The sequence below is a fragment of the Euleptes europaea genome, chromosome 2 (genome assembly GCF_029931775.1).
Source record: "Euleptes europaea isolate rEulEur1 chromosome 2, rEulEur1.hap1, whole genome shotgun sequence".
Classification (NCBI taxonomy): domain Eukaryota; kingdom Metazoa; phylum Chordata; class Lepidosauria; order Squamata; family Sphaerodactylidae; genus Euleptes; species Euleptes europaea.
Window position 1 is genome coordinate 92,396,177 of NC_079313.1, and position 72,089 is coordinate 92,468,265.

A 72,089-nucleotide genomic window follows, 5' to 3' on the forward strand; every position below is an offset into this window, starting at 1 on the left:
GTGTGAAGTGCCGTCAAGTTGCGGCCAACTTATGGCGACCCCTTATGGGGTTTTCAAGGCAAGAGACTAACAGAGGTGGTTTGCCAGTGCCTTCCTCTGCACAACATCCCTGGTATTCCTTGGTGGTCTCCCATCCAAATACTAACCAGGGCTGACCCTGCTTAGCTTCTGAGATCTGACGAGAACAGGCTAGCCTGGGCCATCCAGGTCAGGGCAATAGAAGATTAATGGGATGCTATTTAGCAAGCAATGATAGGAAAAGCGTCACCAACCCATTGCAACACATTAAGCCTTTATTAAAGGGACAGGGCATTCTGTTTCTATAGGACAGCAAGGATTAAAGGAGAGTCCACAAGGGGAGAATGACTCAGCAGAAAGATACCTGACAGCCACCCTGCAAACCACCAACCAAAACACTTAATAGGGTTGCCAGCTCTGGGTTGGTAAATACCTGGAGATTTGGAAGGTAGAGCCTAGGGAGTGGGAGGGTTTGGGGAGGGGAGGGACCTCAGCAGGATATAATGCCATAGATTCCACACCCCAAAGCAGCCATTTTCTCCAGGGGAACTGATCTTGGTCATCTGGAGATCAATCGTAATAGTGGGAGAGCTCCAGGTGCCACCTGGAGGTTGGCAACCCTACACTCAGATCATATTTCTGCCATACAGCAATGTCCCAGATTGGTATTGCCATCATTATGTTTTCCCCAGTCATGTTGCTGACTCACTGGTTTAGGGAGGGCTTTTGTTCTACATAGCCCCTGGTGCTATTGATTTGAGCAATTCCAGCTATTAGATGTGACCCTGGTGGACGAAGCCTTGCTCTGCGGATGGCAGTATGATGGAAGATGGGAGGAATGAGACTGAATGGTTTGTTATAGCCTAACCCTAATCCCCCTCAGTCTGCCACATATTGGTGCCTTTCAGGAAAGTGCCAAAGGATTTGTTTGTATTCTTGATAAAGGAGGCAGTGCTGTGCTGCATAATCAGGGCCTAGCTACATGTTATGCTTTTTCTGGGTCCACACTGGGTAATCTGAGACCAGACATGCACTGGGAGTAGGGTTGCCAACCTCCAGGTAGTAACTGGAGATCTCCTGCTATTACAACTGATCTCCAGCTGATAGAGATCAGTTCACCTGGAGAAAATGGCCACTTTGGCAATTGGACTCTATGGCATTGAAGTCCCTCCCCAAACCCCGCCCTCCTCAGGATCTGCCCCCAGAATTTCCCACTGGTGGCAAAGAGGGACTTGGCAACCCTAACTGGGAGTTCCATGATGAAGCTTAATTTTCAGACGGGTAGGAAAGTGATTTGGGCTGGGACTGTGATATGTGGAGATAGCCTTTTCCTCTTCACCATTGTCCTGCCCTGAAATGGCCTCAGGGAGCTGCTATTTGCCCCTTGAGGAAAGTTACATGTAGTCCTTAGTTACACGTGTAGCTCATCAGTATTTGTAAGTGTCCAAAGTGAGGCAAATAGCAGATCCCTAGGGCTGTTTCTAGTTGAGAAAACATGCCAGGCTTCCAATCTGAATCCTGTTTCCACATACTACAAAATCTAAGTTGAAAAAATCTCTGAGAGGTTTGTGTTTGCAACATCTGGTTTGACAGGTCCTAGGATGTACCAGGAAACAGAGTCCAGTCTTTCTGTACTGGATACATGCTGACCTAGAGACTTTTGAATTTAATTTGATTAGTGCCTGGTGAACTTTGTATTTAATAGTTCTTGCCTTGTGACAACATTGTGATTTATGAGCTATTTTCACCATCTCTTTTCGGGCACCAAGAAACCTTGCTTATTTTTACTGTTGGGTTTCTGCTGAGAATCAAGGTTAGAAGTATCTGGTTGTAATGAGATGCTGCCAGAACATTGAGATAAGCCTTTCAAATTAAGATTATATCCGAGGAAGGATGAATTTTGAATGGACAAAGAGAAAGAGCTGGGATAACACTCAAAAACCATACACATGTGGTCTCATTTTGTAAATAAATAATTTAAACCATACTTTTTATCTTAAAGGTTAGACGTGTCTGGTTATAATGAGATGCTACCAGAACATTGAGAGAAGCCTTTCAAATTAAGATTATATATGAGGAAGGATGGACTTTGAATGGACAAGGGTGGGGGGTAACCCTAAAAAAACATACACATGTGGTTACATTTTGTAAATAAATAAAGTAGATAGTACTTTTTATCTTAAAACACATGTTCCAAATCCAGTGGATATCTTCCTGTTTGTGAGGGTAAAGCAGGTACAGTACAGATAGTTGAAATTATTTTCGCAGGGTCCTTCTGCTGGTTTGCATCCCCTCAAAAGTGCAGTGTGCAGCAGTATTCTGTTCTCCATGCCTCCTGACCTCCATGGCATAGGCCTGTTTTGGCTTCTGTTCGCTAGTAGTAAACAAGAAGGCACATAAAAGAAGAATCATCTCACTGTCCTCTAAAAGCAGCCCTGGAGGGGCACAATTGAGCATCAGTACACCCATTAACATATAAAGTAGGGGGTGGAGATGGGTGTATAGCTTTTTTAAAAAAAATAGGGCATGTGATTAAAGGGAGGTAAATGCTACACCCTCTCACAACTTATCTCACTATGTGACGCAGTTAATTTTCTCTGAGCAAACCTGCTGGCTCCTTGATGGTGTGAAGTGAACAGAGTTGGGTGGGTGGGGGTGTAAAAATAATACTGAAATGAACGAACATATCACAGGGCTCATTTGTGTGCTTGCAAGGTGTAGTGCTCCTACGTTTTTTTGGTTTTGTTTTAATTGCCCCCCCTTCCCACTCACAACAAGATTCAGGCAAGGGGAAAGGGCCAAGGGGGAAAAAAACCTCATTATTTCACCTGCTCTATGTGCCTGCTCTGTAATGGCGAATTTTAAAGATGTGTAAAATAGGGTCCCTTTTTGCCTGCAACCAGACAAGAAGGATCCATTGGGTGAGGGCTACAGTTTTTCAAAATTTCATCACAATTGGATGGGGGAAGGGGAGAGACCCCCAGAAATGTGTTGTATCTTCCAGTGCATCTAGAATAGGCAAGCAGTCTCCTATCTGGATGAAATGTGGGAGGGATATACCCTCGGTTGACAGAAGAGGATAAATCCCTGAAAAGGTCTTCTGCTCCCACCCTACTCCATGGTCTTGATCCAAATTAGGCCCATGGTCATGATCCAAATTAGGCCCCTGGGGAAACCTAGATCCAATTCCCAGAAAGATGTCATTTGTTTATCTGGAAATTTTTCCCACTGGCAATAAAAGCAACTTGGGGGTCTGATTTTTGTAGGCAAAAGCGCTAAATAACCTCTCTCCCCTCATATCGGTCTTCTGTTTAAATCATATTCTCTGTGGCGGTAATCAGAGGAGGAGAAAAGTCTGAAAAAATAATTAGAGAACAACACTTCTTATGTATTTCCACCCCCAGAGACAGATCACAGACAGAGCCAGGGGCCAGTGATCCAACCTAACCAGGCTTGTGAACAGCTTCTAAGAAGCCAGTCTGTCAACAAGCCATTTGGAATTCCATCTGTGAATGAGGGTGTGGCAGCCACAGCAAAGCAACTCCACATAGCTACGCTCCCAATAAAGAAAATTTCCGTAGATGATAACAGCTGGATCACAGGAGACCAAGATCCTGACATGATATACATTTCCAACATGACTATAAACAAGTTTTTTACAGACCACAAGAAAATATATTAGTAGTGCTGCAGGTAAAGAGCACAGAAAAAAAATGTAGCTCCCTAAGGTATTTCAAGCTCGCTGGGGCACCTGGCAGAGGAGGGTCCTAAGAAGAATCTTGATATGCCTGTGTGATTTTCAAACAAAAGTGGTCTAGGTCTGCATGCAGCAAGCAGAATGGGACAAAAAAAAAAAGGCTGTTTGCAGTTTTAACAGATGTGGTATCAAGGTAGGGGACACTGGCACACTGTAGCTAGGAATCAGGTATACAGTAAACATATCACAGCATGATGTAGTGGTTAAGAGCAACGGACTCTAATCTGGAGAACCAGGTTTGTTTCCCTACTCCTCCACATGAAGCCAGTAGAGAAAAACAGGGTGTAAAAACCAACTCTTCTTCTTATTATTTTATTCATTTATTCATTTTGTCATCAAGTCACAGCTGATTTATGGTGACCCCATAGGGTTTTCAAGGCAAGAGACGTTCAGAGGTGGTTTGCCAGTGCCTGCTTCCATTATCATGACCCTGGTATTCTTTGGTATGAATATCAGTCATGGGCAACCCTACTTCTGAGATCAGGCTATCCTGGGCTATCCAGGTTATAGCATTTCAAAAGCAGCTGAAAACCACAGAGACCGTTTGGACTAGAGCAAATGTCACAGCCTCTGTTTCCCCACTCCCATCATTTGGGCATATGATCAGTGTTGGGTATGTGTTTTGTTGGCTTGTATTCCTGCATACAAGAAATACAGATCAGGATTTATTCAGTGGCTCAAGCTAATGCCTCAGGATGTCTTCAGAGGTGATTCATATGAGTTTTTGCTAAGCATTAGAATAAGATTCCACATGAATGTCTGACTGGCATGGTGTTGCAACAGCATTTCACCTGCTGGAACAGAGCTCCTGTTCACAGCCATTTCTTTTCATGTTTATACAACTGTTACTGATTTCCTAGTTAGAATATTTGCAGCCCAATTGTATACGTGTGTACTTGGAAGTAAATTTGACATGAGCTGCAGCATTCGAGAAACCATGTAATTTTATTCCAATTTATTAGGGTAATGGAAATGAATGGCAATAGCAATGAATTAATGAATGCCATTCATTTCTGTTTTGCATGTAACTGCCATGCATTTGCTTTCTAACAGACTATAAAACTGGGACCTGTTCTCTTATGTCTGAAATTTGGCAGGGGCGATGCTTTGACCGAGGGGGGAGGGGTTCAAGCCCTGAGATTCTTGTTCAAACAGATTAAGTGGTTAATTCCTTACTGAAACCAAGAGCAACTTTGGGCAGGTTCCCTGGAGAGATGGCAAAGACATACACTAAATATATAGATCTGCAGGAAGTCATGGTGTTTGCATTCCCTCTTCCTAGCAAAAGTCTGGTGCCGCTTAGCCCACTCACCCTCACCTCAAGACCCAAACCCTCATGTAAAGAAAAAGAGTTGGTTTTTATATTCTGACTTTCTCTACCACTTAAGGAAGAATCAAACCAGCTTACAATCACCTTCCCTTCCCTTCTCCACAACAGACACCCTGTGAGGTAGGTGGGGCTGAGAAAGCTCTAAGAGAGCTGTGAGTAGCCCAAGGTCACCCAGCTGGTTTCATTTGTAGGAGTAAGGAAACCAACCCAGTTCACCAGATTAGCATCCACCGCTGATGTGGAGGAGTGGAGAATCAAACCAGGTTTTCCAGATTACAGTCCGCCGCTCCAATAGGGTTGCCAACTGCCAGGTAGTGGCAGGAGATCTCCTGCTAATTCAATCTCCAGCTGATAGAGATCAGATCACCTGGAGAAAAATGGCTGCTTTGGCAATTGAACTCTATGGCATTAAAGTCCCTCCCCTCCCCAAACCCTGCCCTCCTCAGGCTCCACCCCAAAAATCTCCCGCCTGTGGGGAAGAGGGACCTGGCAACCCTACGCTCCAAACCACCACTCTTAACCACTACACCATGCTGGCTCTCTCTCTCTGTGGAGTCATATGGGTGTTGCAGTCAGAAGGACCCTGTTCCCGTCCAGGTGTGTGCCTGGCAAAAGAGAACATGGTAGCAGCTCCCTAGTGTCGGTTCTTTGCAGGGCTCTTGTTTTTTGTTCTTTTTTCCAGGCTGCAAGCCTCCTTCTAGTACGGGGGTGCTGCTGTTTTCCCTTTCTTCCCTCCTTTGTTATGTGCTGCACACAGGGGGTGGGGGGTGATGTCAGGGGTCAGAGACACATCAGCAAGCACTGATTGGCTTCGTACCCCTGCCTGCTACTGAGTGTTCTTGGCACTCGATGTCATAACTGATGGGTTGCTGCAGAATTGCTATGGACTCCAGTACAACTAGAATGCTCTCTGCACCTTAAGTAGTGGTCTTTCTTTTACATATTTCCCCTTTGCTCAGCAATTACCCAGCAGACTGACTGGTGGCTCTGTGCCACGTAGGGTTGCCAGGTCCCTCTTCACCATTGGTGGGAGGTTTGTGGGGCGGGGCCTGAGGAGGTCTGGTTTTGGGGGAGGGGAGGAGCTTCAATGCCATAGAGTCCAATTGTCAAAGCAGCCATTTTTTCCAGGTGAACTGATCTCTGTCAGCTGGAGATCATTTGTAATAGCAGGAGATCTCCAGCTACTACCTGGAGGTTGGCAACCCTACTGCCATGGCAGAGTTGGTGTTGTGCCTTGCATATGGGTTTTAGGATTGTTAAAAAAAACCCCAAAGCTAAGAATACTACCAATAGTCAGCAAATAAAAAGGGATAAAAACACAACAAAACAAAAGCAGTTTGGTTAGGAGCCAAGGCAACCCTGATCTGTAGAATTAATGTTGGGAGGGAAATCAATTAGACTTGTTAGAGGCTGCCTCGGCTGCTGTTTCAGCAAGGTCCAGGCAGCTCCTCAGGAGCTGTATCAGTGCCCTGCAGCTCCACCCTTTTCTGGTGCCTGCTCTGAAGGAAGAATTTTAATTGCCTCTAAAACGGTGACATTATTTTTTTTTCCTATCTCAAATTTGGCAAGGAGGATTCCTCTGCAGTGGGGTTCATTTTAGTTTCTGAGAATTTCATACCCATTCGGAGAGGAGGCAGGAGTACACTTTTCCCATTGAGATGAACGGAAACGAACGATTGCAACTAGCTTTAAATCTGATTTTAAAGAAACTGATGAAAGTCTTTTAAAAGATAAAGGAATTGGCTCCCAACCTGCTTTCCTCCCCTTTGTACGCCCCCTAGTGCAAGATCTCTGCTGAGACAGCAGCTCTCTTCTGAATTGTCTTGGCTCCTAATGAATTCTTATCTTGCAGATTAATGTTGCTGCCTCAGCTCATGGCGCCAGACATTTGAGGATTCTGTGTCCCCATGGAATTTGCCCAATTATTTTATTTTATTTATTCGTTTAGAAAATGTCTATGCTGTCTCTTCAGAAAACCTGCTATAACATAGTCAGGAGACATTCGCTGTACAGGAAGAATTATTTTTAATAGCGGATCCTTCCTTTTACTGTCAACAAGGGTAGCAGGAGACTCAGATTTTCTATCTTAGGCAGGTCCAGGAGGGTGAGGCTCACTATCCAAGGCACGTTTGCTGAGGGATGGGTTGGGGGGAGAGAGAAGCTGCCCAGCCAGGGCAAACAACGGGTTCAAGGCAACATTGCTGAAGCAGCAGAACAGTGCTCCAGCCAGGAAGCTATGCTGAGGCTGATGACCAGGAGATGCTGCTGCAGGAAAGCCCACACAGCTACTAGCACTGTAATCCTATGCAGTTAGTCTAGTCTAAGCCCATTGATTTCAGTGGACTTCGACCAGAATAACTCTGCACAAGTTTATACTTGTATCTGAAGAAGTGAGCTGTGGCTCACGAAAGCTCATACCCTACCAGAAAATATTTTTGTTAGTCTTTAAGGTGCTACTGGACACTTGCCCTTTTTGAATACAAGTTTATACTGTAAATATACTTGAAGCTGGCCCTGCATCTTCACCTCTTCCTGGTGCATTAGTGGAGCTGGTCCTTGTCACACATACTTGTCATGAGCCAATGAGATGTAATGGTTAGACTGGGGACAAGAAAAACAGGGACTCAAATCCAGAGCTTGGTTCTGCGTGCCAACTGAAATCCCTGCCTTTAGGAAGAATTGTTGGTCCAGTCTCCTCTAGAGATGCCATGAATTTCAAGGGGAAGGTGTTCATTATTTAAACATACTTCATTCAACAGCTGCAGTCTTGAATGAGCCAAACGTCTGATCTATTTGTCTGTCCATTGACAGACTTGAACAGCTGTTGAACAGCCTTGCATTTGCACAGTAGCTGTGGTGGTGAAGTTTGATTAATTCTGTCTGGGTTGATAGATGGTAAATTATGTGAGAGGGGGGGACTAAATCTTCCATAAGGCTGCACAAATATGTGCACACCCAAAATAATGTGGATAACCCAGACTTAAATGAACACCAAATGGTAAGACTTTTTTTTAAAAAAATTGAGTGTTTACATATAATTGCTGGATGATAGTTTCCTTTTCTCCCTGCTTATTTATGCAGTTGATTGCAGCATGCAGCAACAACAGGTCTATGGGGGAGAGGAGAGGGAAGAAAGTGGGACTGTCACGGGACTCAGTGAGTATATACATTTGTGAAACACTGCCAACTGCTCTGTACTGTACTGTACTGTACCATTTGAATACAAGCATGACAAACAGTCTCAAACTGCGAACAGCAGACTGATCCCTGTTTGAGGCCTGCTAACAGATCGTGAGCTGACCTGGAAAGTGTTCAGGCATCTCTAATCCCCTCCACACTAGTGTTCTCCTGAAGATGTCCAGCAGAGGAAGCCCAGTGTGCCTGCAGGGATCCAGGGAAAAACTCCAGGGAACAGCTGAAGAGCCCAATACGATGCAGCCTGGAGATATAAAACTGTTGTCTCCTGTGTTACCCTTTCTGTTTGAGCAGCTCATTGGTAGTGTAGAGTCTGTGTTTTTAGTGCTGGTTTCTGAGACCTGGTGTTTGCCTGTGTTTGACGTAGGTTTGCCAGTCTTAGGTTAGTATTGACTACTCCATTAAGGTTAGTATTGTCTACTCAGACTGGCAGTGACTCACCTCAGGTAGAGGTCTTTCACATCACCTACTGCCTGGTTCCTTTAAGTGGAGATGCTGGGCATTGAATCTGGGACCTTGTGCATTCCAAGAGGTTGCTCAACCACTGAACCATGGTTGTGGCCAGATCTTGCTATTTCAGGAAGAACTGTAACTGGCAAATCAACCAAAACTGATAAAAGGCACTACATGCCATGGATGAAACTTGAGCCTCCAGACATAGGATCAGATCCAGCAGCACTCCCAACATATGAATCTGCTCCTTCAGGGGGAAAACAACCCCCTCCAGAACAGGGTGACTTGAGCAGATTCTCCATTGACCAGTTTTAGTTTTGTCTGGTTTGAGTTTCAGTCTATTGGCTCTTTCCAGTCTCCAGGCAACTCTTCAGGACTTCCACAGACCCACCTGACTCAGCTGTTTGTCTGGGTTGAGGCAAGCACCTGGGGCAAAAGGCAACAAGAGTAGTCCAAACATGGTCCAATATTTAAACACAGATATTCAGAAGTCCAGGCATCAAACCAGAAGAACAAATCCAAAGAGTACCAGCCAAGTCACAGTCCAGAAGGTCAAACACACTGAGGTATAGAGCAAGGCACAGCGCAACAGCAGGAACGCAAGGGTTGTGGACAAGTTGCTTCTATTCTGGTTCATCCTTTTCTGGTTGCTTTTATCAGGAAAACTCTGATCAGGAACAGGTACAATTTCTTAGCCTGCTGAGTCACCCAAGGACAGGTGCAATGCATTGATGGGTGAGCAGCTTGTGGCTGTCAGCCCTGATCCTGCGGTGACTCAAGCTCACAGGCAGAAGTTGACTGGTGCTGGGCTGCCAACTAAACGCTATGGCGCTGGTCCTGCACCTCCCTCTGGGCCTGCCTTCTCTGGAGTTCCAAGGGCTCTGGTGACCCCAGGGGTGAGGCTGGTGGCTGCAGCACTCCTGCTTCAGCTTTGGCTCCCAGGCTGTAAGACAGAGAGCATAGTGTGCTGACTTCGGCCTGAACCCCCCCTCTTCACTGAGAGTCTCTGCCTTGTCTGGCAGTCTTCCTGAAGAATACAAGTGCTGGGGCCACTTCCTTATCTGAGGAGGCATTGGCAGGCAGATCCACGACACTGTTATGGAGAGATAGAACTGGGTGTCACCCTCATATTAGTAGCACCTACTTCAAATGCCCTGATGATCTCTCCCAGCTGTTTCATGTAGATCATGGATGTAAAACATATGGCCCATGGGTTGGATCTGGCCCCTTGAGAGCTGTTATCTAGCCCACAAGCCAGCCAAGGCAGCCACCCCCTCCCCCAATTCCTGATCTGGGCTGCCAAGCCTGCTGCGGGTTCACCAGCTGAATAACTAATACAGCACGATGGCTATATATGAATAATCAGTCTCATTTACACATAATATATTCAGTAACACCAAATTGATAACAACAAAAATACCAGCTGGACTAGCTTCAAATACACTTGACCAAAGCAGGAACCAAGATCAGGGATCCAGGTCTTCCATGCATGGAATATTATCCTCTTCTTTAACAATCTATTTTGGTATTTGTATTTATGTATCGGTATTACAAAAAGCATCCCAGTTCCATTTCAGTATTTAAACCAGATGGATGTAAAGTACCAAGTAAACGTATAAAGCTAGCCTCTTTCTGGAGCAGTTCCTTCCTGATGCCCTCTTCAGCCTTTTTGCCAACAGATCACTCTTTACGCCTATGGCCAAGGATAAGACCTCCCTCACAACCCAGAAAAACTCTGCCAGATAGCATTGTGCAAGCACAATGCTGGTGAAGTGAGCATGCTTCACCACCATCATTGCTACAGAGTAGGCACAATAATATGCTGTCACTTCGTAATCCTAAGATCATTGGTTCTTGTAGGTTATCCGGGCTGTGTAACCGTGGTCTTGGAATTTTCTTTCCTGACGTTTCGCCAGCAACTGTGGCAGGCATCTTCAGAGTAGTAACACTGAAGGACAGTGTCTCAGTGTTACTACTCTGAAGATGCCTGCCACAGTTGCTGGCGAAACGTCAGGAAAGAAAATTCCAAGACCACGGTTACACAGCCCGGATAACCTACAAGAACCAATGAACTCTGACCGTGAAAGCCTTTGACAATCCTAAGATCCTTGGTGTTTTGCATTGACTTTTCCATATCACGACCTCTAAAAACATGTGCCTCAGTGTCTCGTAGGGTTGCCAGACCCCCACTAGTAGCTAAGGATATCTCACTTTGGTGCCCTTCCCCCACTGAAGTTCAGCCAGCCAGCAGGGGAACGTATTGGCAGTAAACTTAGGGCACGGCCTCCGGCATCTGCAACATGGCATTATTTCCAGTGTACACCAGATGTGACATCATCATGTTGCTGAAAACTGCAGGGATGCTCTGGTATTTGGACAAAACTCTATGGTAGAAGCCATTTTTACCATAGACTTTTGCCCAAGTAGCAGAGTGTCTCAGCAGTCATCAGGGATAGGATGACATCACTTCTGGTGCGCACCGGAAATTACATCGCCCCATTGCAGACGCCAGAGGCCTAGCCCTAAGTTTACTGCCAGTAAGTTCCCCCCACCCCCGCTGGTTGCCAGGAGGTACCTGGCAACCCTAGTGTCTCAACTTCTAATGACGCAGGACAATAAGTTCCCATCATTACCAAGGCGTTCCTGTTTGGGTTATGTCAAGTTACTCAGGGTTGGTTAGCGTAGTTACCGGTAGGCCTCAGGCGCTTGCTTCCCAAGCAAAAGAACAACTCGTTTCTTCTTAGAAGAAACAAACTATATTCTTTAATATTAAACACCATCTTAACAAGAACAATAGAAACATACAGAACTGGGTACAGGAGAACTGTCTTCATTCTTATTCCATATTAATTCAAGCTTACAGTCTTCTGAGGCCTTTCGTGCCAGCATTCTCATGGGGAGGGGAATCTCCTCTTCCCTGGACTTCTGCCTTCATGGACTGCCTTAAGACTGGCTGTCATCAGGCTGCTGGGGCCTAGCTCTGTCCACAGCTGTTCTGCCCTCCCTGGTCTCCATCTCTCAGCTCTCAGACAACTTCCACCTCCTGAGGAAATTCTTTGCTGCGGGTATCTCGATTTCAGCTCTGTCCCTATTTTCTGAAGTACTTCAGAGCTCTTCCTCGGTCTCTCTGGCTGATCAGGCTAGTTCTACTTATATGTTGAAGTGAGATTGAAAAACCTAACTTTTGATTGGCTCCTATCAAAGGTTGCTAAAGGGACCAATAGTATTGGTACATTCTCCCAGCTGTCTGGTTCTTCTCTAACCAGGCTATGGGGCCGATATGACAGTTCTCCTTCTCTAATTGGTTAACTTTACAAACCCTAAATTGGCATGATTGTTCCGCTTTCTAATACATATGAAGACCTTAAATTCATTCTAATAATATACTTTTCTATTTACAATTATATATACAAATGCATTCATGGTGGGGTTTTTTTTAATTTCTTCACAGGTTAAGATAGTGATTTGATGGATATTAGATCCATTCCAAGGGTGGCTTTTACAAGCAGAAACGTTTCTAATTAAATCTATGCAAGACATTGCTGTCCTTGCAATGTCAGAGAACTGGCAAGAGAAGGTAAGCCAAATTTACATTTATTTGAAAATTAAGTGAAATTTGAGTTTTAGGGAGCTAGGTGGACTACAGTGATGAGAATTCTGAGAAAGGGAGCATTACAGACAGTGGAAATCATTTTGCAAGTACATTTGGGACTTTGATGTTCCTGGAGTATGTCCAGTTTGAATGTTTATGATGTGGAAATGTTTTAATAAGTAGGGTTCATGCTTGAAAATTGAACCTAAAATCTAATACATACACATTTAATACTGCCTCCAGGCCAGCAGGATTTTTAATTTTTTATTTTGATTATTGCTGTTGATATGAATGTCATCACTCATATGCCACAATCTCTCACTGCTTAGAATCTTGCTTTTTATGGGTTTATTTTTAAATGTAAATGTTCACATCTCATCAAATTCCAGAACCCAGCAGGTTAATAATCCCATTGTAGAGATTTCTTCAATCGAATATTCGGGGCTGGATCTGAAGCTGCAACCATTCAGTATTATTAAGGTCTGGGAATTATTTTTGCCATCTGAACCTATGACAATGGGTATGATAATACCTTCTTCAGATGCATTCTTTGAGCGCATTCCTGAGGTAGGGGGCTGAATTGCCTTAGGAGGTGACGTGACCCTAACGCTGGTGTCTGTGCCACTTATCCTATGCAAACTGGCTGTGAGAGTCCCAACCTAGCTGTGCTAACTTCGCAAAATCACTTGCTCAGCCTTGGATGCAGAAACAAAGGATTTATTGAAGACTTCAGATAGTACAAGACAGACACGGAATTAAAGTTGCAAGTGAGCTAGCTTATCAGGGTTACAGAATATATTGACTACAAGGCACTGGGGTTCACACTTCAGTCGTGGGAAGCTACAAGATAGATTGGTGCAATACAAAACATCAAACGGGTCCCAGAGAGACCGTTAGGAGTATCAGACCCTCAAGGCCATATTCGGCCCGAGGGAGTGCATGCAGGACGCGCCACAGGGGAGGGCAGGAGCGGCACCTGGGAAAGGCAGAAGAGGCGCCGGGGCCCAGGAAGGCACAGGGAGGTGTGAACTGCTTTTACGAGTTCAAAGGACCAGAGATAGGGAAAGCTAAGAAGGGGAAGGGGAGTCAGAGACACCTGGCTCTCACATGCTGCCCCCCTTAAGGCCCCCCTCCCGCAAGGTCGGGAGGCCGAGGCTTTTCAGGGTAGGCGCAGTGAAACTCGTGAACGAGACGGGGTGCCGCCATGTGGGGGGCTGCTACCCATTCATCGTGTGCAGGCCCCAGATGTTTCCATCGGACAAAATAGAACAGTTTCCCTTTCCTCCATTTGGAGTCTAAGACCTTAGAGACTTCCAAGTGCGTGTCTCCGCCTACTACTGTAGGAACCTCAGGCTTGGGAGGAGAGTGGAATTGAGGAGCGGGTATGTAAGGTTTGAGTAGACTGATATGGAAGACGGGGTGAACGCCCCGAAGGGTTTTAGGCAACTCCAACTCTACTGTGACCTCATTGATTACTCGGGAAATAGGGAAAGGTCCCACGTACCGATCGTTTAGCTTTTTACAGGGTCGGAGCGAGCGCAGGTTCTTGGTGGAGAGATAAACCAGCTCCCCCACCTTGAGCTCCCAGCCCGGGGACCGATGTTTGTCGGCCTGTTCCTTGTATTTGCGCTTGGCCCGTTCTAGGTTCTTTTGCAACCAGGGCCAAGTGGACCGAATCACTTGCACCCACTCCTGGGCTTCCGGGATTGCCTCGAGTTCAGGAGTGACGGGGGTGGAACCAAAAGGGCCAAATTCCGTCCCGTACACTACTTGGAAAGGGCTAAAACCGGTGGAGGAGTGAGGGGCATTGTTGTAGGCATACTCAGCAAAAGGTAGTAAATCCACCCAGTCATCCTGGTGATAGTTGACATAGCACCGGAGGTAACACTCGACCACAGCATTGACACGTTCAGTTTGCCCATCGGTTTGAGGGTGGTAAGCCGAGGAGAGTCCTTGTTCTTCCACCCCCATTAGGTTTAGGAAGACCCGCCAGAACTTGGCGACGAACTGGACCCCCCTGTCGGAGAGGACCTTCCTGGGAATCGAGTGAAGTCTCAGGACGTGTGTGATAAAAAGTTTAGCCAAACCCTGGGCCGAGGGGAGTCCGGCACAGGGAACAAAGTGGACCTGTTTAGAAAAAAGGTCCGTGATCACCCATAGGACCGTCTTACCCCGGCTGGGGGGTAGGTCGGTAATAAAGTCCATGGCGATCACCTCCCACAGTCGGGTGGGTGTTTCTAAGGGTTTCAGAAGCCCCGGGGGTTTTCCCATCCTTTTCTTTGCTGTGGCGCAGATGGGGCAGCTGCGCACGTACAGTTCCACATCGGCTCTCATGCTGGGCCACCAAAATTGCCGCCTTACCAGGTGTAGGGTTTTTACAAATCCAAAATGCCCAGCAAGTTTGGCTCCGTGGACTAGTCCCAAGACCTCTTTGCGGAGAGGTGTTGGGACATAAAGCTTTCCACCCCGCACCCAGCATGAGTCCCGCTGTTCCATACCGGCGGGGAGTATTTGTTGCTCCGCTTCCTGCAGAGATGCGTCTCGAAGCTTTTGCTGAAAAGCTTCCGGGACCCCTTTGAGCATGGGATGACTCGGTTGGCGGGCTTGGGACCGAGTGGTGACGGCTAGACCAGAGACTTCCCCCCGTTGCTCGGGGGTGAACAGGGAGTCCACGGGACGGTCGAAGTCATTGCGGTATTGGGGGAGTCGGGACAGGGCATCGGCCAGGGCATTTTCCTTCCCGGGGACGTGTTTGAGGGTGAAACGGAACTTGGCAAAAAACTGAGCCCAACGAATCTGTTTAGCGTTGAGCTTTCTAGCTCCCTTGAGAGCCTCTAAATTCTTGTGGTCGGTACACACCTCAAACGGAAATTCCGCCCCTTCCAAAAAATGTCTCCAGATGGTGAGGGCATGTTTTACCGCCGCCGCCTCCTTCTCCCAAATGGCCCAGTTGATTTCCGACTGGGAGAACTTTTTGGAGAAGTAGGCGCATGGTCTCAACACCCCACTGTCGTCCCTCTGCAGGAGAGCTCCCCCCATGGCTACGTCCGAGGCGTCCACCTGGACCACAAAAGGCTTAGTGCAGTCCGGGTGGCCTAGTACCGGCTCGGACGAGAAGAGCACTTTAAGCTCCTTGAACGCCTGCTGGCAGGACGGAGACCACTGCAAACGGGCCGAGGGTAGCGCGGCGTTTGCTCCCTTCCCCTTGGTGCGCAAAAGGGAAGTGAGGGGGAGAGCCACCTGTGCGAAATTGGGAATGAAGTTGCGGTAAAAGTTGGCAAACCCCAAAAACTGTTGTAGTTGGCGGCGGGTGGTGGGAGGATCCCAATCCCGCACGGCCTGAACCTTTTTGGGATCCATCTCTAACCCCTGGTGGGAAATAACATAACCCAGGAAGGTGATAGAAGGCTGGTGGAATTCACATTTAGACACTTTCGCATACAATTTGTGGTCCCGCAGCCGCTGGAGGACTTCGCGCACCAGTCGGACATGCTCTTCCATGGTTTCAGAATAAATGAGGATATCATCCAGAAATACCACCACCCCCCGAAACAACAAATCATGTAACACTTCATTAATTAATTGCATGAATACACTCGGAGCCCCTGAAAGTCCGAACGGCATTACTAGGTACTCAAACATGCCAAAACAACTCGAAAAGGCCGTTTTGGGCTCATCCCCCTCCTTAATGCGGATGCGGTGATAGGCTTCCACCAAGTCCAGTTTGGTGAAAATTCGGCCTTCCTTCAGTTGTGCTAGAAGGTCTGGAATGAGAGGGAGGGGGTAAGGGTTAGACTGAGTGAATGCGTTCAGTCTACGAAAGTCAATACACAGTCTCAAGTCACCCATTTTCTTTTTGACAAAAAAGGCGGGGGCGGAGTACGGAGCTTTGGAGGGACGTATGAAGCCCCTCGCTAGGTTAGTGTCTAAATAGTCCCGCAACACAGCTTTTTCATTTGGGCTCATGGGGTAAACTTTCCCTTTAGACAACTTGCCATCTCCCACGATCTCAATAGCGCAATCAGTTTCTCGGTGTGGGGGCAGTTCATCACATTCCCTCACATCAAACACATCCGCGAACTGGGAATATTCCGAGGGGAGATGGGGTGTCGCGGGGACGGACCCAGGGGAACCCACCAGCGCGGCGGCCGGGGTGCACAGTACACGGTCCTTGTCAAAGAGAGTTTAATACGGTCCAAGACCAGCATAAAAACATACTAGATATACATACATAACATAACACATATAAAAGTGCATCAAGTGTGAGCCCCTATAACATCTTACAATCTCACAGTCATAAAAGCCGTTAAGCGCTTAATTAAAAATATTACATGTTTGGAATTAGTATAAATATAAAATCGCTCAACCATTAAGTTCGACCCATGCACGCCTGGTCCTCATTGCTTGCCACCCAAATTTGGCCACTTTAAAAGTTATCTCCATATCTTTGTCTGAGAGCATGTTAGAAAGACTAAAGGCTCTGGATCGCCCTGGGAGGTCCGATAATACAGAAAGAATGGCTTCTCGTATCTTGTTGTAGATTTTGCATTCAAACACAACGTGCTCGAGGGTCTCAGTGCTCCCATCAGAGCAGGGGCATAATCGTCCTGCATATGGTATCTTTTTGTATCTCCCTTCCAAGACGGCTGAAGGGAGTGCGTTACAACGCATCAGGGTGAAAGCCCTCCTGTATTCTGGACTATCTAAGTGGGAAAGGTAAGACATCGGGACCACGTTGGTAAGAGTGCTGCAATTGTAGCACATGTTTTTGATTCTACTTAGGTCATGCTGCCTTTCCACGTCCAGAACTCTTTGCCTGATCAGGGCTCTGGCCTGTGGATAGTCCATTGATAGGAGCAGATATTGTGAGAGACCATAGTAGCCTAGTTTTTTCATCAGATTTTTCAACCAGGGGGAAACAAAAGTGTCATATAAAATTAAGTTACCAAGTCCTTTGGGACGTGAAGCTATTTTGAGCCAATAGGAGATCGAGACAATCCACATCCTTGCTTCAATCGTTACTTCCCCTGTCTCCATTCGAATTGCAGCATTAGATACACTGGGGGGGGACTTGTAGTACAGCCCTCAGGAATTTGGATTGGATTTTCTCCAACCTGGAGTAATTTGCTGTGTTAATAAGTGGCCCCCCATATAACATTTGGGAAAGGGTTTTGGCTTTATATAACTTAACAGCAGCTGTTACCGAGCGTCCTCCCTTTGTCCAGAAAAATTTTAATATAGCTGCGGCACTTTTTTGGGCATTGGCGGAGACGTGGGCTATGTGAGAATTCCTTAATCCTGTTGCCTGAAAGACCACACCCAGGTATTTATAGCAGTGTACCTGCTCTATCTTAATCCCATTCAGACTCCAGGAGTGCAGTTTTGGTTTATTGGCAAAGACCATTACTTTAGTTTTTGAGTAATTAACCTCTAGTTGATTGTCAGTGCAATAGATCGCAAGCAGGCGCAATGCCCTCCTGATGCCAATAGATGTTCTAGAAAGAAGAACGGCATCGTCTGCATATAGTAACAGGGGAATGTGCCTATCCACCAGTTTTGGGGGGTGCAGCTCTTGCTTGTTTAAATATGCTGCCATATCCTTGTCGTGCATTCCGCAGGGGTCCTCGGGGAAAGTGAGCGTCCGTTTGACCCAGTTAATGGAGGGGTTGTGTCCCTGTAACCAATTCATCCCCAAAACTACGGGTGCCACTATGGGGGCGATGGTAAAGTACAGTTGTTCCCAATGTTCCCCCACAGCCATGACCACCTCAGTGGTACGGTGAGTGACGGACCCCTTTTTAAAGTCACTATTGTCCATTTGAGAGAAACGGAGGGGACCCGGGAGCCGTTTGCGTCGAACGCACAGTTTCTTGGCGGTTTCCTTGCTAATCAAGGTGCGGGCGCACCCAGAGTCAACTAGCGCGGGGAATTCTAACACCGGACCCCCTTTGGGTAAGGATAGGTGGACCCGGATGTACACATTATCCTCTTGGGCGCTTACCATCGGTGGAGCTCCTTGCACAACGATTGGAGCGGTCTGCTGAGGAGCCCCTCTTACAGCAGACCGACGGCGTTTTTTGCCGGCGTCTCCCACTCTTCCTCCTCACTGGACGAGGGAGACGTGGTAGTTGTACTCCGTGACTCGGCCGAGTCAGAAGCTGTATTTGTAATCCGGGGTCCCGATGGACCAGTAGAGGTAGAGGCTCCGTCATGAGCGCTCACCTGTAGGGCGGAGGGTGCGCTCCGGCGCCCCGGGGCGCTGCTTCGGCGTCGGTGTTGGCCCTCCGCCGGGGCCTTCTCCGGTTCAGGCGGGGTCGGGCGAGGAGGAGCCGGACGGCCGGAGCGGGACGGGCATTGGGAGGCGAAATGGCCCTTACCTCCACACACCAAGCACACCCCGGTTTCAAACCGCTTGCGGCGCTCGGCTGCCGAGGGGCCGCCGCCGCCTGGGGTGCGGGAATCTCTGGGACCGCTTGGTCGGTCCCCCCTCGGCTTAAAGTCGCGGCCGGTGCGTTGTTTGGATAGAGTCAGGAGCTGCTTCTGATTTTCGATGTCGGCAGCGTGGCGCACCCAGCCCTCGATGTCCGGGGGATTACCTTGCATGAAGGCCCAGTGTTGCAGGTCCGGGTTTAGTCCTTCTCTGAAGCACTGCACCCGGGTAGCTTCGCTCCAATCCAGGATTCTGCTCGACAAAGATTGGAATTCGCTCGCATACTGCGCCACCGACTTAGTCCCTTGGCGTAGTTGCATCAGAGTAGCCTTGGCCCGCTCCCCCAAGTTCGGGTCCTCAAACCGGTTTCGGAGAGCAACCATGAACTCAACCAGGTTTCGCAGTACCGGGGAGCGGAGCTCGTACTGTAACAACATCCACGCGGCCGCTTCGCCTTGTAGGAGGGAGGCCACATACTGGACCTGGGACTCTTCAGAGTTGAAGGTCCGGCCCTGTTCCCGCATAAAGATATCCACTTGGACCAAAAAGAAAGTCAACTGGTCCCCCGACCCATCATACGTGATTTTCAGTTCACGGCGGGCCGGGGCGCTGGGAGGCGCGGGGGGAGCCGCCGGTGTCCCATCCGGGAGGTTGTCGGGGGGAGGCTGTACCTTCAGCGCATCCATGGCGGCAGCCATCTCACCCATAACGGCCTGCATGGCATCCATGCGCTCCAGCATGGCTTGGCGTTCCTCCTGCCACTGCCTCCGTTCCTCGTCCATCATGACTTCCCTACGCGCAGGGTCGTCCTCGAGCCTCGTACCTGACAAGGCCATGCGGCGGTACTTCTCCTCGGTCCGGGAGAGCGACCAACCCTTAGGATAGTCCAGCCAGGAGTTGAAGGTGTTCTTGGGCTTCGTACCCAAGCCCGGTCCCGGGTGGGGGGCACCGGGTACCTTCCGCTTGGCACCCTCCTCCTTAGGGTCAGGTTTCGCCGGAGCTTCGGGTTTGTCCGGTGAACCCGGGGGTGTAGAGGGATCCTCATTGCCTGGCATTGCTGTCCCTTAAGGTACAGATGCAGAACGAAAAGGCAAGGACTTGCAACTTAATGTGAGAGTCCCAACCTAGCTGTGCTAACTTCGCAAAATCACTTGCTCAGACTTGGATGCAGAAACAAAGGATTTATTGAAGACTTCAGATAGTACAAGACAGACACGGAATTAAAGTTGCAAGTGAGCTAGCTTATCAGGGTTACAGAATATATTGACTACAGGGCACTGGGGTTCACACTTCAGTCGTGGGAAGCTACAAGATAGATTGGTGCAATACAAAACATCAAACGGGTCCCAGAGAGACCGTTAGGAGTATCAGACCCTCAAGGCCATATTCGGCCCGAGGGAGTGCATGCAGGACGCGCCACAGGGGAGGGCAGGAGCGGCACCTGGGAAAGGCAGAAGAGGCGCCGGGGCCCAGGAAGGCACAGGGAGGTGTGAACTGCTTTTACGAGTTCAAAGGACCAGAGATAGGGAAAGCTAAGAAGGGGAAGGGGAGTCAGAGACACCTGGCTCTCACACTGGCATGGACACTGGCGTAGTGCCAATTGCATCAGCCACCCTAGATGGCAGCTCTCGGACATTGGCTCAGCCTCCCGCCAACATCCTGCTGCCGCAAGTCCTCATGCCAGCATCCTGGAAGGCATTCCAGGGGCGGAGCTGCTGGTAGGCAGCTTCCTAACCCCTTTCAGCCCAGGAATGCCCCCTTTTGTAACAGCAGTGCTGTGCCAGCTTTTTGTTGGCACAGTATCGCTGTTCTCTATGGGGCTTTCCCCCCCTTTAAAAAAATTTTTGGGGGAAAATGTGCTTTCCCCCCCCCCCTGCAGCCACGCCATCCCCCACCACTGCAGGTTTTAGGATTGGGCTGTCAGTGTACCCTCAGTTGGAAAGTTAATGGGTAGCTAGAGGCAGTAGGGCCTCTTCAGCAGTAGTGCCAAGATTGTGCAAATCAAATTCATTATTTTTAATGTCATACCACTTTCTCTTTTCCTGCACCCAATTTTTCATATAAAATGTACGTGTTTTTAATGTTATTTGTGTGCCAATAAATCGGTATTACATACATTGCACATATAAATGACATAACAGGCAATACAAATGACTTATGAAAACCATATAACATGCATACTCATGTTATACAGATAGCTAAGGGGGAGACATTATACATGTTTATACTCCCCCCTCCTTCCCTGATACCAGAACTTGAGGGAAGGCACCCAATGAAGCAGATAGCTAATAGATAACAGGACCAAAGGAAGCACTTGCCATTCAATGATAAAAAAGTAAAACCCATAGCCAGTGGGCCTAGTGACGGCCACTAGCATAGATAGCTATAAAAGAGGATTAGCAATTAACAAAACTATCTTCCATGAATCTGTCATTTACCAAGATGACTAAAAGGAAACTTCACAGCCAGAGGCAGCAAAGAATACCAGAGCTAGGGGACGCATCAGAAGAAGGCTTTGGCCATTATGCCCTATTTGTGGGCTTTCTTCTGGTAGGCCATTGTTGGAAACAGAATGCTGTCCTAGACAGACAACTGGACTAATCTAGCAGGCTCTTCTTATGTTGTTAACACAAACAAATCTATAAAAGATAAATCTATAAAAGAGAAAAATACCTTCAAAAATTGACCAGAATGAAAAATAACAGAAAGAAATGATAGTCTGAGAAGTTCCAGGATAGTTTCAGGATAGTTACCATATCTAATAATTTTTTGCTATGGTTTTCAAAGTGATGTTTCTCCATAAGATGCTTGTATAACTTGGCTATGAGCTTCAATAGAAGCTACTGGGCACTCTCCACTGGAACTCACAGGTGAGGGTTTTTTCTGGTGGTCTGTTGTTTCAGGGGCCTGGCAAACTGAAATATGATGTGCAACATGAGAAGAAATAAGGTTCACATGAACAGCCATACCTTCTCTGCTAGACTTTTGATGTGGTAAGCGGATAAAAACCCAATCTGTTACAGAGAAAGAGAGAATAATGTGTGCTTTTAACAAATGCGAAACCATGTTTTAAAGAATCTGAACCTGCTGAGTTGAAAGATGCAGCTTCCTTTTATAGCAACATATGAACCAAAGATATTACACTTTGATAATAGGTAGTTGTTCCTCAGATGGCTGCATGCATTTTACTTTATTCTACTTTATCCTATTTACTACTAATTTTCTGTTTTCCTTCAACAGTATTTACTTCTAGTGTCTTCCTTGAAAGGTGGGCAACTCCAGAATTTAGCTGCAGGCATCCCACCTTTTTTGATACAAAGATGACTCAGCAGTAATGTGACTTTTATATTCTTGCCCTAGAGGTGGTTTTTGGAGTTACCTCCTAGCAGAAATAACATGTGGAGAACACCTTTTCGGGAAGAGGATACAGATCTAGACTTGTGTAAGTCAAGCCCACAGTTAAGAAGCACCATATGTTCACAAGGGGGAACTGCTTCATGCCCAAGATTTCATCACTTTCAATATGCCCTAAAGGGATCCAGATAGCCTGAATCTCACCAGCTCTGAAATATACATCTGGATTGGAACATCATGATCAGGAAAAAGCCTCTTGAGGAAGCACTTTTGCATGGAGATGGGAGCTTATACTCTCTTTCTCTGCTGCTCCTCTCATAAAAAATAAACAGTGTTGAGGCTTTATTACATGGGGTTGTTTGCCATGTCTAATTTGCTTCTATGATATATAGGTCTGAACAACTTCTGCATCATTTAGCTATAGTCTGTAGCAAATATAAAAAAAACTTAGTGAAATTTCACCACCAAATCTTATAATGTTAATTTGAATCATGAAGAATATCAAGAAGAGTATCTGAGGGTTGCTAGTCACTGTAGGTCCGCCATCAGAGAGGCCAAAGCTCAGAGTGAACTGAGGCTGGCCAGGGAGGCTTGTTACAACAAGAAAAACTTCTTCTGATATGTGAAGAGCAAACACAAGGTAAAGGAGGTGATAGGCCCACTATTGGGTGAAAATGGAAAAATGTGACAGAGGACAGAGAGAAAGCAGAAAGGTTCAGTGCCTATTTTGCCTCAGTTTTTTTTCCCTGAAGAAGAGAACAGGCTCATCTAGATATGATGGTAGGCAAGGCATGGCGTTCAGGTTGGTGGCTGACATGGAAAGAGAGGTTGTTAAAAGGCACCTGTCTGCACTGGATGCTCAAAGAACTTTCTAGAGAGCTTGCAGAGCCCTTGTCCATCATCTTCGACACCTCTTGGAGGATGGGAGATGTGCCACAAGACTGGAGGAGGGTGAATTTTATCCCAATCTTCAAAAAAGGGAGGAGGGATGACCCAGGAAACTACAGGGATGGCCCAGGAAACTACAATATCTTTCCCAGGGAAGATACTGGAGCAGATTTTAAAGGGGGCAATCTGTGAGCATCTGAAGGACAACTTGGTGATCCAGAAAATCCAGCATGGATTTGTCTCCAACAGATCCTGCCAGACCAACCTCATGTCCTTCTTTGAATGAATGACAAGCTTCCTGAATCACGGGAATACCATCAATGTTGTCTACCATGATCTCAGTAGAGCTTTTGACAGGGTCCCCCATGATGCTCTGATGGGTAAGTTGGTGCATTGCAGACTAATCTCTAGGATAGCTAGGTGGATAGGGAACTGGTTGGAGAACCACACCCAAAGAGTAGTTGTCAATGGCATTTCATCTGAATGGAGAGAGGTTTCACGTGGGGTGCCACAGGGCTTGGTTCTGGCCCTGGTACTTTTCAATATTTTTATAAATGATCTGGATGAGGGGGTGCCCCTAATTTATGCCCATTATTATCCGTTGTAGGAAGCCAGGAAAATGTGGATTAGCAGGAAAATTCCTCCAATGGGTTTTATACATCATGAAAAGTTCATTTGTTATCTATCGCCTCTGCTTGCTGGAATATATCCTAGTGTCCACCAGTTCTCTATTTTCTTCTGGTACTGTTGAGCAATTTGGGGACACTGTCTACATTCATGTTTTATGAAATCCCCAAATCACTTTGGTGCAACTAATACACCTCCAGCAGATTCCACACAAGGGGATTTTCCCAGGGTACCGTATATACTCGGGTATAAGCCGACCCGAGTATAAGCCGACCCCCCAAATTTGAGGCCAGAAAAGGGAATTTCTTATTGACCCGCGTATAAGCCAAGGGTCAATAAGAAATTCCCTTTACCGGTAATGCTGCGCTCTAAAATGGCGGCCGCCATTTTAGAGCGCAGGGATGGTCTCACCCCTGCCCCAGGTCACCCTCCCACCGGCCTCCTGGGCCCTCCCAACCCACCCCGACCCCAGTGCCATCCAAGGGGGGGAGGGGGAAGAGCCCCTGAACCCCCTACTCACCGGGAGAGGTGGCGAATCGGCGGCGGCGCCGCCCTCCTGGGTCTCCAGGAGGCCCCTGCAGCTGCTGCCAGTCAGAGGAAGCCGCGCGGGCCCGGCGGCGGCGCAGCCCTCCTGGGCTTGCAGGAGGCCCAGGAGGCCCCTGCAGGCCCCTGCCGGCCGGAGGAAGGTGCGCGGGCCCGGCGGCGATGGCAGCGGTGACGGCGGTAAGTTCCCTCCTCACTCCTCACTCCTCTACCATATTGACCCGCATATAAGCCGAGTTCGGCTTTTTCAGCCCTTTTTTTGGGCTGAAAAACTCAGCTTATACGGAGTATATACGGTAGTTGCTGGTGCAATTGTTGGTCAATTTACATTTCAATAGACATTCCACGTGGCAAACATGCCGGTGTGGGGGGCGTTCCTGGGGGTGGAGCTGCCTTTAAGCAGCTTCCTAACCCCTTCCACCCCAGAAACGTTCCCTCTCACCACCTTTTTTGGAGGCACAGCCTTGCTGTTTTCAGTGGGGCCATTTTATTTCATTCCATTTTAAAACTTTTAAAATGTCTTTTTGGTGGCCGGGAAGCCTCTGTGGAGAAAAGGTACTGCATTGATGGTCGTCTGAGAACAAAGGATTACCTTCAACTGATATTTTAATGTAATTTTTTTTTTGTTTCAACCATCAGTTGTAACAAATTGTTTCCATATTAAATGTTGACCCAATGTGTGTGTGTGTAAAGTGCCGTCAAGCCGCAGCTGACTTATGGCGACCCCTTTTGGGGTTTTCATGGCAAGAGACTAACAGAGGTGGTTTGCCAGTGCCTTCCTCTGCACAGCAACCCTGGTATTCCTTGGTGGTCTCCCATCCAAATACTAACCAGGGCTGACCCTGCTTAGCTTCTGAGATCTGACGAGATCAGGCTAGCCTGGACCATCCAGGTCAGGGCTGTTCACCCAATAACAGCAGATAAATTGGGGGAAAACGTTTAAAATGGTGATCAATTTTTTTTGACAAAAGTATATCTTGTTCAGCTTTATTAATATGTACCTGGGAAAACAAGTTTCATTCATTGTAAATCTAAATAATTAGTCATATTCAAAAACTGCCAAGTTTAGATGAAAAGAAGCAGGGTATAATATATTTGGAGGTATGCTGTCACCTAGTGATCCTCTTCATAATTTCATCCATTACCTTTTTCATCTTTTAATAATTCTCCACTGAATGCAAATCTACATTACATAAATTACCCTACATAGTGGCATTAAGGCAACACAGAAAGAATACTCTCCTTTTCTGCCTTTCATTTTCCTTCCCTGGATTCTCCTGGCTTTTACCTCTTTCACATTCTGAATTTCCTCCAGACTGCATATTTTGTGTGATCTGCATTTCCTTACATCTGATGCCTTTCCCTTGTATTTTGAAATGTATTGTTATACATGCATATGTTTTGTACATTCCAAATGCACATGTACACAGTTCCAAATCAGGTTTTTTGTAGGCCTTGAATAACATTGTTTTCAAAGTAATATTATCTTATTATTTCAATTGTGAGCCATCTGAAATATCTAATATTGGAGTCAACACAGGAGAAACTGTGGGCAAATTTCTAATGCCTTTCAGTATGAGGAGATAAGGTGTGGTATTATATTGTATGTACATACATACTTACATGTATACATTCAATCCAACTCTTCCTTTTAAGAAGCCCAGGGCAGTCCTTCTTCCCCCTTACATATTTTATACTCACAACCACTCTGTGAAGTGGGTTAGGATAGAAGAAAAAGTCCAGCCTGAGGTTACATAGGATGCTTCATAGCTAGCTGAATATGTGAACCCAAGTCTCCCAGGTCCAACATAGGTTTGTCAGGCTTGGCAACTAGTGGTAGGTAGGGTGGTGGGGACGTGGGGGCAGCCATCGGTGACAGGGTGACATAATTTTGAGGGAAAACCCAGAACTGATGTCACACTTGCCTAGGAATCCCTGAAAATTCTATGATAAAACCTTAGACTTTTTAGCAATTCCTAGAGAGGACTGACATAACTTCTGAGTTCTCTCTAGGAATTACCAGAACTCAAAGAGTAGTTGTCAATGACATTTCGTCACTGCTATCTCGGTTTCGTTATTGCCTCTGTCTCTGCGTTGTATTGTCTGCCCCCCAAGGTCGCATACCTAGGCCTGGGAACCCAGCTCCTGGGAAACTGTATTCAGCCTGTACGTGTAATCACCCGCCTTTCCTGCCTTATAATATCTCCCAGCTAGTGAGCCTCTCATAGCTGTCATTTTATTCGTTTGCACTGTATGCCTAATTGACCAGTAAAAGCCATCTGTTTGGACTCTATATGACTTTGTGGTGATTTCTGGTTCTGTGGGCCAAGGGCTGACATTATGACAGCTATCTCTCTTCACCATTCTACTAGCCAGGCTGGAGCCCAGGGGGGTTCGCCTGCCACTTGGATGGGAGCTATGCAGCTCTCCAGGTGATCTACACCCTGGAGCCCTTCTCTGAGGATCCTACTCTGTTACAAGACTTAATCGCTGAACTTTTCCGGACGACCCGAGAGGTTTGCCGCTTGAGGGGACTGGTACAGAAACAGTGGCAATCTCTTAAAGGACGTCTCTGGATGTTAACGTCGGAGGATACTGATGCTCGTCTAGATCTTCAGGACTTGGATCAATTACTGGACGATGCCCGATTGGCGACTGAGGATTTACAAATATTAACTGGACTTTTGGATAATCTTATTTCTCGAGAAACTCTTTCTACCATGGCGGGAGCCCCACCGGAGGGTTTTTCCCTGATCCCGGATGCAGCCAGCTGTCAGGCTGAGGCCAAGCGAGTCGCTATTAGCACCGCTCTTCTCCTTGTGGAATGTACAAAGGACACCCCGGTAGCCACCTTGGCTCAAGTTTTGACCTCGACCTTCGGAGCCGAGGCACCCGCACTGGCGGTTCGAGTACAACCTCTGCTGGGCGGGGAACCCGACCCCATACTCTCACTCCTGGAGACAGAACTTTTGCCGCGCATTACGGCAGAGACTGCCCTGAGACTTGAGAACGCCAAAGTTCTTGCGGATCAGCAAGCCGCCGAAGCGGCTAAGGTCACAAGAGAGAGAGAGGCTGCGGAAGCAGCCAGGGCGGCTGCAGCAAGGATTAGGAATCAGGCGAACGTGGACACGCGCCCTAAGGGCAATGTACTAGGGCTATCAGGTCTGTCCTTTTCCCCGGCGTTTGTCCCGCCGCGCGCGACTCAACGCGCACGCCATTTGGCTGACCGACGTCGAGACTCAGAAGAGTCTGAAGACGAGGATTTATATGGGGATAGCTCTCAATGGGCCACAAGCTTCCGGACCAGTAAGCCTCATCTTACTGGTGGCCCAAGTGAGGAGGCTCATTTCTTAAGAGCCCAGAATCGGGAGCTCTCCGACCGTGTTGATCAACTCCAAGAAGTAATGGAACGTATGCTTCAGGAGAACAGGCAATTACAACAAACCCTGATAGCTCTGAGACAGCCCGTTCCGATACCGGGTCAGGGGGTACCCGTGCAACCACCTGCTAATGTGCCTGCTCCACCCTTGCCTCCTGGAGCTCCTGTTGTCCCTCCGCCCGGACCACCCGTGCAACCGGGTCAACCTGCGCCCGGCCCTTGGAAGCAACTCAAATTGAGGACTACGTATGACGGATCTCTCAAGACTTTGCCTTGTTTCTTGCATCAAGTGGACAGTTATATGCGAGAACAAGGACAACTTTTCCCCACGGAAGACAGCCGGGTGCGTTACGTAGCTTCCCTTCTGACAGGTAAAGCGGCTGACTGGATGCTCCTCCAGTTTGACACCCGCTCTCGTGCTATTCGTTCCCTCAACAACTTCATGACTGCCCTGAGAAGGAGGTTTGAGGACCCCTTCCTGGGGGAAAGAGCCAAAACGGAACTCTTACAATTAAAACAAGGCTCTGCTACAGTTCGAGAATTTGCCGATGAATTTCAACGACTGGCAAGTAAAATTGTAGGTTGGCCCGAGACCACCCTGATCCATCATTTCAGGGAAGCCTTGCATCCTGACATTCTGAACTGGTCTTACATGCGAGGCGATCCCGATACCCTCGAAGACTGGATCCTATTAGCCGAGGAAGTGGAAAGCCGCCGACGCTTCATTTCTCTCGTCCGTCAAAAGCACAAGGAAAAAGGCACCCAAAAGCCTCAACCCAAGGCACCACTGCTCGTCCCACGAAATCCCCCACGTCCGCCCCAGGAACGTGAAGCCCGATTTCAGAGGGGTGCCTGTCTTACTTGCGGAGAAATGGGCCACTTTGCAGCCGTTTGCCCACGCCGCCAGGAAATATTTCGTCCCAGCACGACAACCCGCGCCCGAGGTCGTCCACCACGCAGAGGCACCGCGGCCACCCGCAGCGCAGCTCCGGGAAGACCCACACCCTCTGCACTCCATGCCGGGGACCCAGCCTCCCTGCCTACTACCAACGACCCCGCCGGGTCTCGGATTACAAGTGCCCCATTGGGGGACGATTTTCCCTCTTCGGATGAGGAAAATCCTTGGATTTCTCCAGCCTTAAACCTGGAATCTCCCCTCGACTTGTCAAAAAACGGCTCCGGTCTGTGGTGAATGGAGCGTCTCCACAGACCTCTCAGGATCTTCCTATCAAACCGAATGCTCCTACCAAAATTAAAGACGTGGACTCCACCGTCTACGTGGATGCAGTTTTACAGCAACTTAACGGTGGCCCACAAATCCCCGTCAAAGCACTAATTGACTCCGGTTGCTGTCGCACTCTCATAAGCGAAACCACTTTTGCTGCACTCAGAGCCGACTCTGAGGCTTTACCCGCCCCCGTCCAATTTGCCCAAATGGACGGAAGCCATTTCCAGGGGGGTCCAGTTGATCACCGCACCATAGGGGTGGCAATGGGAATTGGTTCCCACTGGGAACAAATAGACTTCACTATAGCCCCTATCCGATTTGAAGTGGTCTTGGGAATTAACTGGATTAAAGGACATAGTCCCAGTATTGATTGGGAAACAAACACTATCTCCTTCGCTAGTCCCACCTGCGGCCAGCATCGGCAAAACTTTGCTCTGCTATATCCGCCCGTTCCAGCATTAACCTCTACTGCCCCAGCACCACCGGCTCTACCCGCTGTGTACCGGGACTTTGAAGATGTCTTCGACCTTAAGGAATGTGATGCCTTACCCCCCCACCGGGCCTCAGACTGTGCGATTGAAGTGGTAAAGGACTGCACATTAACCAAGAGTAAGATTTACCCTATGAGCGCTTCCGAGCGCACTGTCCTCCGGGACTTTTTGGACAAAAACCTCGCCAGAGGGTTCATTCGCCCTTCGAATGCCCCAAACTCGGCCCCCGCGTTTTTCGTCCGGAAAAAAGAGGGCGACCTTCGCCTGTGCATTGACTTCAGAAAGCTCAATGCGGTTACCCAGACCAATGCCTATCCTATCCCATTAATATCCGATATTTTGGGACAATTACAGGAAGGCCGTGTGTTCTCTAAATTAGACTTGGTGGAAGCTTACTACCGAGTCCGTATCCGCGAAGGGGATGAGCACCTCACTGCCTTCTCTAGCTGTTTCGGAATGTATGAATTCCTTGTGATGCCGTTCGGATTAAAAGGGGCCCCGGGGGTCTTCATGCAACTCATCAATGAAATCCTACATGACCTTCTATATCGTGGGGTGGTGGTCTACTTAGATGACATTCTCATTTATTCGAAAACTATGGACGAACATGTGGCTCTGGTCAGGGAAGTTCTGCAACGCCTGCGCAACCATCAACTTTTCGCAAAACTTGCTAAGTGCGAATTTCACCAAAGCAAACTCACGTTTTTGGGATACATCATCTCCCACCAAGGTCTTCGCATGGACCCCGCCAAAGTCCAAGCCGTCCTCGATTGGACTCCCCCCACCAACCGGAAGCAAGTACAGCAATTTCTGGGATTTGCAAACTTCTATCGAGGATTCATCCCTAACTTCGCCCAGGTGGCTCTACCCATTACGGACCTACTGAAAACTAAGGGAAAAGTAAGCTCGGCTGCCTTGCCCTCCGCGAAAATCCTATGGACTGAGCAATGCCAAGCCGCCTTTCTGGCCCTCAAACGCCTCTTCACTTCGGAGCCGGTGCTACAGCACCCAGACCCAAATCAAATGTTCATTGTGCAAGTCGATGCTTCCGATGTAGCCATGGGAGGGGCTCTCCTCCAGCAAGGACCGGATGGTCTTCTTCACCCTTGCGCTTACTTTTCAAAAAAATTTGCGCACGCTCAATTAAACTGGCCCATCTGGGAGAAAGAGGCCTCCGCAGTTCATCATGCTCTGACTCTATGGCGACAATTCTTGGAAGGGTCTAAAGTCCCCTTTGAGGTTTGGACCGATCACAAAAATCTAGCTGCCCTCACGGGGTCCCATAAGCTATCAGCGAAACAACAACGGTGGGCGGAGTTCTTTGCGCAGTTCCGTTTCACCCTGAAGCACGTCCCTGGGAAACAGAACGTTCTTGCGGATGCCCTCTCCCGTTTACCACAATATCCGGTAAAACTCGAAAGACCCACCAACTCTCTGTTCACCCCTATGCAACGTGGGGCTCTACCTATGCTGGCTGTACAAACTCGATCCCAGCATCAGCACACCTTACCCAACGTACAACTTCCGCCAGCTCAACCGCAACAAACCGGAGTTCCCGCCCTTCCTACCCCTCCGACCGCCCAGCCGCCTGCAGTCTGCGCGCCGCCGCACGTAAGCACTAGCCCCATAACTGTTTCTAAGATCTCCATGGCCGACGGGGGGGCCCCCTCCAAAATCCCCATCTCCGAGTCCTTTTTAACTGTCCTTCGGGACCAGTGCCTTTTAGAACGTTCCGCTCATACCCTACCCCCTGGTGTTTTGGAACAAGGAGGATCCTGGTACAAGGACTCGAAATTGTATGTCCCCAAGGCTCTCCGAAAGGACGTTTTACATTTAGCCCATGGAGCCAAAACAGCTGGGCACTTTGGGTTTCTGAAAACCCTTCACTTATTGCGCAGACAGTTCTGGTGGGGGGGAATGCGTTCCGACATTGACTCCTTCATCCGCAGCTGTCCCGTTTGTGCCGCTGCGAAACGATCACAGGGCAAACCCCCGGGACTGCTACAACCTCTTGAAACGTCCAGCAAACCTTGGGAAGTGATTGCTATGGACTTCATGACTGATCTCCCTCTCAGTGGGGGTAAAACTGTGTTGTGGGTTGTTACTGATTTGTTTTCTAAGCAAATACATTTGATTCCATGCGCAGGGATTCCCTCTGCTCAGAAACTGGCCCGCCTCTTCGTGACGCATATCTTTCGTTTACATTCGTTTCCGCGTAAGATAATTTGTGACCGCGGCAGTGGTTTCGTTTCTAAGTTTTGGAAAGCTTTCCTCAAGTTGGTGGGAGTGGAACAAGGGTTGTCTACTGCATACCATCCTCAAACTGATGGTCAAACTGAACGTGTCAATGCTGTACTTGAATGTTATTTACGCTGTTATGTTAACTACCACCAGGATAACTGGGTAGAACTGTTACCTTTAGCAGAATATGCCTACAATAATGCCATGCATCAATCCACAGGTTTTAGCCCATTTTTTGCTGTGTATGGACAAGATTTCAGTCCCATCGCTCCTACAGATGATATAGAGGGGGAGGGGAACCCCGACATTGCCTCCTGGGCACACGCCCTCCGTACCACTTGGCCCTGGCTCGTTAGCAACCTCGACCGAGCCAAACGTAAATACAAAGCACAAGCTGACAAACATCGCTCCCCCGGGGGTGATCTGCAAGTGGGTACTTTGGTTTACCTTTCCACCAAAAATCTCCGTTCCACCCAACCGTGCCATAAGCTCAGTGCTAAATACATTGGCCCTTTCCCCATCACCCGGGTCATAAACCCTGTCACGGTGGAACTGGCTCTCCCCAAATCCTTGAGGCGTGTGCATCCTGTTTTCCACATTAGCCTCCTCAAACCCCATGTTGCTTCTCCACAGTGGCATCCGGACCCACCTCCTGCGCAACCCATCATGGTGGGGGGGGAGGAACACTTCGAAGTCTCCAAGATCCTTGACTCCCGTGTTCACCATGGCAACCTGCAATACTTGGTCCGTTGGAAACATTTCCCCCCTGCCTATGACGAATGGGTACGCGCACGGGATGTCTCCGCCCCCGACCTCGTCGACGCCTTTCACATTGCTTACCCAGATCGGCCAGCCCCCTTGCGAACTGGGAGGGGGCCTTGAGGGGAGCAGAATGTCAGGCTGCTATCTCGGTTTTGTTATTGCCTCTGTCTCTGCGTTGTATTGTCTGCCCCCCAAGGTCGCATACCTAGGCCTGGGAACCCAGCTCCTGGGAAACTGTATTCAGCCTGTACGTGTAATCACCCGCCTTTCCTGCCTTATAATATCTCCCAGCTAGTGAGCCTCTCATAGCTGTCATTTTATTCGTTTGCACTGTATGCCTAATTGACCAGTAAAAGCCATCTGTTTGGACTCTATATGACTTTGTGGTGATTTCTGGTTCTGTGGGCCAAGGGCTGACAGATTGGAAGGAGGTGTCCAGTGGGGTAAAACAGGGCTCAGTTCTGGGCCCAATACCTTTCAGTATTTTTATAAATGACCTGGATGAGGGGATGGATGGACTACTCATTAAATTTGCAGATGACACCAAATAGAGAAGAGTAGCAAACACTCCAGAAGATGAAGGTAGACTTCACCAAGATCTGAATGCACTGTAAAAGTGGGCAGATGTGAACAAGATGCAATTCAACAAGGATAAGTGCAGAGTTCTACACCCAGGTAACAAAAATGAGAAGCACATATACTGGCCGGGGGGATACACATCTGGGTAACACTGTGTGTAAACCAGGTCTAGGGGTATGGGTGGACTGTAAGCTGAACATGAATAGTCAATGTGATGCCACAGCTAAAAAGGCTAATGCAGTCTTGGGGAGTATCAACAGGGGCATAACATCCAAATTACAAGATGTCAGGCCGCACCTGGAATACTGTGTGCAGTTCTGGAAGCCTCCCGTTAAAAAGGATGTGGACTGAATGAAGGAGGTGCAGAGGAGAGTGTCAAGGATGATCAGGGGCCTGGAGACCAAGCCCTACAAGGAAAGGCTGAGGGACCTAGGAGTGTTCCATCTGGAAAAGAGGAGGTTGAGGGGGGACACGATTGCTCTCTTTAAGTATTTGAAAGGCTGTCATTAGAAGAGGGCAGGGAGCTGTTCCTATCAGCAGCAGAGGATAGGAGAAGGACCACGTCCTTTCACCTGGCACCTGTTTTACATAGTGTGTTCAAACAGTGGAGGTCTATGTGGGATGTAGAACATCTACTCACATACTCTGCACAGCCACAGGCTGAATAATGAATACAAAAGAAAGGTGCAAACGCACAATTCCCCTGTCCCTCGCTGTATATAGGCCCTGCCTGTTCTTGTTCTAAGGCAGGCTCTTTGAAAGAAGTTACAGTTTCCTAAGGAAGATTACCCTTAGATAAAAGGCCAAGGGCAAGTGGAAAACATGTCCTCTGAGCATCAAAATGAGTGTATCTCTAGCATAGATCAGTTTGGCAACATGTTTTTTTCCATTCTACAGAAAAAGAGAAAATATCCTCCACCTTCAGATTTACAAGTGATAGCTTCTATTCAAAATGCTGGAGCCAGGGAGCCTTATAAGAGTCCTTGAGGCTTAAGCTTACCAAGCTAGCCTCAGGGGCCTTGGGCGGGGGGGGGGGGGAGATGAAACCATAAATTAAAGGCACATACCCAGGCACAAGCTTCTTCTATTGAGCTAAGACTAAACTCATAATAAAGGGCCGATGATTAAATGCACCTGGGGAGCCCTCCACTTGCTTAAAGGAATGAGGACTGCACTCTATTTATAGAATTGTCTACAGCAGAAATCCATATAGATGCAATGTACAAAGGTTGAGAAATCACCATTGAGTTAAAGTCAGCAGCTGGAATGTAATGTGCCCCATTAGAAAAAAACCCACAAAATTGCCTCCCTAGCAGGCGTAGTCTGAGTCAACTGCATAAAGTAAAAGAGAGACGGAGATATCCAGTAATTTAGGCAAATGGAAAGAAGGATCAGTAAAAAAAAAAAAAAAAGCTGGCAAATCAGACAGATACAAATTAAATAGAGATGCGCTAAAAGGCACCTCTGTCTAACTCCCCCCCCTCAATAACGGGAAAAGGAGCAGTTAAATGACCCTCACTATTACATTGTACTTGGGCTGAAGAATTGGTATAAAGGTTTTTAATTAACCCCAACAATTTCCTATCAATTGTGGTCTGCTTCAGTTTCGCCCATAGTCAAGTTCTGAATATGGAGTCAAATCGCCCTTCCAGGGCGGAGGGAGCCAGGCGCGCTCGGCAGCCGGCTTCCCCCGGCCCTTCCAGGGTGAGGGAGCCAGGCGCGCTCGGCAGCCGGCTTACCCCGGCCCTTCCAGGGTGGAGGGAGCCAGGTGCGCTCGGCAGCCGGCTTCCCCCGGCCCTTCCAGGTTCCCCTGGCCTTTCCAGGGTGGAGGGAGCCAGGCGCGCTCGGCAGCCGGCTTCCCCTGGCCCTTCCAGGGCGGAGGGAGCCAGGCGTGCCCGGCAGCCGGCTTCCCCTGGCCCTTCCAGGTTCCCCTGGCCCTTCCAGGGCGGAGGGAGCCAGGCGCGCTCGGCAGCCGGCTTCCCCCGGCCCTTTCAGGTTCCCCTGGCCTTTCCAGGGCGGAGGGAGCCAGGCGCGCTCGGCAGCCGGCTTCCCCCGGCCCTTCCAGGTTCCCCTGGCCTTTCCAGGGCGGAGGGAGCCAGGCGCGCTCGGCAGCCGGCTTCCCCTGGCCTTTCCAGGGCGGAGGGAGCCAGGCGCGCTCGGCAGCCGGCTTCCCCTGGCCCTTCCAGGGCGGAGGGAGCCAGGCGCGCTCGGCAGCCGGCTTCCCCCGGCCCTTTCAGGGCGGAGGGAGCCAGGCGCGCCCGGCAGCCGGCTTACCCCGGCCCTTCCAGGGTGGAGGGAGCCAGGCGTGCTCGGCAGCCGGCTTCCCCCGGCCCTTCCAGGTTCCCCTGGCCTTTCCAGGGCGGAGGGAGCCAGGCGCGCTCGGCAGCCGGCTTCCCCCGGCCCTTCCAGGTTCCCCTGGCCTTTCCAGGGCGGAGGGAGCCAGGCGCGCTCGGCAGCCGGCTTCCCCTGGCCTTTCCAGGGCGGAGGGAGCCAGGCGCGCTCGGCAGCCGGCTTCCCCCGGCCCTTTCAGGGCGGAGGGAGCCAGGCGCGCCCGGCAGCCGGCTTACCCCGGCCCTTCCAGGGTGGAGGGAGCCAGGCGCGCTCGGCAGCCGGCTTCCCCCGGCCCTTCCAGGTTCCCCTGGCCTTTCCAGGGCGGAGGGAGCCAGGCGCGCTCGGCAGCCGGCTTCCCCTGGCCCTTCCAGGGCGGAGGGAGCCAGGCGTGCCCGGCAGCCGGCTTCCCCTGGCCCTTCCAGGTTCCCCTGGCCCTTCCAGGGCGGAGGGAGCCAGGCGCGCCCGGCAGCCGGCTTCCCCCGGCCCTTCCAGGGCGGAGAGAGTCAGGCGCGCCCGGCAGCCGGCTTCCCACGGCCCTTCCAGGTTCCCCTGGCCCTTCCAGGGCGGAGGGAGCCAGGCGCGCTCGGCAGCCGGCTTCCCCTGGCCCTTCCAGCGCGGAGGGAGCCAGGCGCGCTCGGCAGCCGGCTTCCCCCGGCCCTTCCAGGGCGGAGGGAGCCAGGCGTGCCCGGCAGCCGGCTTCCCCCGGCCCTTCCAGGTTCCCCTGGCCCTTCCAGGGCGGAGGGAGCCAGGCGCGCTCGGCAGCCGGCTTCCCCTGGCCCTTCCAGGGCGATGGGAGCCAGGCGTGTTCGGCGGCGGTGGCCACGCGACTTTGCAGCGGCCGCAGGAGGCCCTCACAGGGCGCTCTTGGCCAGGGGAAGCCGCATGGGCCCGGCAGCGGTGGCGGCGGCGATGGCGGCGGCAGTAAGTTGCTCCCTCCCTCCTCATGTGGACTTTGGAGGCGGCAGGCCGTGGTGATCTGAACACTGGTGCATTCAGATCCATGCTACCTGCTGCCTCCAAAGTTTATGGGCTTCAGAGGTGGCAGGCTGCAGTGTTCTGAATGCTGGAGCTTTCACATCCATTTTGCATGCTGCCTCTGAAGTCCACATGGACTCCGGACACAGCAGGCAGCGGCAAAGACGCAGCCAACAGGTAAGGAAGGAAGGAGGGAGGGAGGGGGAAAATGGCGGTGGGGCCAAAGCGGCCACAAGTAATACAAAAAAAAATCGGCATTATTCTGGATCCGCTTTTTTGGCTCTTTTAAATTGCTGACATTTTTTACCAGTTAAAAACCCCCTGAAAAATACCAAAAAGGTATTTTTCAGGGAGGGGGTCAGTTTGGCTTTAGCCAAATGCACACCCCTAATTGTAGCATCTAGATTGTCATCATAATTTGGCTTAGACTACAATGATGAAAAATGTGATACCCAAGTCTGAGCAGTGATAGCATAAGAGAAACTACCTCTAGTTTTTAGGGAAGAAACATTCAACCAGAATCTAGAAGAATCATTGTACCAGGTAGCCTTAATTAACATTTGCAGCAGCTTTCTTTTCCTTTACAATTTGCTTGTAAGCACTCTTAGCAGTCAGGAAATCTTTCACCGAACTATCTGTCCAAAATTATTTCATAAATCACAAATTATGAGTTGCCAGATGCTCAGCAGCCCTACAAGCTCCATCAAACCAATTCTTTCTTAGGGCTACCTTACCAACAGGTATCTTAGAAACGGAGATAAATTTTTCATCAATTTAGAAAAGAGCCCAATCGCCTTCCTATGGTTAGTAGTACTCATAATCGCTGTATAGGTAGTCTGGCATTCTTTTGAGCTCAAGACTACTTTCAAAAGAGAGTAGAGATGGGGACCAGCGAACAGCTCTCAAGCCCCTCCCTTGAGTTTCCAAATGATCAGTTGGACCTTTTGCTAAATAAAGGGGACTGGGTAAATAGAGAGCGGGTATCAGAGGTAAAGGTCACCTCCCAAAAACTTGCCATCCCCAAAATCAATTATTAAAGGAAGAGCAACATGTTTAACTAAACAATGATCTACAATACTAAAACGTCTATTAAAATATGACACTGAAACTGAACAACTTAAACCATGTATGATCAAATGCATGCAAACCTTTTGAGAAGAAATTGACATGCAGAATTGGGAACATCTTTGGTCTTAGGAGATAAAATTTACAGCCAGCCAGAATGAAAGAGAGGAAGAGAAAGAGAGGGGAAAAGCTTCAGGCTGGCCAGGGAGGGAAGGCTAAGCTGTTTGGCTGCACCGGGCTGCAGTGGCTTGTGCGCAGCCGGGGAGGGAGGGGGGAAGCCTTCAGTTTGGCTGGGGAAGGAGGGAGAAGCCTTCAGTTTGGCCGGGGAAGGAGGGAGAAGCCTTCAGTTTGGCCGTGCCAGGCTGCAGCAGCCCGTGCGCAGCCTGGGAGGGAGGGGGAAGCCTTCAGTTTGGGTGCGCTGGGCCGCAGCGGCCTATGCACAGCTGGGAAGGGAGGGGGAAGGCTTCAGTTTGGCTGGGGAAGGAGGGGGAAGCCTTCAGTTTGGCCATGCAGGGTCGCAGTGGAATGTGCGCGGCCGGGAATGAAGGGTGGAAGGCTTCAGTTTGGCCGTGCTGGGCTGCAGTGGCCCATGCACACCCTTGGAGGGAGGGGGAAGGCTTCAGGCTGGCCGGGGAAGGAGGGGGAAGCCTTCAGTTTGGCTGTGCCAGGCTGCAGTGGCCTGTGGGTGGCCGGGAAGAGAGGGGGAAGGCTTCAGTTTGGCCGCACAAGGTTGCAGCAGCACATGCGCAGGTGGGGAGAGAGGGGGAGGGCTTCAGTCTGGCCGGTCCAGGCCACATATTTGACATCCCTGGTTTAGGGGGTGCTGCTGCAAGGCCATGTAATTTGCCAGGGCTTTTAACAAGGTGTAGGCTGCCAGCATTTGAGGAGGGGGTTACTTGGAGTTTACTGTAGCTAATATGTTTTTAAATTTTGAATTTGTAAGCTGCATTAAACCACAAAGGAAAGGCAGGCTCTATTTTAATAACATAAAATAGAAGTATAAAATTCCATGTTGTCATCCTGATATGCAAATGACCAGTTCCTGTATGGAAAATTTACTACTGGCTGTAATTTGAAATGTAATGCCTTCCAGATGGCAATATAAACCATGTTACATTGGACATTTTCTTTTTGCACTGACTTATTTAGTAGTTCATTATGATTTCTCCAGGGATCTCATTTCATCTCATTTCTGGGGACTGAAAAGGCTTCTCTCTTCCTAGGTAGAATTCTGTACTCTGAAACATTACTTGCTTGACTCATAGCCCTCTTCTTGTACACATGATGTTTTATGACTGTGTGCTCAGCTAGCACTGAGAGCTCATGGAGCATAGGACATGTCTGCTCCTGCACACAGTTGCTGGAAGAGGTAGCTGATGGTGCAACAGGAAAAGGTGTGTTTGTGGAAAGTGTCTCTAAGGGTCAGGAAGGTGGAAAGTCTACACTCCAGAATTTCCTGGAGAAAAGGAAAGGAAAGTCTGCTTCATCAGGTGTTTAAAATATCAACTTGTAGCCCCATTTGTGCATTTCAGTCCCTTGCAAAAGTATTTTAAAATTTCTTCACATAGTTGATAGATGTCCTCAGTATACATCATGTGGGGTTCATAAATGCTGTATTTATTTTTGGTATCTGACTATTCCTGCTTTGCCATAATTCTATATCCTCCCAGCAGCTGAAAGTATATGTGGAGAAGAAATATAATAAAATTAAATTAGTTTGCACTTGTGAATGGGAAAGGCACGTTAGTGAATACTGCAAACAGTTTTCCCCTGCCTATATTATAACAATATTTCTTGACAAATAATAAGCATAGGAATCACCAAGAAGGGCTAGCCAAAAGTCTACCACATATAACCATGCTTTTATAGTTTAATGGCTGTCAGATTTTAGTGCCTACTCTAGGCAAATCCATCATATCCTGTACACACAATAGGTGTGCAAGAATGTATCACCATAGTCTCAATGGACTTCCTCTCCTCGGCCAACCGTTGGCCAGGAACATGCTACACTGAGCTCATGGCAATATGTCCACCCCATCAGCTTCTGTGGAAACTGAGCACACAGGTCACAAAACATTTTGTATATGAGAACAGGACAGTGAGCCCAGCAGGAACCATTTTTGAGTACATATTTTCAGAAAGGGAGAGAGAAATCCTCTTCATTCCCAAACTCTGGGTTTATTGTTTCATTTATTTGTTGTATTTATATCCAATGTTTTTCTTCCGTTATGGAGCTCAAGGTGGCTCATATAGGTCTCCCATTCAGGCACTGACCACATCCAGGAAGCTATGGCTGAGGGGGTGGCAAACAACATTTTCTAAAATAGATAAATAAAATGCTTGATTAGTTTTACTATACCCTGACAATCAACCGTATCCTGTGATGAAATCAACCTGGCCTTATAGAAGTCACTTGCATTAGAAAGCAGTACAGACTAAAGCATGGTAAGATGAAAGGCATCTGGGTTGTAATCTTGTGCAACAGACTAGAATGCAAAGTCTCATTTCTAAACTTTCTTCTCTCCGTTCTAATGCATCAGAGATCATCACAAACTAAGCATGAATAATTCTGTGTGTGTGTAAAGTGCCTTCAAGTTGCAGCCAACTTATGGCGACCCCTTTTGGGGTTTTCATGGCAAGAGATTAACAGGGGTGGTTTGCCAGTTCCTTCCTCTGCACAGCAACCCTGGTATTCCTTGGTGGTCTCCCATCCAAATACTAACCAGGGCTGACCCTGCTTAGCTTCTGAGATCTGACGAGATCAGGCTAGCCTGGGCCATCCAGGTCAGGGCGCATGAATAATTAATATGGGATAAAAACCCTTTGGGAGGTTTTGTGGGTATGTTTTGCTTTCGTATACAAGGTTAAATTCAGGGATGATAAACTGAATCAGATTAGCATAAGAATCTTGTCCCGTAAGGGTAAGAAACACCTGAAGTTTCACTTTAAAACAATTATTGCTTTCAAAAGAAGTGTAAAAGAGAGATGCTCCACACTTCAAACTACATCTCTCCTTAGGCTTTACTAACTACTCATACAAGGGGCGAAAACCCACGGTCGCTTTAGCCTCCTTTATTCCATGTTTCAACCAGGATTCAACCAGGATCGAACACATGCATTTTGTCGAACATGCGTTTGATCCTGGCTAAATCCTGGCTGAAACAGGGAATAAAGGAGGCTAAAGGGACCGTGCGTTTTCGCCCAAGGAGTGAGACACTAGGCATAGGAAATACAATGCTTCAATCTGTATGTGTTCTGAAAAGGCCAAGGATCACAACTAATCTCCTTATTAAGGGGATGTTATGAGAAGCACGTTTGCTCCACCCATGGCTGGGTGTAAGTGCTCATTAACAGTGATGCCACTTCTACAATAGTGAGTCAATTCTGTTATAAGTGGGAGAAAGCAGTAAATGTTACCAATTGCTTATTACGGAATCAAATTTCCCATGCAGTTTCGGCTTGTGTTCTACTTCAGGGTAAAGTCTACAGGGTCTTCCCTACTCCAGTCAAAGTACTCCCATATAACAGATTTGCTATGTGCCTTGTCTAGACTTATCCCCTCAAATCCAATAGATATTTTTGTTTCAATTTCATAACCTTCCATACAAGGTAATAACATTCTTTTAATTTTGTATCTTGTGCTCCCTAGGGCTGTCGATTCGGTTCGTCTCAAACTGAAAACCAGCCGAATTTTCCCCGATTCGGCAGTTTCTAGTTCGGATGGAACCAAATTCAAAAAAGGCAGGAAAACAATGAGCCGAATTCGGCGGGTTTGGGGCGATCGCCGAATAAATTCAGCAAATTCAGGGGCTCTGAATCAGCAGCATAACTGTCAGTTAGTAAGCAACAAGCAGCATTCGGCCATTTAAAGCCATTAAAAACACATTTGCGCCTTTCTGCGGCTCGGGGAAGGCATTTTTGGAGGTAGAGGTCCCAAAATTTCAGCGTAGCTTGAGGGGACCCTTCTTGCAAGAACTCGAACGTTTTGTAAAGATTGGGTCAGGGGGTCCCGAGATATGGGGCCTGGAAGGGGTCCCCCCCAAAATCGCCAATTGGAATAAAGGCATTAAAAACACATTCGCGCCTTTCCTCGGCTCTGGGGGGGCATGTTTGGAGGTAGAGGTCCCAAAATTTCAGCGTAGCTTGAAGGGACCCTTCTTGCAAGAACCCCCACATTTTGTAAAGATTGGGTCAGGGGGTCCCAAGATATGGGGCCTTGAAGGGGTCCCCCCCAAAATCGCCCATTGGAATAAAGGCATTAAAAACACATTCACACCTTTCCACGGCTCCGGGGGGGGCATGTTTGGAGGTAGAGGCCCCAAACTTTCAGTGTAGCTTGAGGTGACCCTTCTTGCAAGCACTCCCAAGTTTGGTGACAATTGGGGCAGGGGGTCCCGAGTTATGGGGCCCGGAAGGGGTCCCCCCACCCATCTGCCCATTACAGCCTTTAAAAATACATTTGCGTTGGGCCGTACCATTACCCCGGCTCGGGGATCTGGTTGCCTCGGCAGTTGGGCCGTACCATTACCCTGGCCCGGGTAATTAAGAGGCAATTAATCCCGAGTTATGGGGTCCCCCCATCCACCCATTGGAATGAATGGGAGCAGACAATCCTTAATGTGCATCTAGAGAGCGGCAAATCCAAAGCACAACCTCCCGTGCCAGAGAGTATGTGTGTGTGAGTCTGCTAGAATCGTATTGGATTACTCCTGAGTCCTGACTCCCAGTCCCTGCTCCTGATAGAAGAGAAGAAGACATCCACAGTAAGACCCATTTGGGGGCTTTTCTCTATAATTCTCTATAATTTTTTTCCTGTGTGTGTATATGGGGGGGGGAGATTCTGTGTGTGTGTGTGTGAGGGGGGAAGCCAAAGGGGGTGGGTTTACCTGTTCTGCTGGGGGGTGGGCTTGATTGCCTCTGCGTGGGACTGTGCTTTCTACTGTTTTCACTGGTTGCCAACTTCGTGTGGAGTTAACTGTGGGTCAGTGAGTCTCTCTCTGGCTGGTTCCTATTGTTTCCAATGGGCTGTGCAGCCGCTCCTGTTGTTTCAAATGGGCTAGCCTGTCATTCATTTTAGTACATCCCCTGTAATGTATTTCAGTGGAGTCAATGCAAGTCAACTGACATTCCCCTCTCCCATTATCTTCAATGGGTTGGGCAGCCTCTTCCATTGCTTCCAATGGGCTGACTTGTCATTCATTTTAGTATATCCCTTTTAATGGCTTTATTCCAATGGGCAGATGGGGGGCCCCTGCCCCAATTGTCACCAAACTTGGGGGTTCTTGCAAGAAGGGTCACCTCAAGCTACGCTGAAAGTTTGGGGCCTCTACCTCCAAACATGCCCCCCCGGAGCCGTGGAAAGGTGCGAATGTGTTTTTAATGCCTTTATTCCAATGGGTGATTTTTGGGGGGACCCCTTCCAGGCCCCATATCTCGGGACCCCCTGACCTAATCTTTACAAACTTTGGGGGTTCTTGCAAAAAGGGTCCCCTCAAGCTATGCTGAAAATTTGGGACCTCTACCTCCAAACATGCCCCCCCCAGAACCAGTGGCGTAGCGTGGGTTGTCAGCACCCGGGGCAAGGCAAGTAATTTGCGCCCCCTAACCCGTGGATTTTAGCACTCAAGTCTCTTCCACTAGATTAGTTAAAGAAACCCTTACCCCCTAAGCACATGTATTGTTTGTTATGAAAATACTGATGTAATTAAAGTAAAATGCATCTAAATACAAGTTTATTTTCAAACACTTCTCAGAAGAGCATCCTGGTGTCCGCAGCCTCTGCCAGGGCTATAATGTGTTTCCAAGGAGAGGGCCTGGGGGAGGGGCACTGGTCCCCTGCAGAGCATGTTGTGCTAACTGGGGCCTGGGAGGCCTGGGTTCAAATCTTGGCTTTGCTGGGGGGCGCAGAAGGGAGGGCAGCTTGATTTCTGGGGCTTGGGGAGGGGGTCTTGATGCAGGTCGTGCTCCAGGGGCTGGCTTGGAAGGAAAGGCCGGCGGCAGAAGCCGAAGGGCCGGCCTTGCGCCAAAAGGGCGCGTTCCCGCGGGAGCGGGGCTGCTGTGCTGCGCAGGGGCCGGGTCGGCTCCGCTCCCTGTGCGGCGCAGGTACTTGGCGAGGGGGCCGGGCCGGGCCTCGCCTACCTGCGCCACGTCTGCTGGCCCCGCAGCAAGAGCAAGAGCCGCCTGGACGCCGCGCAGGTGAGCGGGCCGGGGGGCTGGGGGGGTGCGCGTGCCCCCGGGCTGGCGCGGAGGCACGGGGCCGGCCTGCCTGCCTGCCTTCCTGCCAGCAAGCGGCCAGGCCGGCTGCGGCACCAGGAAGGGTGGCTTGGCGGACGCTCGGCTCGGCGGGGCAGGGGTCGAATCCCGTCTGCGTCGTGCACGCGTGTTGGGTGGTCTCGGCCAAGCGCGTGCATTCTCCGCCTGGCCCACCTCACCCGGTGGGGGTGAGGATAACATGCCGCAGAGGGGAACGACGTGAGCCGTCTTGGGTCCCCACTGGAGAGGAAAGGGGTGGCGGGTCGGGTGAAGCGCCCTTTTGCCGGAGGGGAGGCTTCCCCTTGAGACCCTGGCGGGCGAGGCGAGGCTGGAGCGGACTCTGGAGAAGAGCGGCTGCTGGGGACGGGGGGGGTCTGCCCCCCCTCCCCCAGCCATGGAGACCCGGCCCCTCGGGGCAGAGAGCTGCGAGTGCGAGCGCGCCCCCCCAGATGTTGCACCCGGTGCGGCCGGCCCCCCCTGCACCCCCCACGCTACGCCACTGCCCAGAACCAAGGAAAGGCGCATATGTGTTTTTAATGTCTTTATTTCAATTGGCGATTTTGGGGGGACCCCATCTGGGCCCCATATCTCGGGACCCCCTGACCCAATCTTTACAAAATTTGGGGGTTCTTGCAAGAAGGGTCCCCTCAAGCTACACTGAAATTTTGGGACCTCTACCTCCAAAATTCCCCCAGGAGCCGCAAAGGCGCAAATGTGATTTTAATGACTTTAAATGGCCGAATGCTGCTAGTTGCTTACTAACTGATGGTTATGCTGCTGATTCGGAGCCCCCGAATTTTGGGGGGTGATTTTGGGGGGGACCCCTTCCGGGCCCCATATCTCGGGACCCCCTGACCCAATCTTTACAAAACTTGGGGGTTCTTGCAAGAAGGGTCCCCTCAAGCTACGCTGAAATTGTGGGACCTCTACCTCCAAAAATGCACCCCCGGAGCCGCGGAAAGGCGCAAATGTTTTAATGGCTTTAAACGGCCGAATTTTTTCCCGAACTTCGAATTGTGTGCTGAATTCCACGGATTCGAATCGGGGGAGTTCGGACTTCGGAATTTCCCAAATCAATACAGGTTTTTTTTAAAAAAAAAATCTACAACCACTCTTCCTCAAAGATGATGCTATGTAATGTGCAAGCTTTTGAACTTAGTAAGAAACCTGATGCAATAAATAACATGAACCTAGAAGGGAAGGGCTAGTGCTGACAAGATACTGCCTTCGGGGGTGAGGGGGAGATACTTTAATTGTATTATCCCTCTCATTTGTGGACTAAATTACCATGGTAGATATAATGTAGCTGTGAAATTTGGGAACAGGGCTGGCCCCTGATCAACCCAGGCTTATAAATTTCTCCTGCTCTTCAGGAAGACAGGATGCAAAAATCCTAAAAGACATTTATACTGATTCTGTCATATGTGATCTATATCTGGGAATACCTGAATATAAGCAGGTTTCCACATACATCAGCTTCTGTGGTTTAAGTTAAGTGAACAATGACTCCATTCCATTTTCTGAATTTACTCATCCAAAGCCTGGAAGCTCTTTTTTATGTTCTTATTTCTAAATTGGAAACATGCAGTGTCAGAGTGATAAAGCGAATTATCTATTTGTGAGGCAAAGGACAAAATCTATTCTCCTGTGTCTTACCTCTTGCGACTGGTGATCTGCAATTATTTCTTTGGAAGGTGGAAGTAGATTAATTTACTTTTAACTGTTATCAGCATTTGAATATTCCAGTGTAAGACATTAGTGGCTTTTGGTGGTATTTATTTATTTATTTATTTATTCAAACTTGTATGCTGCCCTCCCCGGCAAAGCCGGGCTCAGGGTGGCTAAAACTGCTAAAACAGTTCCAATAACATAAAACCAGCCCCATAAACATATTGATATGTTGATACCATGTTACCCAGCTGGGGTCTTGTTGTACCCCCCCTCAAACTGAGAATAGATTTTATATTTTTTATTTTATTGACGTTATTTATAGTCTGCCTTTGTCACAGGGACTCCAAGCTGATTACGTGTAGTGAATCGGTATAGTCAACAGAATAGGACATTCAATAAACAATGTTCTAGGATTGTAGAAGTCTAGAACCACCAGAAAGAACTGAAGCATAGCATAAGTATTCACATGACTCATTAAGCAATGCAAAAAGTACACAATAGGATCCTATTTACAGTAACCTATACCCAGCAGTATAGACCACATTCCCTAATCATTTATCCAAGTAAGTTTGTGAACCATTTTGTAGAGTACAACCCTCCAGTTTTGCATAGTTTGCAGAAGGCTGGGAAAGTGGGAGCTTCCCAGAACCTCCTTCACAATTTAATCTTCTCAAGAAGTTCATTCACAGGCTATCAAGCCACTGCTCAATCTTTAACTGCCTGTAAATGGTCTACCATTCAGGCAATTCACTCCTCCCACCTAGATTAGTCTCCTGTACACTGTTGCCTCACCTGGAATGCCCATATTTTGTCTTCCACATCCTGCTAGGTACACATCATCCTCTGCTCGCCCCATAATTCAAACTCATCAATAAGAAACATGACCCTGCACTCTTGACCCAATCCTGCTGCAGATCCTAACTTTGTACAGAATTTAACCAATAAAAGAATTCCCCCACTGAAGTCCAGGCAACTCTAAATACATTAAAAGTGCATCTCAAGCCCTTCCCCCAACCTTTGTAGTAGGTTCGGCACTTGGTATTTAGTATTAAGCTGAGTATGTTGACACCCGACTGAGCCGTCGCTTCTCCTTTTCTTCTGACTAAAGGCCTATAGTATTGGTGCTCACCCAATGTCCTCCTATCAATAAACCCTCCTACCTCTGAGCTAGAATCCACCTAAATTAATGCAATGGGCAGCCATTCCTGAGTGGGGGGGTGGTACACCGGCAGCCATGGACCGTGCAGCCGCACCACCCCTGTGAGGCTTCCTGGCCGGAAAAAAGGGAGGGAAATGATTTAAAATTTCACTTTAATGAAGCTACACCAGCAACATAGCTGGCGTAGCAATGCCGTGGCAAGACTGGGCATTCCTGGGCCAGAAGGGGTTAGGAAGCTGCCTAAAGGCAGCTCTGCCCCCCAGAAATGCCTCCAAGGGCACTGCCATGGGAAGATATGCCAGGGACACGCCATCGGGAGGCCACACTGGTGTCCAAGAGCCACATTGCTGCAGCAGTTCAAGGGGGCCGGCGTAAGTCACCCTATGCCAGCGTCTGTGCCAGTTTTCACAGCGCAAGTGTCACGGAAGCTGGCATAGGGGTGACACCTGTTCTTATGGGCATTTGGGTGGCATGGCAAATGTTTGTCTAACTTGCTGTTAGGTTTGGTTGATACCCTTTTGTCAAGATAGTGTCCATCTTGGCTATAACTTTCCTCTCAGTGTCTAACTCTTTGTCTCAGAGGAACAGATAACAAGCTTCTTCCAAGGACATGTTCTCAGTCCTCAGTTAATTAGTTTATTAATTTCAGCAGGGAACTTCAGATTGGGAGGGGTAATGTGCTCCTTCCCTGGAATGTCTGGTTGGGAGTACCTAGAAACTTCAAAGGAGACAGCCCAATGATTTGTATCTAGAGGTCATCTATCTGCAGTTAGCTTTTCCATAAGAAGTAGCTATTCAGAAGTTGGACGTCCCTTTCCTTATCCTCTCCTCTCCTCCCTCCTTGTCATTATGCTGCCAGAAATACTTTGTACTGTGCTCTAGAAACCTCAAGTAACATCTATGCTGTGTAAGATTCAGTAAGTATTTAGTGAGTTAGCTTTGTAATTCTCTCTTGCTTCTTATTGCTACAGGACTGTTTTAAAATCTTTTTTCTAAATCTTTTCTTCAATAAAGCTTTATTTAGCTTTCATTGTAGGGGTGTCAAACTGGTGGCCCGTGGGCCAGATCCGGCCTCCGGAGGGCACCTCACTGGCCCGCAAGCCAAGCCCGCCACCCCCGCCACCCCCCCCCCATTCTCCCAGCCGCTCCTGGCCCTGCTGGGGGCCAGGCTTGCCATCCCCCCTACTCTCCCGGGCGATCCTGGCCGCCCTGGGGCCAGGAGCACCTTCCCCGCCATTCCCCCCACTCTCCCGGGCGATCCTGGCCCTGCTGAGACCAGGATCGCCTTCCCCACCATCCCCCCCACAGTCCCCCCCCCACATGACCTTTTTCTCAAATGTATTTAGATTCTCCCAAATACCTTGTCTTTCTGCTATGAGAGATAGCAGGCCTTATGATTGTCTGGCTGTTATGCCTCCTATAGTACTTCTTTTATAGAATTAAACCTACTTGAGCATTGTGCATCTTTAGTCCATTAGCTCTAAACACAGATTTTGGATGGGAGTGGGCAGAAGTTTGTTAGTGGTTGTTTGTTCGTCAGTAAAAGGCATTCTGCATATGCTCAGAAGTGTACATTTTTTTTACACAGGCAAGTTACAGTGAGGTGGCTTGCAACTAATTAACCCGAATGAAAAAGGGCATTCTTCTTTTTGCTGTCCTCATGCCTGTAATTTCCCACTACAAAGAAAGGATGCAATGCCAGTACAGTACAGTATAAATGTCACACAAAGTCTCTGCCCAGTGTTCTCAGTCAATCGGGATAAAACCTGCTTCCACATATTCTTTTACATCTCCACAAAGAAAGGGGCTAGCAATTGACTTTTGGGTTAATTTACAGCCCATTCCTGAGCTGAGGCATATAAGGACAGCAGGGAAGAGGTGCAGCGGCACCTCTTCCTAAGCCGATTCCCATATGCTGTGAAACAAAAAAGAGCCGCTCCGCGGCTTTTTTGTTTTTGTTTTTTTGTTTAACTGAGGCCTTTCATCCCATAGGGAATAGCGAGACTCCGCCTGCTAAAAAGCAGATTTTGGAACGCTGGCGGGGCCTTCTGCCGGCATCCCACCTGCTTAAAGGCCCGCGCCGGCATTCTGGGGGGCGTTCCGGGGGGCAGGGCTGCCTGTAGGCAGCCTCCTGTTCCCTTTCATCCTGGATACGATGGTGGGGAGAAAAGCGAGGCTGTGCCAGCTTTTTAGCAGGCACAGCCTCGCTATTCTCAATGGGGTGAAAAGCCCCATTTGAACAGAAAAAAGCTGCAAAAAGGCTTTTTTTCTACGTTTCAGCGGGTGGGGAACTGCTTAGGAGGTGCCACCGTGGCACCTCTGCTACACCGTTCCCGCACACAGAAAGCTCAGGAATGCACTGTTAGAGGAACAAGTATTAGTGGTATGGGAGAAGCCATGGCCCTCTCCCAGTGATAATTAGGGGTGTTTGTGAGGAAGGAGGATTGAACAGAGAAGTGAGAGACGGTTCATTTGAGAAGAGCAGAAATATCTAAAGACAGAGTGGAATGTACAGTCTCCTTCTGCATGGATTCAAGAGTACTGAAAGGGCATATACCTTGAGACAGCTATCTCAACTTTTATTTTGTTGAAATTCTTTGCTTTTAGTTCCTAAATGCCTGGGATTTTGTTATGGGGTTATAAATGCCTTTCCATCTAAGATGCTCTCTGGTAGATATTCCCAGATTCCAAGGAACAAACGTCTATTCTCTTGCAACTCTATTGACACCATTGATCATATAATTTTAGAATGTCCTCTTTATGAATGTCTGCGGGAAGGATTGCTATCTACTTTATTAGCTACCAAAAGATTTTTGAATAATGATCTTAAATGTCAGTTTCTTTTGAATGATTCGATCCCTGAAACAACTAAGACGGTGGCCCAATATCTCACAGAAGTGCTTAAGATTAAAACTGCTTTTAATTAGTATATTTTATAATATCTTAGTTTATATGGAATTTTATTGTATCTGTCCAATCTATATTATGCTTTAGGTGTATTTTATATGGATTTATGATTATCGCACTGTAATTATGCCAATAAAGGTTTGTGTTTGTACTGCCATTTCAGGCTGCACCCAGCAGGCAGGCTGGGTGCAGGAAGACTTCAGTTTCTAGTAGCTGGGCCAGCTGAAGCCTGGATTCTGCCCCTATGCTATGCCAATGCCTAGAGCTGTAACCAATAATGTTGTGGCCAGTTTCACCCAACAAAGACTGTGCATCATTTGAACTCAGGGATCTGTATGTCTATAGGTGTGGGGTGAGGGAGATTTCGCGCTTCGGTGGGTGGTTAATGCCCAGGTGAATAGGACCCCACAACTCAGCCCTATGTCCACAATTGTTTCTGTGCTTTTGCCTCTTCCTTTACAGAATATATTCTCCCTCCCAAATACTTTCACTCATAATTTCCCTAACTCTAAACACCTGAAGATGCTTTCCTGTAGCCCAGTGTATAGGCAATTTCTGTTCAAAGGCACCGGGAGGAGATGTGGTTGAGAATATATGACAGACATTTGTGCCTTCTTTTCTTTAAACAGACTATCTACAAATGGAGATATGAAGACAATTACTGAAAGGGAAGTCGTAGGAGCAGCAAAGTATATGGCAGCATCCTGGACCTGTGTAAATGTTCATAATATGACAACATGCTTTCGGAGAAGGAAGCACAATTCTAATTGTCTTTATTAAGACACTGATGAAATATATTGGAAATCACCTGTATATGAAATATAGGAAACCGTGTCCTTATAAGGAGATTCTGGGGAAATTCCTGGAATCTGGTCTGATAGAAACCATGGATGTTTTATAGACAAGGAAAATAGCCAGTGGCTTCTCCTTCTGTGTTTCAAACCATATGGGACTATTTTTTCAACAGTAACAGTATTTCTGGATACTATGTGGTATAAAAAAGCAATCACAAAAATGCTATTGACATAAACTGTATAGGAAATAATGTGCAGATACATAGATATCACTATGATTTACCATGCATTGATTTACACACAATTTCATTTAAATATTTTAATATGCTTAGCTAGAATACGCAGTATTTCAATAATCAAATAATTTTTGTACTACTGTTGGTTAGAGATGCTTGAACAGGGTGCTGATTTTTCAGTTATTAATTTCTAAGTACAAGTATGTATGGGTTATTATTAGAAATTTGCATCTTATTTCCAGTCTGAATTTATTTAATGTCACTATGTATATTTTCAACATGAAAGCTACAAACATTTAAATACTCTTTTCAGTGAAGCAGGGAAAGTTACTAGATGATGTTTCTATTCATATTCCTAATATCTTTTGTTTAATAGAGTCCTTAAACGTAGATCTAAATAAATAGTGATAATTATAGGGCTACATATTAACTAGATATATTTTTGAATATCTTTTATAAATACTATTAGCGCCACTGAGTTGACATGACAATAAATGTTACTTTTTTTAGAAAAAAGCAGTGCCTCAGGAAACAAAGTTATTTTTAAAAATTCTTCCTTAAACTCATATCCTGAATTCCTTCTAAATCCTTCAGCTTGTGCTATCACGTTCAAAACATGAGTCTGCTTCTTTCTCTTTTTTTAACTTTTTGCTTATACGTTTAGGAAACTATTTTTGAAATATGCAAATGAAGAAACAGAGAGAAATGGAGAGTGAGGACTCCCCACCCACGTTACCTGACAGGTACACACTACCTGACAGGTCACAGGAAATTTCCGGCAAAGCCTTTCAGGTCTATATAAAGGACCAGAGCCATGCAGTTAGAATTATACATCATTGCCAGACACAGCATCCAAGCAACTAAGGTAAGCGTTGATTTTAAACTTTATGGCAAAATGAAATCTAAAGGCATTTTTACCAGCTACTCATTAGAAACAAGGCATCTTACTGATTAGAGAATGAAGAAATGACTTGGCTTTTGTTTACTTTGTTATGACAATTCATACAAAAGGAATATGAACTTGAATTTTTAATTCCAAAAAGCAGATTTACCTGAAAGAAAACTCCATTCATACCAGTAGAACAAACATTGAACTAAATGTGTTTAGGTTAGGAATAGCAGCTGACCAACGAGGTTGATGATTGGAATGTTAGAGATCAATGAATATTGTGCTTAAAATCTGTGATTATAGTTGTAATACAGTGAAACGTCTAGAGTCTAAACTTCAGTTTTCCAATTAATACAAAACACATCACATGTAAGTAATTTCCAGTGAATTAAATGAGACATTTCCTTGGCAGAGTAGTCCTGAAAATGTTAGGCACAGCGAGATCCCTTTGGAAACCGACAGGCTTAAGCATTTAAGCATGTCTTCACATTACTAAATTTCATCTGTATTGTGTCCAATATGTCAAGATTGGGTCACTTATCTTGCAGTTAACTAAACTCTCTGAGCATTACTCAGACTCATATCGAGTCTGAGTAATATTTTCATTCATCTTCTAGTTAAGTGTTGTTGTTTTTACTGTGCTTCAGAATTTTGGGATGAATAAGCATCTGAGCAATAATGCATCAAACTTCCCAGACGTCTTCAGTTTCTAATGAACGAATCCTGAATTGAATCCATTTCTAATAATATAGTTTGCCATTAATATTTTTCTTTAAAAAATTGATAATGATGCAAGTGGAAACCTGCGGATGACAAAAACATTACAGAACTGTTTACCCCCATTATTCATTTTCAATGTGTTTTTACATCTATTGGCAGTGCTTCTTTTGTGTTAAAAAAAAGTGCCAATACTCACATATACGGCTGCACTGATTTCCACCTATTCCCCCTTCAGAACATGGGACAGCCTTCCCAAAAGATGCTGGTACTCAGTACCAGTGAGTACCACCACCATCCCCAAAAAAAGCCCTGTCCTTTGGAATATACATTTCAGACCACTGTTTGTCACTTTTGCTTTTACAAGAATACGCATCTACATTTGACACATGGCCACATATTAGGCTCGTAAAACTAGATGCCAAAAGAGAGTACAAAACTTAAAATGGGAGAATCTGTTCAGTTTCACATCAAGGAATGAGTTATTAAAGAACAAAATTTAACAAACAGGATAGTATGATCTTTCAGGGTAACGCTGTGTGTCTTTATTATTCATATAAAAACAATGTCTTATTGATCTACAAGCCTGATTTTTCAAAAGGGCTCACTGATATACCTTGACTAAACTATACTTTCATATCAATAGTCTTTTCAACATGTGTCTTCTTACAGGAGCAGTTTGGCATGGGTCCTTTCACCTGCATTGTCGTCCTTTCATTTCTCTTTGGTATGAGTATGCCAAAAGAACACAAAACGCTCCAGTTTGGCCAATGTGAACTGAGTGGAATATCTTTGCGAGAACTAAGAGACTATTTTGGTGAAATAAAAGAAACTGTTGTAAGTATCTTTTGAAAATCTATGTTTGACTCCCAGTGGTTGATTTGAAACTTGGGCTGCTTACGTCTACTCACAGTGCAATCTTGAACAGAGTAACATCCTTCTAAGGCCAGAGAAGTCAATAGACTTAAAAGGATGTGATTCTGTTTATTTGTTTTTATTTTATTTACAAATTGTGTATCTCACCTTTCTGACCCTGCAAATTGAAACATACATAATAAGATCGCATTTAAAACAGGATTGTTTAGGACTGTGCTGATAAACTTCCAGCATGTTGATTGTCTTTATGAAGAAAATAATAACGGAAACAGCACTGACATTCAGAAGACATTATGTTTTGAAATTAGATTGCTCAGAATTCTAAATATGATATAGCCATCCTATGCAAGTTATTCCAGTTTAAACCAGGTGAAAGCTATGAGCTTCAGCTGGATTAACTGCATAGAACCGCACTGTAAATTGTATAATTCCCAACAGAAAAAGGTGGATAAGAAACTACCATTGTGCAGGCAGCATACATAATAACTCAGTGGCAAAGTACAAATTTTCATGAAGTTAGAGGATGGATATCAAGGCTAAGAAAGCCTTAAGCCTCAAATACTACCCGTGAGTCAAAACTTGGAGACTAGTGGTTTGACTCAGTATTGTATGTTAGTATGTCAGTTAATATGTTGATAATTTTTTTTTAAATGACAATAGGCTTGGGATTGCCTCCCCTGCCCTTGATCATTTGAGGAGTGGGACCAAAATGGGGAGGATAGGCACCAGTGATGATGCTCCTGGAATCTTTCCCTAGTCTCTGTCGTCTTTACCATAGAGATTAGGGGAAATTCCAAGAACATCACCTGGAAGTGACATCATATCTTCCTGAAACTCAACCCTCTCCAGGCCCCCAAAATCTCCCAGCATTTGCTGGCAAAGAGCTAGGAAACCTACATATCAACAATACATTGTGGCATCACAGTGTTCTGAATGGGTAACATAATAGATATAGAGTTATAGTGTTGGAATATACGGTACTTACAAGGCTCTAATTAGTCCCCTTCATTCAAACAGGATGGTAATGGACTAATTTACTTTGATGCTACAGAATTTTCATCCCTTAGAAATTAACTGTGGCCTAAACCTTCCAAAGAACCACATGTCTGGGCTGTACTGCTTCAGAATATGTGGGTGCTCTCATGATTGAACACTTCTTCATACCCCTAAGACTGTCTACATAGGAAAGTTGATAATTCTAGTTTTATCATCCCCCTGACATTTAAATTGCTACAGACATGGATTTTTTGTGGTTTATGAGAGAATATTCAATGATGTGAGTCCGCATCTACAGATGGGTAAAAGGTTTCACCGTTCAAATACAGATTACTCACATAAGATGTCACATAACCCATCATCCGTCACATCCTGACGTTTTCTAGACGTCACCCCATAGGTCAGGAATGACCCGGTGCTTGCACAGGGGATCTTTACCTTTACCTTTTTAACCCATCATGTTGGAGGAGATGTTATCCATCATGTTTCATTATCAAGATGTATGCATCTTGATTTTTAGTTTAATAACTTTTTGCCAACACACTAAAAATCCATTACTGAAGAGACAAAGTAGACAAATTGGAATTCTATTTGGTTACTTTTTGAGTGGAGTAACTCTAAGCATTCTACTCAGAAGTCCCATTGAGCTCAATGGTGCTTACTCCTACTTAAGACCGCAGCCTAAATTGCCTGAATTTGTTAATACTTTTCTTTGTCTGTATCGGCCAATAAAAATATTGTTTTTGATGAGCCTTCTAAAGTTGTATAGCTCTGCATGCTAAATCATTTAACCTCAAAATAGGTGTGGGTACATGGTGAGTTTGGTAAAACAGACACCCAGAGAGTTGTGCTCATAGTATACTCTCCTAAACACTCTCTCCAAGGATGTTCTATTCCTTGATATAGACATAGGGTATAGGTGGCAGTGAATTTATTTTAGTCAGAACTCATTAGACCCTGTGTAAAGGATGCGCGTGTTGACACTTCTTCAGGGAAGGTTTGCAATAGCTACCCGTTGGATGGATGGGATGTATCTTCCAGAAGCCATGTCTACATACATCCTTGTCATCAATCCTGCTTGGAACCTCCTTTCCCCATGTGCCATGTTGCTAACTGGTAGAGAATGGTATGTGGAAGCATTGTGGAGTCATTTAGTAAATGAAAATGCCGAAAAATAGAAGTGGCATGAGGTGAAGACACTGGCCCATACATTAAGCAATCTTGCTTCAAAAACACAACTTGACTGGCACCTTGTTTTCCCTTTCCAGCTGTTTCTTCCACTCATATAATTTCTCTTCTTTTGTGTAATTGCAGCAAAACCAGGATACTAGGACTGATGTGATACTGCTGAAGGAAAGTGTCCTGCTACAAACTCCAGTAAGCACAGCTTCTTTCAAATACACAAGCACTCAGTTACTAGTTTCTGGGGGTCAACATGAGTCCATTTCTGAACAGAGTATATATGATGGAAGAATTACTACCAGAGACTGTACCTCTATAGACCTGGATCCACCAGAGCATTTCTATGGACAGAAGGATTTCCACCCTTGGGGTGTAATTTTCTCCCCCAACCACCCCCTGCTGTTGCAGCAAGAGGGAGGAAGGCAAGAAAGTTGTGCTTCACTGAAATCCTTCTATCTATGGAAAGGACCTGGTCGATCCAAGTCACAAGTTTATAAGAGCAGCCTCTCTCATACTGATCCCTCAGCACCTTTCGAATGGAGCTCAAGTTACCTTCCATGATATTCCAGTTAGTTGTTGTTTCTTTAATCTAATGATTTTCATGGAATAAACATAATTCCATATTTGACCCATTTTTTACCTAGATCACAGGGGCATAAAATTATAGAATCACAGAGTTGGAAGGGACCACCAGGGCCAATTAGTCCAACCCCTGCACAATGCATGAAATTCAAAACTATCTCCCCCTCACACACCCATGCCCAAGCTATTTGTGTATGACTGGAGTGTGACTGGTTCACACACGCTCTGGTTTATCACTGGTTGACTGTGGCAATGTGTGATTATGTGCATGTGTGAGCGAGCCATAGATAAAATATTTGAAGCATCAAAAATGTACTCCTTGCCAATAGAGGCAGTTCACAGATTTGGTTGAATAGCCATATCTTAAGAGATCAAATAAAGTACATGTGTTTGTGATATAGAGTACCTAGATAGTAATTTAAATCAGTTGTTGGAAGAAATGTGGATATATCCATGTAAATCTCACAAACTTTGTTCTTGCTTTAAGATGTCAGAGAGCTGCTGCTTACTTCGCCACCTGCTGAGATTTTACATCGAAAGTGTTTTCAGGCACTATGAAGCAACAAGCAATGCGCTTAAAAGGAAAACCAGCATCTTAGCAAACACCTTTCTCCACATTAAGACAACTCTGAGACAGTGTGTAAGTTATTCCTGACTCTACATCATTGAGACGAGATCTACTTTCAGTCACTTGTCCTTCCTATGCACAGAACAAGCTGAATTTGCGAAGGTCATAGTGATAAAAACACTTGCACATAGTGATGAAAACACAGCTTGAAACTAGCTTGTAAGCAAATAAAGAGGGCTTCTGTATCCAGGGTTGTCTGTATAAAACTAAATTTTACTCAGCAAAGAAAAGCCAACATATTCTCTTGTTTGACTTTGGTCTATGTAATGATTCTAACATTTTCCCTTTGTGTTGTTCATTAATCAGCATGATCAAAACAAATGTTCCTGTGGAGCAGAATCCCATAGAAGATACAGAATTGTTCTGGAGGAATATGAAAAGGTAGCCTATTTGTTTTTATTCATATTGTTCTCCCTTTGAAGATTCTGTGTGTGCTAAAACACACAGCAAAATGTTCTAGGGAGTTTGGAGTGGGTATATCAGGTATAATGCACAAGAGCATAGGGCTGTTGAAAAAAAATTCGGTAAAATTCAGATTCGGCAAAATTCGGCCCGTTTTTATTTGGGAAATGCCGAAGTCCGAACTCCCCTGCTTCGAGTCCGTGCAATTTGGCATGAGATCCGAGTTCAGGGAACAATTCGGCTGAATAAAGCAATTAAAAACACAATCGCACCTTTCTGCGGCTCCGGGGGGGCATTTTTGGGGGTAGAGGTCCCAAACTTTCAGCGTAGCTTGAGGGGACCCTTCTTGCAAGAACCCCCACGTTTTGTAAAGATTGGGTCAGGGGGGGCTGAAATATGGGCCCCGAAAGGGGTCCCCCCTTTGCAATTAGCAGAGCTTGCCGCCCACGCCTAAAGCTCCCAGCCCTGACAAACAGCTGAGCTGCCGGGAGCAAGGGCAAGGCAGGTGCGAAGAAGTTTGCAAACCATGCAAAGCAACACATTTGCAGCCATGCAAAGCAACACATTTGCAGCCATGCAAACCATGCAAAGCAACACATTTGCAACCATACAAACCATGCAAAGCAACATGTTTGCAGCCATGCAAACCATGCCATGCAAAGCAACACGTTTGCAGCCATGCAAAGCAACACCTGACACCTGGGAGTTTGCAAACCATGGAAAGGGACAGAGGCAGCTAGCTATGCATAAGGAGCAGGAGGGGGTGGAAATTCCCCTTTTGCATCGGACTCAGGACCAGGCAAATGCATTCTTTAAGTCACAATTTGAAAACCAGTTTTGAGCAAGCATCAAAATAGACCTAACCGATCTTATGAATGAGGGAAAACCTGAGGACACACAACTGAAGCCCCCCACCTCAAACTAGGGAGAGAGAGACTCAGGGGGCACCCCCCCTCAGAACAGGCGAAAGCCCCCTTTGGCTTCCCCCCCCACCCACAGAAACTGCTCCCTCCCCACACACACAGAAACTCTGCTTCCCCCCCAAACACACACACAGGAGAAAAATTATAAAGAAAAGCCCCAAAATGGGTCTTACTGTGGATGTCTTCTGTTCCATCAGGGGGTACACCCCCCCCCCGCAGAACAGGCGAAAGCCCCCTTTGGCTTCCCCCACCCACCCACAGAAACTACTCCCTCCCCACACACACACAGACTCTGCTCCCCCCCACACACACACACACAGGAGAAAAATTATAGAGAAAAGCCCCAAAATGGGTCTTACTGTGGATGTCTTCTGTTCCATCAGGAGGCAACCTCCGCCCAGAACTGGCGAAAGCCCCCTTTGGCTTCCCCCACCCACCCACAGAAACTGCTCCCTCCCCACACACACACAGACTCTGTTTCCCCCCCACACACACACACACACAGAAGAAAAATTATAGAGAAAAGCCCCAAAATGGGTCTTACTGTGGATGTCTTCTGTTCCATCTTCTTCGCACCTGCCCCGCCCTTGCTCCCAGCAGCTCAGCTGTTTGTCGGGGCTGGGAGCTTTGGCCGTGGGCTTACTTTTCAGGCAACATTTCATGAACAATTGTAACCTTGCCAAATTCATAAAATGAAAGCCACTTACCTTACATCCATATTGCTTTTTGATATCCCCATACCTGCAAACAGAAAAATCTGAGACCAATTTTATAACATAAGGATTACAAATTACTATCAATAATAATATCAGTGTCTCAATATGTATACAATTAAGATAGCTATGACTGTATTAAAAGTGTTTATGTTTGTGAATTACTTATTTCCATTGGAAATGAGCCAGTGGACACTTAAACTGATACAGTGCTACCAAAATAGTGGCTTGGATCCACAAAATCTACAATTGGTATGGACTTTCCCGCCTTCCCCCTCTTGCTACTGCCCACAGACCATCCCGAAATTCAGTTCCTGGGGTTCAGGGGAACCTCATGAACAGCATAGGGGGGACACAAAGTGTGTGTGGGGGTCTGAGGTGGGAGGGGTAATAGTCAGAAATTGCTCTCCATCTCCACTCTCCTTTCTTTCTTCAGAAAGAGATGGTAGGATTGCTTAACTGCTCACTGAATTGCCCATGTACTGTTGAAGATGAGAGTATTGTTAACATCACTCTACTAATAGGTTCCATCTTTTCAATTGCCTTTGTTCAGTACTGCAACTTTTAAATTTCAGTCATGAATAATCATGTAATATCATCTGAGAATCTATTATGTATTTCTAGCATAGATTATTAACTAAATGTTTAGAAATTGCAGGTAAAAGTTATAGTATGTAACACAAATATATAAAGCCAAAGAGAAATCTCATTGCATTGTCAGCAAACAGCATTGTCAGCAAACAAATACGTACGTGAGAAAAAACATGACCATCAACTTGTTATGCATGCTTTCTTCAGTAATGGACGCCTTTAACACTGTGCTCTTTTCCCCCTGTAGCTGGATAGGAATATAGCAGCAATCAAAGCTGTGGGAGAGATGGACATTCTGTTTGCCTGGATGAGTGATATCAACAATTAACTGCGTACAGGAAAAGCCGTAGAAGAACTTTTTGAAATACAATGACTGTTTTTCATTTCAAGACGTTAAAAGTAATGGGTTGGACTCAACAAGCCATGGGTGGAGCTCCTGCAGTAGCAGGAGGATAATCAGCAAAAATTGCCCCCCTCTTTGCTGACAGAAGTTTCTTTGGGCTAGTGGAAAATCATGTAGAATCCCACCCACCAATTTATTATTATGTATTATTTAATGCTTATTTAGGAGCCCCGTGGCACAGAGTGTTAAGCTGCAGTACTGCAGTCAAAAGCTCTGCTCACGACCTGAGTTCGATCCCGACAGAAGTCGGTTTCAGGTAGCCGGCTCCAGGTTGACTCAGCCTTCCATCCTTCCGAGGTCGGTAAAATGAGGACCCAGCTTGCTGGGGGTAAAGGGAAGATGACTGGGGAAGGCACTGGCAAACCACCCCGCAAACAAAGTCTGCCTTGGAAACGTCGGGATGTGGTGTCACCCCATGGGTCAGGAATGACCGGGTGCTTGCACAGGGGACCTTTACCTTTAATGCTTATTTATTTATTTTTCAAAGTCTGTTTTTACTTTTGTAACACAGTTGTTAGATTCCTTTGATCATGTAGCACTTGGGTTGCCAACCTCCAGGTACTAGCTGGAGATCTCCTGCTATTACAACTGATCTCCAGCCGATAGAGATCAGTTCACATGGAGAAAATGGCTGCTTTGGCAATTTGGACTCTATGGCATTGAAGTACCTCCCTTCCCTAAACCCTGCCCTCCTCAGGCTCCACCCCAAAAATCTCCAAGTATTTCCCAACCCGGAGCTAGCAACCCTATGTAACACTGAAGCTTGTGCACCAGTGTAAATGTTGCAGATTTAAGGCGACTGAGAATCTGGACTGCTGTACCTGTCTGTTTTATCTTTAGAGGCATATACTATAGACCAAACCCCACTGGAAATGTCATATACTACCCAGTAGGGTGCTAGAGCAGGCATGCACAGGATGGATGACAGCTCTGGGACCTTCAGACCTGGAATGATGCTGTCATCAACTGGAGTTCCACATGGAAAGAAATTATTGCTCTCTGGAGTAACTCCATCCTAGGGCTTGCAGAAGCTGTGTTTAACTGGTGGTTCTGTCCCAGGATTCTGAAGACACACAGGCCACGCCTGGCCTGCAAATTCACTTGTTTCTTTCCCCTCATCCTTCCTCTCTCTTGAAACTGCCCTCCCAAGACTTTTCTTTCTTGCCTCCTAAGAAGGAAAATATTAAGTTTTTGTTTAAAATGCTGCAAAGTTTTTTTAAAAAAATACAAAAAGAAAATACCCTTCTTTTTTGCCTTCTTTTAAAAATAGGGACCCAGCGAAAGGCAGAAGGCAAGCTCTTGGGTGAAAACGGTGACTTAGGTGTACAGTGCCTTAATGGAGACTTTCAAAAGCACTGTATATTATTAATTATAATAATGGTATCTATATCCTAGTTGTCTAGATGTCAGGGTCAAAAATAGGTCTCTCGGCTACTATCAGCCATGCTGGCTAAATGGAATCTTCATTGTCGAAGCAATTTGCCTCTGAGGACAAGTTCCTGGGGAGGAGGCCAACAAGAGAGGGGTTTGTTGCCTTTGCATTCCATGTAGGGGAAGAATTCTAAAGTTCATTGTTGTTGCTGCTGTTGTATAGGCATATTGGGAATGTGCCTATGGGCCTTAGTGTGTCAAGAAGAGCTCCTGCACTTCAAAACTTATCACTAAACCACTGATAGTTTATTAGGCAAGAGTATAGATGCACATGGATGTAGTTATTCTCTAGCACACCTCCCATTATTTTAACAGGAACCTGCACCGCAACATTTCCAGATGGTGTGCCTTGGTCTTGACCTAGGTTGTTCTTTGAAGTTTCACTGGTTTTTGAGGGCTTCAGATCATCAGTTGCCTTAAAACTGCAAAAAAAAAAAAAAAGTGTTATACTTTTTTTAGCCTGAAATATGTTAATTTATAATTTCATAGTGTTAACATTTCAGAGCCTCAAAAGGACATTTTTTCTAATGATCACCCCTACCTGATTTGTGATTTTAAAATTGTTGTAAAGGAATTCAATGTTATTTATAATTTTTACTCTTTTATTTAAATGTATTTATAAAATATTAATATTTATTTATTGAGGTTGAAATGTATTTAACTATTAACTCAGTCTGAGAATGAGAACATGTATGTTATTGCAATCCAAGAATGAGCTATAAAACAATGTTTAACGATTTGTTTAAATTTCCCTTTTGATACAGTGTTTTTGATTTTTGTATTAAAGATACAGTATTTTTATAATATCTAGATGTGCTGCTTTCTTTTATCATTGTGTGACATGCGCAAAATATTTTTTTAAAATATAGAAACACAAATGCTGGAAGGAAAAAATGGTGTGTGCTTCACTGCAGACCCTTGCTTGAAAATCAGCAGAGGGCAAAGAAAAGTGGAAGTGATGCCTTCCCTTTATGAGGCACTGCTGTTTTCCCCATCTTCCGCTTCTGGAAACGAGTATCAAAGCCATTTATTTATTTGGCAGACTTATATGTCACCTCTCCAGAGACCTGCTCAAGGCAGTTTACAACTAAAACAATAAAACAAAATAATTTACACTTCACACAAATGATGGAGGGAAATGTACCTCACGTCTGCTTTTCCTGCTTCGGAAATTCACAGATTTCAGTCCATGGTAAGATCTTGCGCTCCAGAAGTCATTCATTCAAGTCCCTACATGGCAGAAGCTGGGAAGCAGCAAAGTGCCACATGTTTATCTGTTTCCAATCAAACCAAGCCCAGAGAACAAGGGATATTATTTCTTTCCCACTGTAAAATGAAGTCTAACTTACATACATACATATTATAGCCAGGTATCTGTTTAACTTAATTTATGGCCCTCTTAGCACACACAGTGAGGCAACACCACACCTAATCCTATTGCTTTCACTGCATCTTTAACTGTGCTTCTGAAACTATGCTTCTTCTGGGGAGAAAGGAGTGCAAACTATCATCTGTGTACAATGGGCAAACTTTCTCACTCTGGCAGAAATGGATTTTCTGAGGTGTTGGACCAGAGAGAAAAATCTCAGATCCTGCTACATCTAAGACCTCTTGTGATTCATGTGGTCTGGCCATGTTTTTTTGTGGGGGTAGGGGAGCATTTGCCTCTATTCCACCCAATATTTTCTGCAGATGCCTGCTTCCTAGAGAGTACAAGTAAAAATGTGTCCCCTCCTAGGGTTGCCTTTCTGCGGGTGACACATGAAGCTGCCTTATACTGAATCAGACCCTTGGTCTATCAAAGTCAGTATTGCCTCCTCAGACTGCCAGTGGCACTCCAGGGTTTCAGGCAGAGGTCTTTCACATCATCTAGTTACCTAGTCCCTTTAACTGGAGATACCAGGGATTGAACCTGGGACCTTCTGCATGCCAAGCAGATGCTCTACCACTGAGCCACACCCCCTCTCAAAATTCATGAACGCACACGAAGCTACCTTATACTGAATCAGACCCTTGGTGCTCAAGGTCAGTGTTGTCAGACAGGCAGCAGCTCTCCAGCATCTCAGGTGGAGGTCTTTCATATCGTCTCCTGCCTGAGCAACAGCCCTTCCAGGTAGGGCCTGGAGATATTCTGGAATCATAACTGATCTCCAGACTATAGAGATCACTTCCCCTGGAAAAAACAACAACTGCTTTGGAGAATGGATTGTATGGCATTATTCCACGCTTAGGTCCCCCCCCCAAACTCTGCCCTCCCCTGGCTCCACCCCCAAATCTTTACGAATTTCACAACCCAGAGTTGGGAAGCCTTGTATCCCCTATTGGCCCACTTCCTATCACATAGGGATGAGAATAGAATGGAAAGCCTTTGCCTCTATCTTACTCCCTCACCCCCTATGTCTGCAGCTGTCTGCTTCCCTGGATGGAGAAGCAAAATTATTCTCCCATTCCCCACAGGAATTCTGGGAACCTGGGGCTGGTGGTTTCTTGCAGAGAATCTCAGGTTCCTTCGGCGCTTGGAGGCTCTGGAAGAGTTCACTGTCTGCTGGGTCTATTAGACACCTTGGAAGCCCCTGGAGGAATTCTTCTGAGCTGAAATCTGTTGGCTGTGCAGGCAGCTCAGAGGACTCTGGGACTGTGCCTCAAAGGTTGCATGGGCCCCCAAACCTGTTGACAGACTGTGGAAATTACCTATGATTTACATCTACACACTGTTGAGGATCAGAAGATTTTACTGAGCCCAGCTGAAAATGCTTTGCATGTATTTACCCATGAACGTGTAAATTGGATAGCTTTGCAAGTAGGGTTTTATCCTTGGGTGGAGGCTAGTGGGGATTCCTTTGTCTCCCACCTCCTCTTGGCATAGTCAACTCCCAGGCCAGTAGAACTGGAAAGTGGTGGTCCTTTTCCTTTGGGATTGGAAATTTGATGCTAGAAAGGCTGGGGAGGGTACATGGGGAAGTGTGAGGGAAATTAGAATTAATGCGGTTAGTGTAGGAAATTTGTTTGTATGTGCTGTACTATTGACTGGAGACTTGCAGAGTGTGGGAAATGGAGGGGGTTTGTAGGAGACCAACAATGGGCTGGAGATCCCAGTGATCAAGGGTTGTAGGTGAGAGAAGGTACTTTAAAGGAAGGAGACCCTCAAGGGGCAATCCTCTCCCCCATATTATTTAACATCTATAAGCGCCCTCTCGCCTAACTAGTCTGGAGTTTGGGGCTGGGTTGTCCCCAGTATGCTGATATTACCCAGCTATTGCTGATGGATGGCTGTCCGGATACTGCCCTGGATATTTTGGCTAGGTGTATGGAGGTTGTGGTTGGGTGATTGAAACAGAGTCAGCTGAAACAAAATCCATTGAAGACGGAGGTCCTGTGGCTGGGTCGGGGAGGTGGAAGCATGGGTGGCCAGCTACTGGCTCTTGGCAGTGCAATTAACAGCAGCTGCATCCGTCAAGAGCCTGGGGGCACTCCTTGATGCCTCCCTCTCAATGGAGACACAGGTCACCAATAAAGCCAGAGTGGTTTTTTACTAACTCTGCCAGATTAGGCTACTGGTATCTTACCTCTCGCCCCAACGTAGCCACAGTGATCCATGCAACAGTCTCCTCCAGACTGGACTACTGTAACTCACTCTATGCAGGGTGTAATGTATTTAGTTGGTGCAAGGACTATGCTGACCTCTTGAACTCTTGAACTGCTGAACTCTTGAACCTAGCTGTGCTGAACTATGTTGAGCTTGAGGCTCTGCTCCAGGCTTCATCGTCTGTTTCTCCTATTGGACAGTGGACTTTGGCCGTCCAACCATGGACTGGGGGGTGGTTGGGAACTGTATATAAGTTGGGGTGTTTTGCAGTTAAGTTAGCTCTCTCTTCCCTGTTAGCTGAATAAAGAGGTTCCTGTTGGAACTCTGTCTCCAGACCCATGTGTAACCTATGCATACATAATACATGGCTTCCCTTAAGACTGATCCGGAAACTTCAACTGGTCCAGAATGTAGCAGTGTGGGTCCTTACAGGACCCCTTGGTGAGCACACATCCAACCAGTGCTCCGCCAGGTGCACTGGATTCAGATTGAGCACTGACTCAGGTTTAAGGTTCTGGTATTAAGGCTATAAAGCCTTAAATTATCTGGGACCATCGTACCTAGTGTTGCCAAGTCCCTCTTTTCCACCAGCGGGGTTTTTTGGGGGGCGGAGCCTGAGGAGGGTAGGGTGAACTGATCTCTGTGGGTTAAAGATCAGATATAATAGCAGGAGATCTCCAGCCACCATCTGGAGGTTGGCAACCCTAGTCGTCCCTGTGAGACCGCTTCTCTCGATACACCCTTCAAAGAGCCCTTTGCTCAGCTGGACAAAATCTACTGGTTATCCCTGGCCCAAAAAGCATTTGGTTGTCCTTGACCAGTGGCTGGGCCTTCTCAGCCCTGGACCCGGCCTAGTGGAACACTACTCCCAGTAAGGTTCAGGCCCTGTGGGATCTGACACAATTCTGCAGTGCCTGTATAACTGAGCTGTTCCCCCAGGCACACGGTTGAGGATAGCAATGATTTCCACCAGGCTGGCCTCCCCTCCTCCTCCTCCTCCTCCTACCCACCGCTGTTTGTGCTTTCCTTTATCGTTTTAATTGTGGTATTGTTACCATTGTATTATTATTGCTGCTGTGTCTGAAGGTGCCAGTTTTATTTTATTTGATTATTGCTGACAATTTTGTTGAAATGCTAAGATTGTTTTAATCGTTCAGATGTTGTAAGCTGCTCTGAGCCCAACCTAGTCAGGAAAAGCAGCCCAAAAAGCCAATTAAATAAATAAATAAATCATGGGATAATGTAGCATCCACCTTTACCTCTCCTCCTCTATTTGGCAGCACCTTCAGAAAGTGCCAAAGAAAATGTCTGCCTCTGGGAATAAGACAGATCAGCAGCAAAGCATAGTGGAGAACAGATTAACAATCAAACAGGACCCCCCTGCCTATATAATGGGAAAAGCCTCCCCATATGGAGACATTGAAATCTGCATGTATAGATGATCTCTATGGCAGGAAGTTCTGCTCTTTTAGTTGGAAGATGTATTTCCATGCAATCCTAAGAACAGCTTCCTGGTAGTAAGCCTCATTGAATAGACTGGAATAGACTTCTGAGCAGACTTGGATTGCTCTCCGTGTCAGTTAGACTATCTGTTGAGCCTATTCGGCTAAATACTTACATGACAACACATTACACTGAAGCACCTGTTGGCTCATAACCAAGTTTCTTGGCCTTGTGCAGCATAGCAGTCTGAAATCCCCTGATGATGACAACATGATATAACAGAGGTGATGCAAACTTGGACAAATATACTGACAGTGTGGAGATCTCTACAAAGGGACAAAACATAAGCTGCTAACATCTCTTTCCTCCTCCATCTCTGTCAGTAACTCAGGTGGGTAGATAGGATGACATAAAATTTTCCAGGAGGCAAAAATGAACATGTCTGTGGTTTGCATCATGGTCTTAAAAAGGCTTGTCTCCACTAGGATGGTTTTGAATTGTAGACATAGACAACCGTTGAAAATTTAATCACTTAGTACTTTTAAAACTATCACCAGAACAAAAATTATGACTCCTGCTCTTTAAGCAAGGTCGGTGTGTTTCCCAGTGGTACCTATTTCCTGTTCCTCCAGTAAGCATCGCTAGATGGATATGTGTCTAGGCAAAACACATGACAGGTTGAAAGGAAATCAAGAAATATGCCGTGGCACACTAAAAGCACTTTGTAAGACAAGATCCTTCCCTGTAAACCAATACTAGAAATACCTAGTAACATACAGCTCCTAGTAAGGGTGATCCCACAACTTAACTTGTGATTTAGTTCTAATCAAACAGATTTCAGGCAGGTCTGGAGATTTGGAATAGCTCGCTATCAAGATCACTCCTGCGATCTGTTAACTCCTGGTGATCATTGTGTTTGTTTCTTTATTTAGAATCCTTGGTAGACACAGTTCCAGTGAAATGCTGCTCAGTTTGCCAGCAGGCAGATAGGAACATTACTATGGTATGCATAATGGTTTTTAAAAAGGCTTGCCTCCACTAGATATAGCCAGCGGATGCAAACTTGATCATCTAGTATTATTACAAACTCCTTTTTTCCCCTAAGGAAGCTTGCTGTGTTTTCCAGTGGGATGCAATTTCCTGTTCCTGCTTCAAACATCATTAACGCAATCTGTGTCTAGGAAAAAAGTATGACATAGCAGAAGGTAATCAAGGAAGATGCTGTAGCTTGCTGAAAGCACTTTGTAAGGCAGGGACTGATCTTCACCTGAACATAGCAGAGTAGTGGAAGTACCTACACACATAAAGCTCCTAATAAGGGTGACCCCCAGAGTTTCAGTTGTAACTTCGTATTAACCAAATTAGTTTCAGACAGGTGCAGAGATTTGGAACTATTTTCTACTAGGATCGCTCCTGCCATCTGCTGATCCCCAATTATCATCTTATTTGTTTGTGTATTTAGAATACTTATTAGACACCTTTCCAGTTCAATATGGCTCAACATGATACAGAAAAGGTTAAAAATATAAAACCATTTTAAAAACAACACAAAAATCAGACAGTATAATAATAAAAGAAAAAAAGAACAAGTTTAACACTTGGTTTTACCAGGCTTTTGCAAGCAACAGACTTTAAACCTTCTCCAGCATAAGCAAGTCCCTATTGCATGCCTTTGGTTACTCGCCAGAGTAAAGATGGACCAATTTGTACAGCAGGGCCTTGTTCCAAGATCTAATGGGTACATAGCATTGCCAGGCAGTCCCTGGCAACTGGTAAGAAGATTGTGAGGTGGCAGTGTCCCATCAGAAAAATTAAAACGAAAAATAAGACCTTGGCTACTTACTGGGAGTTCTGGCCACAGAGTTCATGCCAATTCTTAGAGCTACCTAGACGTGACAAGGGTTTCTTTAGCAATCACCAGAAACTCTATGTAAAGATTACCGTAGAGTTTCTGGTAATTGCTAGAGCTAACCTTATCACTTCCAGGTAGCTCTGGGAATAATCAGGAACCCTATGGTCAGAACTTCCCATAAGTATACAACGCCTTGTGTTTCTTTTTAATTTTTCTCCCCAGGACAATTGTGCCCTCTCCTTTGGCCCCAGTTTCCATTTGTCAATCAGCTGAGCATCAGCAGACAAGAGCTACAATTGGCTGGAGGTCTCCCACTATAACCAGGCAAATGGGAACCCTATAGATATTTTTGGGAGAAATTGTTCCCTCATGTTGTAGGAACAAAGTTATTTAAGGGTTTGTCAAAAACTCCCCTTTGAACTGGCCTCAACAATAGGACTACCAAGCCTTGCAAGCACCCCAGCAGGAGAATTTGGGAGCAGGAACAAGCTGTTTGGCATCACACCCATGCACAGTGCCATTTCCAGCATAAAACCAGAAACGATATCATCACATCACTCTCAAATTCTCCCAAAACTCTATGTTTAAACCATAGATCTTAGTTATAGCAGGAGAGCTGGCCCCTACTCAGCAACTAAATGGATGAATACAGGTAGGCCAAGATAGGAATTATCACTTCTACTTAGGGTAGGGTTGCCAGCTGTAGGTTGGGAAATGCCTGGTGATTTGGGGGGTGGAGTCTGGGGTGGGTGGGGTTTGGGGAGGGACCCCAAACAAGCAAGGTACAATGCTATAGAGTCCACCCTCCAAAGCAGCTGTTTTCTCCAGGGGAACTGATCTCTGTAGTCTGTAGGTCAATTGTAATATAAGGAGATCGCCAGGCCCTACCTGCAGGCTGGCAATCCTGAAAATAAAATGGGCACTATTGTAATGTGTATAGATCTATGGTGTGGTCTCATTTGGAATACTATGTATAGTTCTGGTAGCAGTTTCTCAAACATATTTTGCAGAGCTGGAAAAGGTGCAGCTGAACATCAAGATGAACACCAATGAGGAAAGGCTGAAGAGTATAGAACATCGTAATTTAGAAAAAACACAGCAAAGAGAACATAACAGAAGTTTAGAAAATTATACAGTCCTAGAACTCAGGGACACCCAATGAAGTTGCTCAGCAATAAATTCAGGCCACACAAAAGAGTTACTTCTTCACTCAATGAGTAATTAAATTATAGGATTAACTGACAGTGGGTGTAGAGATAACCATGAGCATAAATTGCTTTGTTTAATAAAGAATAGGTCTGTCAATAGCTAACTGACTAAAGGAAATTCAGAGAAAGTGAACCTCTGAATACCAGCGTTTGTTCTAGTTTCTGGTTTTGAATAAATTGGCTTATGATAAGGTAGTGAAAGAGATTGTAATGAAAAAATTAACAACCATTAGGATTAATTATGCTTGGTCATCTGTTGACTTTCATCCTGCTCTCTGGTCACAGTCAGTGATAATTTCTCGAATTGTTAACATGCATCCAAATAATTTCAGTTGTGCATTGCAGCTTTCTCACATGATTAGGATGTTCACTTGCATCTGTTGCCCACCACCCATGTGCTGCCACCTCCAGTTTTTAAAAGGCATATAGTTAAAGGGAAAGCAATGCTTGAGATTTTTTTAGTTGAGACTTACTATTTCGATATCTCTAAGATGCCTTAGATGCCTTCATGTCTGTATTCCCATGAATCTATGAATATTGTGATGAGTTCTTGTGATAATTTCATAAACTGACTGTGCTGGTGCAAAAAGAAGGCAATGAAATGTATCTAATGCTGGTCATTTAAAAGGTGTATCCAACTGCACAGAAAAAGAAGGGGAAGTGATTCCATACTTTATCAATGTCATTTTAATGACCTGTCCCTGGGAGAAGTGTGCCTCTTCTCTGGTAACTAAGAAGATTTAGGTTGTTATTTGCTTCTTATTACAAATGAACGACCTGTTCCTATGGTATAAGTGGCTACTACACAGGCACAAATCTGCATGGCATAGTGCTCAAGACCAATTTCAACAAAGATAATTAAGATGATACGATCAGGAGCTCACTTCTCAAGTTTGATCAGCCTCAATTAACTTGGGGATTGTCTTCAAAGTTCTCATCAAACCTAATTAGGATTTAGAAGAAGAGGAAGATTAACTCCAAAAGTAATTATTAGGGTGTAATTGACACAGGCCCTGACCTGGATAACCCAGCCTAGTCTGATCTCATCAGATCTCAGGAGCTCAGCAGTGTCATCCCTGGTTAGTATTTGGATGGGAGACCACCAAGGAATTCCAGAGTCACTGTGCAGAGGAAGGCAATGGCAAACCACTTCAGTTCATCTATTGCCTTGAAAATCCTACTGGGTCAGTATAACTTGGCTGTGACTTGACGACACTTTACACACACATACACAATTGATACAGATCCTTCATAGGGACTGACAGGAATCTCAAAAGAGCTGGCTGTGTCAGAATGAACAGATAATACTGCCATCGTCAAACTATAAGTAACTTGTCACTAAAATTGGCTTCTGAGTAACTTGTCACTAAAATTGGTGCTGAATAACAGGAAAATAGAAAATGTCACTCTGATTTTTAAAAAGGGGTCCACAGGGAATCCAGGAAATTACAGATCAGTTTTCTTGACATCTGTTCCAAATAACAGTAGAAACTGTTATTAAAGACAGAATTATTAAGCACATTAAGGAACAAAATTTGCTGAAGAAATATCAGCATGGCTTTTACAAAGGGAAGTCCTGCCTAACCAACCTCTTGGAGTTCTTACAGCAGGTTAACAAACACATGGATAAGAGCAATCCAGTAGACACCATTTACTTGGACTTCTCAAAAGCTTATGACAATTTACCTAACCAAAGACGCCTGAGTAAATTTAGCAGTCATGGGATAAGGGAGCAGATCCTCTAATGGATTAAAAATTGGTTAAATGGCAGAAAACAGAGAGTAGGAATAAATGGATATTTCTTGCAATGGAAGGAAGGGAGCAGTGAGGTCCCACAGGGATCAGTATTGGGGCTGGTTCTATTTAATTTGTCCACAAATGATTTGGAATTGGGGGGGTGCAATGTAGAAGCCAAGTTTGCAGATAATGCCAAATTATTCAGGATGGTAAAAAGCAAGACTGATTGTGAAAAATTACAGGAAGGTCTCTCTAAATCTGGTGAGTGAGCAACAACGTGGCAATTGAAGTTTAACTTTGGTAAGAGTAAGGTGATGCACATTTGAACAGAAAAAAATCTTAAAGACAAACACATGCTGATGGGCTCTGAACTGAAACTGAGATTGAAAAAAGATTTTGGGGTTGTAGGAAAGCTTGAAAATGATGACCCAGTGAAAAGGCAAACTCCATGCTAGGAATTATTAGGAATGGAATTTAAATATTTATGTATTTATTTTACAATATTTATAGTCTGACTTTCTCACTTGGACTCAAGGCAGATTACACAGAGTGAATCAGTACAATCAACAGGATGGGACATACAATAAACATTGCAATAGGATTAGGGTTATAGAACCAACCAGAAGTCTAAAAAACATGGCTTAAGCAAAGCATAAGTATTATCATGATACATTAACAGTGCATTCCTGAGCTTTCGGCACCGGGGAACAGCAGGGAGGCGCCGCTGCGGCACCTCCTAACCTATTTCCCCAGCGCCGAAAACGCCAAAAAAAGCCTTTTAAAGGCTTTTAAAATTTTAAATGGAGCTTTTTGCCCCATAGAGAAAAGCAGGTGCAGCCTTGCTCTTCTCGCCGCTGGCGTACATGGGGCGAAAGGGGATAGGAGACTGCCTAACAGCAGCTCCTCCCCCTGCTCCGCCCCAGGAACACCTCCCAGGACGCCCCCCCCCCCCGGACGCCAGCATGGGCCTTTACACTGGTGGGACGCTGGCAGAAGGCCCCATTGGCATCCCGGGGCGGCGCAGCATCCGGAGACTGGTGACCAGGCCTCCCCGCCGGCGTTGGGGCCACTAATGCCTGCATAAGTAGCCCAGACGCCGGTGCCAGGAGCCCTAACGCTGGTGCAGCGCCTTCCTGGTATCCTAAGGGCTTTTGCCCTTAAAGCTCAGGAATGCACTGTAAATCTTGCAAAATTTCATAGTAGGATCCTAGTTTTAGCAAGCTATACACTGTAGCATAGACCACAGTCCCCTAGAAATTTCCAAATAACTTTTGTGAATCATTTAGTACAGTGCAACTCTATTGTACTCTATAAAATTTCCAATATTGTAATGGCCTTGTATAAAGCTATAGTGCAGCCTTATTTGGAATACTGTGTGCATTTCTTGTCTCCATATCTCAAAAAGGATATTGTAGAGCTGGAAAAAGTACAAAGGAAGACAACCAAGGATATGGGGGTTGGAGCACCTTTCATATAATGAGGGAAGGCTTGAGACTCTGGGATTTTTCAGTCTAGAAAACAGATGGCTAAGGAGAGACATGTGAGACTGTTTCCTATGGCCTCAAACCAGGTGACTGACCATTGGCTGGTGGTCAGTTCCCCTGGGGATCCTTCTTGTCCTCACCAATCACCAGGAACAAAGTGCCAAAATCACTGCTGCCACCAGGTGTCTC

At 46.5% G+C, this 72,089-nt stretch overlaps 1 protein-coding gene and 1 non-coding gene across 2 annotated transcripts; one reads left to right on the forward strand and one right to left on the reverse strand.

Moving 5' to 3' along the window:
- Positions 1-51,071: 51,071 nt before the first annotated feature.
- Positions 51,072-59,084, forward strand: LOC130473313 (interleukin-20-like). The gene is made up of 5 exons (XM_056844836.1): positions 51,072-51,122; positions 52,536-52,700; positions 55,050-55,112; positions 55,987-56,139; positions 59,004-59,084. Exons 1-5 carry the CDS (start codon positions 51,072-51,074, stop codon positions 59,082-59,084), a joined length of 513 nt encoding a protein of 170 aa, XP_056700814.1.
- Positions 59,085-62,481: 3,397 nt separating this feature from the next.
- TRNAA-GGC (transfer RNA alanine (anticodon GGC)) lies at positions 62,482-62,553 on the reverse strand. Its single transcript has one exon. It is a non-coding gene; the product is annotated as a tRNA-Ala (tRNA).
- Positions 62,554-72,089: the final 9,536 nt, after the last annotated feature.

Coding starts and splice junctions, on each gene's coding strand:
- LOC130473313 (XM_056844836.1), top strand. CDS start 51,072: ATGCAGTTAGAATTATACATCATTGCCAGACACAGCATCCAAGCAACT. Junction 51,123..52,535: donor ACAGCATCCAAGCAACTAAG/GTAAGCGTTGAT, acceptor GTCTTCTTACAG/GAGCAGTTTGGCATGGGTCC. Junction 55,113..55,986: donor GTGTCCTGCTACAAACTCCA/GTAAGCACAGCT, acceptor TCTTGCTTTAAG/ATGTCAGAGAGCTGCTGCTT.